General features: G+C 39.6%; 2 protein-coding genes and 1 pseudogene across 10 annotated transcripts; 2 read left to right on the top strand and 1 right to left on the bottom strand.

The window, feature by feature from the left end:
• The first annotated feature begins 25,004 nt into the window (after positions 1-25,004).
• LOC104605552 (endonuclease/exonuclease/phosphatase family protein) lies at positions 25,005-60,983 on the top strand. 9 transcript variants are annotated; one of them, XM_019199145.2, is made up of 10 exons: positions 25,007-25,212; positions 25,437-25,641; positions 25,759-25,870; positions 26,870-27,100; positions 27,380-27,479; positions 35,746-35,856; positions 36,442-36,522; positions 38,757-38,957; positions 57,421-57,572; positions 59,285-60,277. In XM_019199145.2, exons 2-10 carry the CDS (start codon positions 25,534-25,536, stop codon positions 60,130-60,132), a joined length of 1,944 nt encoding a protein of 647 aa, XP_019054690.1. In that variant the 5' UTR covers positions 25,007-25,212; positions 25,437-25,533; the 3' UTR covers positions 60,133-60,277. The 9 variants fall into 9 exon arrangements, with proteins under 9 accessions (XP_088745347.1, XP_019054690.1, XP_019054689.1 ...); XM_088889200.1 differs by adding an exon at positions 60,576-60,983 and having other exon boundaries at positions 25,008-25,641; positions 59,285-60,041; XM_019199146.2 differs by adding an exon at positions 60,576-60,983 and having other exon boundaries at positions 25,010-25,641; positions 27,394-27,479; positions 35,741-35,856; positions 59,285-60,041.
• A 1,535-nt stretch (positions 60,984-62,518) lies between these two features.
• Positions 62,519-63,727, top strand: LOC104605550 (uncharacterized). The gene has a single exon (XM_010270359.2). It carries the CDS (start codon positions 62,537-62,539, stop codon positions 63,593-63,595), a length of 1,059 nt encoding a protein of 352 aa, XP_010268661.1. The 5' UTR covers positions 62,519-62,536; the 3' UTR covers positions 63,596-63,727.
• A 6,116-nt stretch (positions 63,728-69,843) lies between these two features.
• On the bottom strand, positions 69,844-71,789 carry LOC148803577 (uncharacterized; annotated as a pseudogene).
• Between the last annotated feature and the right edge of the window lie 300 nt (positions 71,790-72,089).

Raw genomic sequence — 72,089 nt, 5'->3', positions numbered from 1 at the left:
CTTTCTGTCTAAAGGACCAAGCCCACTCTGTTGACTGATTATGAGAGGATTATCAGGGTGAAAGATCTAACCGTAAGGGCCAATTCTAACAATGTCCACCGTCCCCGGTTCTAGATGCATAAGAATCACTCAAGGATCGAATCGACTACAGCTTGCCTCATTGTATTTGACATTCACCCTCTCAAGCTGTAGACCAATCCCCGTGGTACCTTCCAGTAGCATCAATCCCATGTTCGGCGCACACAATCTCCCAAAACTTGGCATCAATTTGGTTGTCGCGAGGGGGAGCAACTGGTCTTGGAGCTCTATCATTTTCAGCCATCGGTGATGATTGTATGGAGTTTGCACCTGTAGTTAATGAGCAAGCACCAGCAAGATAAAGTGCTCAAAGGCCTGCCCCCTTTTTAAACCCATATTGCCCCACTCCTGCCCCTCGTTGTCTGTCTTGAATCTTTCTTTCCAAGCTTCTTCCTTATCCTTGCTTTTGTACCATGTATTTTATTTTTTCTGCTTGTTTCTTCTCTCCTTCTTCTAGTACCAGAGTAGGTCTCAAAGATCTCTTCTGCTGATAGTTCACCTATTCTGGTCCGTTCTCCTTCGGTACACCCCTCCAAATATTTCGACCTCTCACTTACTCTCTCTCTCTCTCTCTTGCTCTGGTTCTCTTCCCCTATATCGTCACTATTTCCCTTCCCCTATATCGTTGTTTATTTGATAAACTATAATTGATGGACGAGAATTGGTCCATCATCTTCAATATTTTCAGGCAAGTTTTGTTTATTTTGAAAATTTAAAGAAGAATAACATTGACGATAAAGAAGATTTAGTCAATTGTCAAATACTTTAAGATAATACTAAAACAATAAGGTTATAATTAGTCAATTTCCTAAGCCTTAGAGGTAATTTAAGAAATTTGTCATTTGTTTAAACAATGATAGATCCTACATCCTAAGAAGTTCACGATGATTTTCAATTAGGCTTCTGCACTTCATGCCTATCACACTGTTGAATTCAAAGATTAATAGGAATATAGCACTATAGTCGTACTCATATCAAAGTTATGCATATGACAATATTAACTACTTTTGGTTTACATTAACATGTGTGCCTTTATTTTTATTATTTATTTATTTATTTATTGAAATAGATGAGAGGTTCATTCATTCATCACCAAAAGATTACAACTTCTCTTTGAGGATAATGTCCCTTAAAAAATCAAGCTAGCCATTGTCCCAAACACCATCTAAACCCATTTTAACAATCAGTTTCACAAGTTTATAAGCAACTCAGTTATACGATCTTGGGACAAAAGAGATAGACAGAAAATGAATAGAACTCATAAGAGCTTTACAATCATCAATGGAAAAAGAAATTTGCCATGGACAACCAGAACCAGACTTAGATAAGCATCCCACCATTATCAACGAGTTAGCTTCTAAAACTCCTAATGAGAAACAAGATTGACTGCAACAAGGAGGCCCTCTGTCAAAGCTAAAGAAAATATATGCTTTTATTTCTTATGATTTGTCTCTGTCATCAACTTTCTATCTAATGTTGTAAGTAGTAACAAAGTTCATTAGTCACTTTACGTACCTTTCATTAACGGAGCGCTTTCTAAAATTATAACACGATCCGTTTTAGTAGTGTTAGCCAAAGTGACATTGTTACCAATAGAGTAATTGTCCTCATTCAAGGTCTATATGAGAAATCATACTATTACTACTACTACCATCAGGTTCAAAATATTGATACGTCCGATACGCCGGTATGGACGTATTGGACAAATCAATACTCTTTTTGGTGGTTTTTTTTTTCGCCAACTGGTTCAGGGGAGCCGGTTTAGGTCTTCGCCACACCCTGAACCGGTCAGACCACCGATACACCCACTGTAGGGGCGTATCGGTGGGGTGCCGGAATGATACGTATCAGCCGATACATGTCGATACTTTGAACCTTGACTACTACTACTACTTCTATTTCTGTCTTAAATAAAAATAATTTTTATTTAATATGACGATTATATAACATTAGAAATGTTCCAAAACGTCTTTGACAAAACTCTATACTTTTTTTTTATCTTTTGTGTTTTATCTTTTTTAAATATTTATTATTCAATTATGACATCATGAATTTCTTTGAAAAGTTTGACTATTGACCCACTATTTAAATAATAAAATAGCTTTGCTTTTGGATCAATTTTAAATTATATATTTCATCTACATTATATGCATATTTTTTACTTATCACACTTAAACTTTTGTTTGATATAATTAATATATAATTTTTTATATATTCTTTTGATTACTTGTATTTTTTATTATTTTTTAAATATTTATTATTTAACTATTATATCATCGATTAATCCATTTGACCCAAACCACTAACCTAAGACCCAAAAAGAAAAATAGTTTGATTTGTAGGTTGACATTAAAATTTGTATTACATTTCCATTATTGATAAAAGTGTATCTTATGTATAATATTTATTTTTGTTTAATATAATGAATGTATAATATTATATATGTATCCAATATTTTATTTTTTATAAATATATAACATTATATCTTATGTATAATATTTATTTTTGTGATTTTTGTATTTCCTATTTTAAAAATTTTATTATTTGACTATGACATAATTTCATTTTTTAGGTTGATTTTAATTTTGGCATTCCATTCTCATCATTTACAAAAATACTTCTTACATTTCATACTTATTTTGTTCAATATAATGAATATACAATATTAATGGCATGTCCAGTTCTTTTTATTTTTTGTATTATATGTTTTATTTATTTTAATTTTTTATTATTTAATTATGGCATTATTTATTAATGGATTTGACCCCAAATGATTGAATTGCTTATCCACCATTGAGAGGGAAGAAAATGGTTTTATTTTCAATTTATTTTTCAAAATATTTATTTTTATATTATTAAAATTAATGTTGTGGATTTAATTAGTATAATTTAAGGATGAGAAAAATATATCTTAAATATAGGATTTAATAAGATAATATACCTTAGATATGAGATTTAATGAGAGATAATAGGAAAATAGTTTTACTTCCAATTGGTTTTAAATTTTACATTTCATTTTCATCATTAATAAAAAAAAATCTTATTTATTATCAATGTTTTCAACTTGTTGTTGACCTGGTCAATTGAACCGTTCGAACCATTACTCGGCCATGATTCTAGGTTTGGTTCTGTTAAAACTCTCCCTTTTAGTTAAAATTCTTCTAACTTGGGCGGTTCAACCATTGGCCCGTTCGACCTAGTAACCAATTCATAGGTTGCACACTTAATTATGTGCAAACTTTTGGAAGTCATAACTTTGCATTCCAATGTCCAATTGGTGTTATATTTCTTTTATTTTAAGTAACTTTTCAAGATCTATACGTCCTAAAGGCATTATGTGCCTTGTCTTGACAGTGTTGACATAGAGCAATTTGACTTGTTTGATCTTGATAGTCTAACTGGTGACCTGACCCGAAGGCAAAAGCAAGTTGGCCTCCGGGTCGGTTTTTAAAACATTGTTCATTATATTTATTATTATTTAATATTTTCAATATATGATGTTAAAAATGTTCTTATTTTTTAATTTCTACATTTTTTGCATCTTATATATTTTTGAATTTTATTATTTAATTGTGGCAACATGGGTTGGCCCATTTGACCAAAATGGTTTAATTTCTTACCACCACCTAGATGAAAACACTATTTTTTCCAAGTAGATTTTAAAAGTATAAGTTTTTATGTTATTGAAATTATTAATTTATTATATACGAATGTATGTATTTAATTATAGTATTTAATGATGAGAAGAAACAAAAAAGACTTAAATATATGATTCAATGAAGGTGAATGCAAATTAATACCTTAAATGTTTGATTTAATGAGAGATAATTGAATGCATTGAATATCTTAAAAGTAACTCTTTTAAATTCATTTAATATCAATAACTAATTCCCCTATTTGTCCTTATTTTTTATCAATATATTTAAATATAGAGGGGTTAATTTTTATCATCACAAAATTCTAGAAAATTCTTGAGACTATTCGTACTTTTTAAAGTTGTATAGATATGCTATATACATAAACTATGACATGTTTCTGGAAAGACTTGCTTTATTGCATTTGCCATTGTTAGATCTTGGTCTGTAAGAATTGTTTTTAGTTACTTCTCGGACATTGCCTTTAGAAAAGATTGGAACACCCACTTAAAAGATTCAGTGCCTTGATCATACATTAATGCAGCTCCAAAAAAGATGGTTTACTTATGATGGTTAACTCCCACAAAAGGAGAAAATGGTCATTTATCCTCATTTATTTGAAAAGTGGTATAAAAAAAAAAAAAAACATCTCCAAAATAACTATAATCAACCAACATCTTTGCATCATCCCAAAAGATGTTTGTAATCGGATTATCTTCATCAAGTTGCATAGAGTGAAAGGATGATATATTCTATCATGCAATTTATTGAAATACCTTACTATAGCTCCTATACCTCCATTTTCCATGTCCTTCTTCCTTTTAACGTACAAACAGCTAGTTGTTATAATCAACATTAGTAAAACCAAGATTTTGAATTCTACCAGCTTGTCTACCCATAAACTCTAAAGTTGCCTTAAGACGTGTACCATTTGCTTGGAGTAACAAATTGATGATTATGACCTCTTTCAAATTCAGACAAACAATATTTTCCATTTTCTTGCATCACAAGCTTAACCATTTCTCCATAACCCGTTCTTGTTATGTCACAATGAAATTTTGCATCAGTTCACCTTTTATCATTACCACAAAAGCTTTCATGAGAACAACAAAATGTTTTAGTCTTCCAAATACCAGATTTTAACTTGTACCCCTATGATATTCGTACACTAAAACCTTCATTTCTAGAAAACCCATTATACAAATGGTAAGCATCTTCCAAAGTTTCAAATATCATGTCAACTTTTGGACCATAAAGTTTTGGTTTACATCTATCTCATTGCTTGGTTGTGAGAAATCAAGCTTATGTGCAGCACTACATACAACTTTTAAATCCTCATCAAGTTGATTGTTCTCTATACTCTCGTCAAGTTGTGTGTTCTTCTTATTACATTCTTCATTATTTATTCCACTAGGAAGGAAGTTGTTCCATTTTCTGAAAAAAAAAAAAAGTAAATAAACAACACAAATCAACTAATATACCAATTTGTTCCAATCATATTTTTAAATTGTAACATGTGGCCATGTTAGCCCTTTTATATTCTTACTTTCTATTAAAACTAAACATAACTTAATAGAAAAAAAAGCACTAAGAAGCAAGCAAGAACCTTTTACACAAGAAAAAGATCTTCTAAGGAGGTTAGATTTCATTTATATAGTATGAATTCCCATAATTCAAGCATGTGGAGGCAGTGTTTTGCAAATAAAGGCCATTAATTATTTTTTAGGTAAAAAGTTAAAGACATAAAATGATCATTTACAAGATGAAAGTTATATATTAGAGAATGATTATGGCAATGAGTGAAGTAATTCACCATCTGGCATAAAAATAAAAGGTAATTCAGCATCATCATTTAGCTTCATAGTAGAGGTTGAAAATAAATTGGACCTCGCAATGAATTATGAAATGGTGGGCATAATATGAGCTTTTTATTTTATATTAAATCAGCTACCTTATTTCTAGTAAAATATACAATAAAACTAAACATATTAAAGAAACCTGATAAAAGTTAAGTTTACTTCTAGAATTTTCTTCACACTGAGGAGTTGTAGAGAATTGTATAACAAATTATCTAAATAGAGATCGATTGATCAGTTTGTTAGAACAGTACCATGGACACTGTATCATTGCAAATTTTAAGTTTTCCTTACATGGTGCAATAACAAAATATTAAGTAGTAGCTATTTTAAAAGAATTTCAGTAAATTATAAATATTAAGTAATGGTCTTGCCTAAAATAAAATTGATATCAGGATTTTCCTGCTTTTTATAAAGTTTGGGTGACCCAAAATTGTCCTTGAAGAATTTCAGTAAACTATAAACTTTTGGAAACTAATTGAACAACCAAAAAGCAATCTGAATTCATAAAAATTATTATGGACTTTTTAAGCATCGTTGACTATTTGAAAAGGCAAAAGTAAGAGTTGGAGTTTTATTATCTCACCTGTGAAATGGCAATGGATGATTTATCTCCCAAAAAGCGTATTGGCCTTCCACACCGTTGAAGGTTGAACAGTTTATTGAGTTAAAAAAAAAAAAAAAAACTCCAGTTGCAAAGGTTTGTAGGGTGCGTTGGAGAGGAAGGGATTAAAGAGAGAGAGAGAGAGGAGGGGGGGATGAAAGTAGATTAGGTTAGCGGGAAGAGTTTTTTGGGATTAAAACTCTTATTTTTTGTCATATCATAAAAGTATAATAATCTGTTGCCAACGGTCAACCCCATTAGTTTATTGAAAGTATGGGGTTATGTGTCATGTGGAGAGGGGATACCATGTGATCATCTCCACAATTAGTTGGTTGGGGTGTTCACATTAAATGTCAAACCGATCAAATCGACCAAATTGGCCCGACTCAACCCTGGTCGGTTTTTCAAATCATTGGTCGGTTTTGGTTTGTATGAAAGAATAAACTGACAACTCAGTTCGGTTTCAGTTTTCATGTATACAAACTGAAGCCAAACCAAATCAAACCGATCCTATATTTTTAAGTAATTATTAACTAGTCCCTACCCTATATGTTAAATGTTGATATGTTTTATTTCTGTTTTGTTTGAACTTTAAAAAATTGGTTATTTATGATAAAAATTAAAAACGTAAATCCAATACAAATATAATACAATGGTACAATATTTAATTTAGTTTTGTATAATTTTAAATATATATTGACAAAAAAATCAGTTTTGCATAAAAAATTAATCGATTAAAATGTATATATTTTGGTTTTGCATAAAAACTAAAAAAAATAAACTTAAATATAAATAGATATTTAGATAGAGATATTTTAGTTTAAAATATATATAAAAACTGACTAAACTGATAAACCGACCCTTACCGACCCTTTATGTTTGGATCGATTTTGCTTCAGGGTCAGTTGATTTGGTTTAGCCAATAAGTAAACCGATTAGATCGGGTCGGTTGAAAAAATGACTCAAATCGATCCAACCCAACCTATGAACACCCCTATTAGTTGGGGTGTTTGGTACAGTGAAGTTGTGTTGCAGTTTATATTTTAGGTTGATTGATATAAATTTGTGAGAAATATGTGTCCTCACATCATATATTAGTGCCATCTCAACTACAAAAATGCAGGTTTAATAAACATCAATTTTGAATTTTTAGATAAAATTAACAATTTGTATTAATCTACTTAAAACAATCTTTCACAAATTTGTATTGATCAACCCAAAGCCCAACAACACAACACAATACCACTACTATACCAAATACCCTAGGTCATCCACAAGCAATTTTCTTGCTTAACCTATCTCGGCAAATTTTGAGCTGGGCATATTGTAAGAGCCCTTATAGGAGAAGATATACATATATAGACTTTTACAACCCGATGCAAAGAAGAACAGATTGTTTTGGATTCCAAGCGATGCATCCACCAAATATTTATATATGATTAATTAGTAGTAGTACTACTTGTATCCATATCCATCCATGAGACAAATTTTGAGCTGGGCATATTGTAGATGCATGCATGATATGAATAATTACTATTTTTGGCTGATCTGTATGAGTTCTTACTATGGTGGAAAACATGATCCATGGGAATCCATACTCACACAAACAACTGACACCATTTTTTTCCCAATATTTGCAGCTATCAATTGGAAAATCTGATCATTTTTTCCAACTTGCCAGGTACAGGTCCATCATTTGTCATTTATCTTTTTTCTATGTTTCCATCTTTCATTCACAATATAATGTATGTCTGTGTTTTGTTACTATACACATATCTGTATATATGTATTTTTTTTGTATTTTTATTCGTTTGTGTATTTTCATCTTTTTAAATGTTTATAATTGTTTAACAATGACATCAAGGATTAACACATTTTCACCAAAAATGTTGAATTGTTGGTTGGCCACCAAATAGAAAAAGCAACTCTATTTTTGGGTTGGTTTTAAGTTTCTACTTTTTTTATGGGTTCGACTCTGATGACAGAAAGATATGGTTGGAAAAACTTACAACCAATCAACTGGCATCATAAAAGTAGTAACCAATTAGATGGGTTTTCATCAAATTCACGAGGAGCTGTGATTGGTCAAAGCCTTTCTAGTATCATGTCTTTCCTGCATCATAGATTTTCCCTTTATTTAAATCATTAATAAAAACAATTATTCTTTGTTACACTTATTTTTATTTATATTGTTAATTAATATAGGATTCAATGAAAGGTTGGGAATTAATACCCTCAATATAAGATTTAATGAGAGAGAATTAAACAAGCAGAAATGTAATAATTCAAATTATATTTTGTGTCTTACAATTAGAAAATGGCCAAATTAAAAAATAACGGTATTTTAGTAAAAAATATGATTTAATGAATGTTAATAGGAGTTATTGTCTTAAATATAAGACTTAATGAAAGGTATTTGAATAAGGATACAAGTGGTTGCTCAAATTACATGTTTATCCTTACAATTAGAGGGACTAAATTAAAGAATTTGGGTATTTTAGTAAAATATGAGTTGTACACTCTCATTTACACTTTTAATAGTAGTATAGATCTATATTTACTTGGATAAATGCACGGCTGCAAGTGCTATAAGGTGGTTATAAGGAGGAAAACTAGATTCTATTTTGGGAAAAAAGGCTCCATTTGTTTTTTGGTAAGTCATTTATTTGGATAAATACATTTGCTTGATAAGTGCAGTTATGGATCTTCTTTTGATAAAAAATGTTTCCCATATATACAAATTAAACAATTAACCATTTTTATCTATAAGATTTTGTTATTGGAAGGGACAATTTTTTTGGTATTTCGTATTTGGTGTTAAACACCACTAATAACTCCCTCCCTTTTCCCAAATCGGTGGTTGTGGGAATTGATTCTGCATCAACACTGAAGCGAACCAACTAAAAAACCAATAAGCCATCCCTCGGTTGGTGCACAATTTTGTCCCATAATATTTTAACTTTCTCCCATGATGTTTTTACAATTTGATGAAGGATATTTCTTAATATGCCCATGCAAAAAACAAATTACCGTATGACCCAAAATTACTAAAGAGCCAAAATGAAATTATTTGATCAAAGGGGATAAAAGGTTTTCTTTATTAATAAAGACTTTGAAGTTGTTTACAAGTTCCCAATGACACATTTTCATCTTGTTTAGATTCATTTTTTTAAACTATATATTTTTCTTAGCCGATAAAATATGAAAGATGATCATTAAAAGACTCGAACTAGCCCTTTCTTTTGAAATGCCAAAAAAACATCACTTAGGCTTAATTTGAAAAGAGTACAAATAAATATGTATACTACAAAGACATACAAAATAATACAAAATATAAGTTTTGCATTCTACAAAGTTGTATTTGCAATCCTTCCAAACTGAGCCTTATCATATGAGTATAAATGCCAAGCATATGCCACAAACAATAATGGAACACATGAAGAAAGAAAAAAAAGGAAATTGTCTAAAACTCATCACGACTTTTCACCAATTCTCTTAAAACTTATCATAACTTTTCAAAATGTCCAAGTAACCCCATGTCAGTGAGTTAACGTTAAATAGACTACCAGATGTTAGTATATTACCATTTTACCCTTTATAGAAAAATGTAAAATATACACATATTTTAACTAAAAACATGAAAAAAAAGGAAAAGTTCCAAAAATATTTTCAAATATAAATATAATAAAAATACAACACAGAAATTGCAAAACAAAATTTTGAAAAATATAGAAAATTCAAACAAAATAAAAAAATTAAATTATAGAAATCGTAGGAATTGAAAAAAATAAGTGAAACTAAAAATTATAGAAAAAACACAGAAATGTAAATAAATAACAGAAAGTACAAGAAAATGTATAAATTGTAGAAAATAGAAAATGCAAAAAATATAAAAACATGGATATAGGAAAACACTAAAAGTGCAAAGAAATACAATAAAAATGAAAAAGACAAAAAAAAAACTCAGAAAAACATAAAGATTGGATAAAACTAGAAATTGCAAAAGGGAATACATAAAATGTTAAAAATGAAAAAATTATATATTATAGAAAATAAAGTAAAATATTTTAGAAAAAAAAGGAAGTGATAAAATTTTCAAAAAAAAACATTAGATATTTAGAAAGTACAAAAAATACATAAAATGATAAAAATTTAAAAATTTATATTATCAACTAAAAAGCAGAAATTTCAGAAAAAAAATGATATTTTTAAAAAATTATATATTTTAGAAAAAAAATAAAAATTTGTAGACAAACTAATAAAATGATAAAATTTTTCAAAAAATAAATCCAACCCATCCAATGAATATATTTCTTTAGGAAACTCGGCATACCTACAACAAGCACTCACTTTCTCACCACTCTGTAAGTAGGCTTTTTCCCACTTTATGCATTGAGTGCACTTTTTTTTTTTTTACTTCCTTCGTTGTTTTATATTTGGCGCTTCAGATACTTTCATAACTCTATACTGAAATTAGTACTCTGTTATATATTAAATGTAATTTGTCTGTGAAATTAGCAAGAATGACTCATTTTGTGAGGGATGACACCCTGGTCTGAAATGATGAAAGATCAATAGTCCATAGGTCCTTTGTTAACTTTTGATTGAAATTGTTGAAAGAGGTGGACTTTCTGCCTTTCTAGTATTAGTTTTCCTTCAAAAGTTCTCTTATCTATTATAAACAAAAACCATGGATTTCTTATCTCATCTTGTTGCAGGCCTTGCAACCCCAAAGAAATATGAATATTCAATCTGGGCTAGCAGTACCAGTGTACCAGATATGATTGGATTTTGACACTCAGGGTATGGACTACTGTATTATGTATATCCTTCTGCATATATTTCGTATAACCAAATGCTTATTGCCTCAATTCATGTTAAGCGCAGAGAAACAACCCAAATCGAATAATAGGGACATAATTAATCATGAGAAAGCACACAGAGGTCCAAATTGGTCCTTTGTGAGAAATGGGCCAACGGATGATGAAAAAAAAAATGACAAGATTCTTGAAATAGATACCCGGAAACCTCATCTAAACTCAATGAGGTATAACATACACACTTTGGCTTCATATAGGAACATTCAATGCTTCACCACCACATTGGAATCACTATTAAAGGACTATGCCACAACTCAATTGTTGATTCCAAGCCCATCATCCAGTGAAATCCAATCTTTGAGCCCTAAGAAATTCTTCTGAGGTTGGTGATAGTGCTAAAGAGAGGGGTGGTGCAGCTATCTGAGCGAAGCAAGAGAGAGAGATAGAGGGAGGGAGAGAGAGAGAGAGAGAGAATGGATGCAATATGTACATTTTGATCTGAACGAAGAGAAATAGAGAGAGACGATGCGGTGGTTGGAAGATCTGAGGAAGAAAGGCAGAGAGGGACGATCTACGAAATGAGAGAGAGAGAGAGAGATTCGGGAGAAAATTCCTGATAAATACCTTATACTTTAGGGGTTGTGTCAAGTCAATCCCCGAATTTTAAAACATATTTTTAAAGTATCCTGAACTTTCAAATTGTGTCTAATAGGTCCCTATCCGTTAACATGCGTTAATGGATAAATAAAATGATAGAAATACCCATCAAGTGTCATCTAATTTTCTTTATCTACAACTTCCACATAATCCAACTCAAAAACTAAGTAGCTTGATGCCGAACCTCATCTTCACCCTTATAATAGCCTTTGCTACCAAACCCATCTAAACCTTTTGAGTGTCCTTAGATGAAGGGGCCGTTTGGTAAGTCTTTTTGAAAAGATCTATAGAAGCTTTGACAGTCAAAAGATGTTGTGAGCTTTTGCATTAAGATCTTAACAGCTTGAATACCGTTTGGTTTTGCACGAAGATGAGTTGAGAAAAACTAAAAAGCTTCATTTGGAGCTTTCCGAAAATCGCCCAAAACGGGCTTCATGCATCTTTTCGGCATGACTTCTTTTGGTAGCTAGATCTTTTCCCAACCAAATAGGGAAAGACGAAAGTGTGGGCTGCTAGGCTTCTAAAAAGCTGACAACCCACGCAAAAAGATGCACCAAATGCGGACGATGCCAAGTTGCATTTGAACCAGAAGTCATCTGGTTCCTCGGGGATTATCACCAATATACCCAAGGCTTTAAAAGGTTAAAAGCATAGTTGAGGCCTAATGGCCCAAATAGGTGAAGAGTAAGCCTCAAGGCATTACAAGGCATAGGCCTCAAAGTTTAAGGAAAAAATTAATTAAAGTTTGTAAATCAATGAACATAACATATAATATACCAAATTAAAATGATAGAAGTTACACATATCCATAAACTAAAAGTTTAAGAGCAATAAGTTTTGGAATTTAATCATTAAATAAAACAAAAACTAATCAATTAACAATTATAATTTATAAATATTTTAAATTTCATGTAAAAAACCAATTTAGAAGAAAGGAAACAATTTAGTTGATTTGATCTATGCAAATAATAATAATAATAATAATAATATTGATGTTGTCCGATCCAAGGTGTTCCGAACCAAGGATATATTCAGATAGTCCTAACAACTAGACGAGGCTAAGGTGGAAGGACGAAGTCATACACCAAGATCTGCAGCCACAAGAAGAGTTAGAGGCATGGGGAGTTATTCCCCAAGTAGGCACTTCGATGCTCAAGTCAATAGGGTAAAAATGGTTGGCTAGGATGAGCAGGTTGAGACAATGCTAGTTCCGTGATGAAGAGATCGTGCGAAAAGGTAGTGAGTGAAGAGTTCCAAAAGTCCCTTACCTCAAAAGGGGAATGCCTATTTATAGTTGAATATCCATGTTCTGGTCAGATAGAGCTCCTGGGGTTGTCGGGATGAGGTTGTCTACCAAGGTCTTTGGGGGGGTTCCCTCTTCCCCAATGGATTCCACTTCCTTGTTCGTGTGGGACACTCCTTCCTAATCATGCTCTCCTGTTACACGGTTGATGTTGACGTGGCCCGAAGAGGGCGACCACAGAGTCTACCACGTGGCACCCTTAGGCTAGCTCGGTAATCACCCAAACACCACTCCCCCAGTTCCAAAGTCGAGGAGTGTATTGTAGTGCTTAGCCGCGGTTGGGGCTTCCTATTTATAGTTGAATATTCGTGTTCTAGTCAGATAGGGCTTCCGGGGTTGTTGGGATAAGGTTGTCTGCCAAGGTCTTTGGGAGGTTCCCTCTTCCCCGGTGGAGTCCACTTCCTTGTCCATGTGGAACACTCCTTCCTAATCATGCTCTCCCGTTATGCAACTGATGCTGACATGGCCCAAAGAGGGCGACCACGGAGTCTACCACGTGGCACCCTTAGGCTAGCTCGGTAATCACCCAAACACCACTCCCCCAGTTCCGAAGTCGAGGAGTGTGTTGTAGTGCTCAGCCGCGGTTGGGGGGAAGAGTCTAAGGTCCTCGTCTAATGAACTCTATTGTCCTTAAGCTGGCTATCCGGGGTGAGACCGGTTTGATGGGTAGACTAGGTGGTTCGACATTCATGCCATTTTCGTTACAGGTCAGCAGATGTGTTGTTTCGTCTTCCTGAGATGTACGCGCGTTCAAAGGAGGTGGCGATCCATTTCACTTTGTCATTTTGGGTGAAAGTGATCATACTAGCTCGGTGGGTGTTAGTCATCGACTGGTGTTTCAGGTGTTCCGTGGTTTTACTCTTCAGTAATATGTCTTCATCTTTCTTCTCGTCTTCTTTTTCTTCCTCTTCTTCGTCTAACTCTTTAACATCGGGTAGTGAGTCTGAGTTGGGGTCTCACCCCGAGGCCACTATGCTCGTGGTCCACGAGACTAACGCCCATGGGGCCAAGGTTGAGGGGCCTGAAGGCAAGGGGACCACAGCGGAGGAGGTCGAAGTCCGGGAAACCGACAAGGCCGAGGTAGACATAGAGGTGGTGTCCAAAGAGGGGCTTGGTGCCTCTATGTAGTTCGACAGTCGCTTCTCTTCTTCTTCCTATATCTTAACACCCTAAGACCTGGCCCGTATTAAAGCCCTTTATTGCATCCCCAAAGAGTATGAGTTGAGGTGTCTCGACATAGGTGAGAGGGCCACTTCGGCTCAGCCGGGTGAGCTTTGTATTTATGAGCACAACATGATACCTAGGCTGAGGTTCCCTTTGAGCGTGGGCATCGCGATGATGCTAAGGTGGTACCGCGCACGTCCATCCGATCCAACTTATGCCCAACTCCTTTAGGTACCTAGTCAGCCTCCTCTGCTACTGCATGATTCACAACGTGGACATTACCTTGCCAATGTTCACATACTTCCTACACTTGAAGAAAAACTAGTAGGCTACTATTACTTTTTGGCTTAGTAGAACAATAAGGTGCTTGTTGGAGCCCCCTCCTCGGTGAAACACTAGGAGGGGTTCTTCTTTGTGCGGTGCCTGAGGGACTTGTTGTTCCCCGCTAAGTTGTCAATCCTGAAGACCAAGGTGAATGCATCGACCGAGGCCGAGTTGTCTAGGGAGGAGATGGCGGCCATCAGGCGGATAGTGAGGGTAGAAGTACAAGAGTACACCTCATCCATAATGTTAATTCGTGTTGGGCTGATGGAGCCCCTGGCTAGTTTGTCCTTACTTATTATTATTATTATTATTATTATTATTATTATTATTATTATTATTATTATTATTTTGCTTCGTCTCTTTGGTCTTGACTAACTATTCTTTCTTTGGCAGATATGGTGGTGGTCGACGAAGAGGAGAGGATGAGGTGCATGCAAGCCGCTGTGCAGAGGAGGGTGGTGACTCAATTGGAGACGAGGTCTCGGTCTTGGTGGCCGAGGCCGTGGTCCTCATGGACTTGTTCTTAGGCTAGTCAAGGTCTTGGACTTGACGCTAGATGGCTGGGGTCTTCGGCTTTGTGGCCTTGGTCTTATGTTGATCGAGGTCTTGGGCTTGATGCTAGATGGCTAGGGTCTTCAACTTCGTGGCCTAGAGTCTCTCTTCTCTTCTAGCGCACCTGCATGAGGCTAATCGAGGTCTTCTAGTGCCTTTGGCTGGTGGTGAACTATGCTAGGAGCTACATCTCCAGTGGATCCTAGGAGGCTATGGATCGTGGTGGGAGCGAAGCATACCTGGCTCTGGTGACTCTATGTAGGGTTGCGACGAAGGCCTTGTACATGAGACCTTCAGACGAGTCGTGCAACATTATTATTGCCTTGAACCCTTCAAGGTGGTTGTTGGGGTCCGAGGTCCCATCATACTTCTTGAACTGAAGTGGTCGCCATCCGGTCAGGGGGAGCTCATCTACGATTTCCTACACGAAGACGAGCTCTTTGGAGAGATGTTGGTTGCAGTGTGGTTTTGCTTGTCTGGCCGTCAGAGGAGCTACACTGTGGTCTGCTTGGCTGCATTCCAGTTTGGTTAGCCTTTCTCATAAATCCTGGATCTCGACTTCTCGATCCTTCGGCACTGCATCCATGGTCTTCTCTACTTTTAGAGATGCATGACAGTCTCGAATCGAGCTAGACTAGGCTATCGAGATTGGGGACTACTACAAGCGTTCGCCGAGCTGTTCTCGGGTCAGAATCTTAACGCCGAAGTGGTGGGATCTGTTGCGGGCGTTGTGTGCACGATGCTGCGATGGGGAACTAGACTTTTGGGATGGATGGGGATGTACGCGATCTGATTGGGTCCTTTGTTAGTCTGCGTGGTGCATTTTGGGGTCCTCGGTTTGAGGATCGGCCGTGGTAGGCACCTACAAGACGGGGTGGGTGGCTGGGGGAGCCTGTGCCGGCTATCCCAATGTCTCCATCATGGCTACAACACGATCACCTTTTGCTGCATGGCTTGAAACTGGGCAGAGCAACCATTGTCTGAGGATGAGGTTCTCGAGGTGGAGATGTACGAAATGAACGGGATCCTTGAGGCAAGGAATAAGCTGTCGAGCGGTCAGATGCGTTCCTTGGCATGGTTATGTTTGGTGTACGATATGAGGTTAGGGAACTGGCTTTTTGTGCATTTCCCACAAACAACGCCAATCTAATGTTGACCGGTCCAAGGTGCCAAACTGAGGACGCAACCAGATAGTCCTACCAATTGGACGAGGCCAAGGTGGAAGGACGAAGTCACACATCAAGATCTGCAACCATAGGAAAAGTTAGAGGCCTAAGGAGTTATTCCCCAGATAGGCACTCCGACTTTCAAGTTAGTAGGGTAAAAAGGGTTGGTTAGGCTATGTAGGTTGAGACAATGCTATTTCCGAGCCGAAGAGGTAGTGAGTGAAGAGTTCCAAAAGTCCCTTATCTCGAGTGGGGAATGACTATTTATTGTTAAATATCCGTGTTCTGGTCGGATAGAGCTTCTGGGGTTGTCAGGATGAGGTTGTTCTCCGAGGTCTTTGGGGGGTTCCCTCTTCCTCGGCGAAGTCTGCTTCCATGTCCGTGTGGGGCATGCCTAACTAGTCGTGCTCTCCTGTTACATGGTTAATGCTGACGTGGCCTAAAGAGGGCGACTACGGAGTCTGCCACATGCACCCTTAGTTCAGCTCAACAATCACCCAAACAATTATTATTATTATTTAAAAGAAAAAAGATCCATTAGGAGAAGAAATGAGAAAAATTACAAACTTGGGACAGTACATTTAGAACAATAAGAAAAATCTCATTTGACTTATGCCTTATCCAAAAGAAACTAAACTTGATTAGTTCTTTTTGCATTGAACTCTTTTAAAACACTAAGAAAAGCTAATAGAATCTAATTTTCCTTATTGGTTTTTTATTTTTACTTTTTTATCTGCTCCAGTGTTTTTTCTATATGTTTTAAATTATAAAAATACATAGTTTTTGTATTTGATGGAGGATGATTTGGCCCGACCTCGTAGCACGGGTACACGTGGGCGTGACCTTGCTCAAGCGATGATTTAGCATGACAGCACAGCAAGTGCAACTGCGACTCAGAGGGAAGGGTCCACCGAGTTCAGCCTGGCAACTCGGCGGGATAAGCTACCCGCCGAGTGCCGCCTGACCCACACCTCCTCCCCGAGGCTAAGGCATTCCGGGCTACCTCCGAGCTCGGGGCCCCCTGACCTTTCCTGATGCTCGAGCTCCTCCCAGTGGATTTTGGGCCACTCCCAAATAGGAACACCCTGATCCGCCTCTAGATACCCCGAGGTAAAGACACCTCGGGCCGGACAGCTCGGTGTAACTTGCCACGGGCAGCTCGCCACTTGCGGGGTAGCTCGGCACGAGGTAACTCGCGAAAGAGTAGTTCGGCATATCGCAGGAAGATCTCTTGCCTGACCACCGTACCCGACAAATCTGGGGACAACAACCATGTCCCTCGTCAAACAATGTCATGCCTGCCACCTTTAGAGGGTGTCTTACACCTGACAGGCACGTACCCTGCAATGACGGCCCCGTGTGTGCCACCTCAGTCCTGCCTGTAACGGCTGCGGCAAGATGACAGTGGCGGTTATACCTGCCTTGTTAGAGGCTAGTGGGCCTGATGCAACAGAATTTTGTTATAAGAAGCCCAATCTCAAGGAACAGAGGTAACTCCTGATACTCGCGCTATCTACACTCTTAGCCTTCATCCTCTCTTTGCACCTTTCACAGAATTCTAACTTAAGCATCGGAGTGTTCCCATTGGGCAAGCCCCTGGGGATCCTTCATCTTCTCCATCTCAGGTATCTTTCAGGAGCCACGCAAGCGCCAGCTAGAAGTGTCCGGATTGCGCACCATCATTTGGCACCGTCTGTGGGAATCGCTTCTAAAAGCCTTCCTCTAAACCTTCGCAGTTCTTTCTTCTTTGAAAACTCGACGTTCATGGCTTCTTCAAGCAATGTCGGACGTAGCATGGAGATGGATAACACCAGAGAACAACCCCAGGTTCCCACAGTTTGCATTGGGCATTTCACCATTCCCTTCTCGGTGGACGGAGTCCCTAGCCTGAATGTGCCGCGAGTAGCGGCGCCTGTGGATGTTCCCCTTTCCCCCTCTGTTGAAATGGCCTTTGCTGAACCGATTGTCGTCCCTCTGGCGACCAGCCAGAACCAGCTCGGCGATTTGATGCAGTGCGTGCGGGCCATGCAAGCCCAAGTGCAGCAACACCAGCTTTACCAGCAGCAAGTGTTGTACCACGTCTCCCAATACCACTATCAGCAGCAATTCCCTCAGCTTCCTCAGCCTCAGCTCCCTCCTCGGCACCCAGCCTCACAACGAGCTAGGTCTCGCCGCCAGGATGAACGCCCTTCTCGCTAAGGAGAAGCTTCCCAAAACCCCCCTAAGAGCCATGCCTCCTCCCGCGGAAGACAAGAAAGATCGGCCACTCCGGTCTCGCCGCGGGCGGTCAGGTCGGGAGGACCCTAGCTCGCCAAGTCTACATCACCTCGGCAATCAAATTTTGAAACCCCGCTTCTGGAGAACCGGTTCGAGATCCTAGCTGCATATTCCAAGCAGGATTCCTCTGTCCGCAGCCATCACCAGCGGCCTAAGCTGCTTCCTGCGCAAACCATTCCTGATAGCACGGAGGTGAACAACACCAATACGGAGCCCGCCAAGAAGCAGAGACGCCGTCGTCGAGCTCGCCGATCTACCACCCACAACCTGCCCGAGCTCGAAGGCAGGGAAGAGGTAAGCTCGGGTGAAGTTAAAGCTCCCCTTCTTTCTGTTCCTTCCCCCTGTCTCCCGAGCTCCTGGCTGTTCCAATGCCTAAGGACTTCAAGCTCCCCCCTCTCGACAAGTATGATGGGTTGTTCGCCCCAAATGATCATGTAGATGCTTTTCAGTCACAGATGCACCTGGCGAGGGCCAATGAGTGTTGCATGTGCATGGCCTTCTCCACCACTTTTAGAGGAGTGGCCCGCACATGGAACCGAAACCTGGCGCCCAGATCAATAAGAAGCTGGGCGCAGATCGTGCAAGCCTTCACGTCCCACTTCGTCACTAGCAAACGATGCCCGCGAACTGAGGAAAGCCTTCTCAACATAGTCCAGAGAGAGGGAGAGTCCATCCGGGGCTATATCAAGCGGTTCAACGATGCATGCATGTAGATACCGTGCTTGGACCCCACAGTGCGCCTTGCAGCGGCTAAGAAGGGCGTGACGCACAAAGAATTCAAGTGGCTCATGGTTGTCAACCAACCGGCGACCATAACTGAATTCCTCAAGCTCGTAGACAGGTTTATAGCCACGGAGGGAGAGATCAACCAGAAGGGCGATAGCGCGCCCGAGAAGAGGAAAAGAGAAGGAGAGCCTTCCAGCCAAGGGGACAGCCGAAAGAAAAAGGATGTAGCTCAGGGGGCGAAGCCGGGTCAGCCGTTCTGAGTCCCTATAGCGGACCGAACTGATTACACCCCACTAAACGCGAAGCAGGCCGAAATCCTTATGGCAATCAAGGACGCCCCGTACGTGAAGTGGTCACCTCGCCTGAGGGGGAATCCCAATGAAAGAAATAAAAATTTGTATTGTAGTTTTCACAGAGACCACGGTCATAGTACCGAGAACTGTAAGAACCTCCGCGACGAGATAGAGGAGCTCATCCGTCGCGGATATTTAAGGAACTTTGTACAGAATAATAATAATAATAATAATAATAATAATAATAGGGCAGGTCGGCAAGGGGAGCACGGTAAGGATGCTCCCGAGTCCAGCAGCAGGCCGGCCGAACAGTCACAGAGGTAGCCTCCGGAAGAGAGGCCGGTTCGGGGCACCATCCACATGATAGTGGGAGGCTCGATCGTGGCAGGTTGTACCTCAGCAACAGCTCGGACGTCAGTTCACGAAGCTGCCAGGGAAGAACAAAATTTTCCGAAGCGGCCGAAGACAGAAGAACCAATCTTCTTCACGAAAGACGATGCATGAGGGGTCCACTACCCCCACGACGATGCGCTTGTCATAAAATTAAGGATCAATGATTTCGAGGTCAGGCGCGTCCTCGTTGACTCAAGTAGCTCGACAGATATCCTCTTCAAAGCCGCATTCGACCAGCTTTAGTTGCAGGGAAGTGACTTGCGGCCCACGAACACTCCCTTGGTGGGCTTCAGCGGAGAAGAAGTCAGGCCCCTTGGGAAAGTAATAGTACCTGTGGAAGTTGGCACATGGCCCTACGTAGTCAGACTCAACCATGACTTCCTGGTGGTCGCGAGCCCCTCCCCATACAACGCCATAATATGCCGGCTGATCACTTATGTCCTACGGGCGGTGGCTTCCACTTATCATTTGGCAATGAAGTTCCCTACAGACTTCGGTGTGGGGGTAGCGCGGGGCGACCAGCTCAAGTCCCGCAAGTGCTATGTCGCCGCCCTAAAGGGGAAGACCAAGGTGGCCGACGACCTCGAACTGGAGCGGCCTATGGAGCAAGGCGAGGAACAAGCTACACCCACGGAAGAAACAGTCGTTGTTTTGACTTCAGCAACAGACCCAGCTCGGACACTTCAGATCGGTGTTTTCGTCTAGAAACCCCTATGATCCAAACTAGTAAGTTTCTTACTTCAAAACTTAGATATTTTTGCATGGTCCACAGCAGAGATGCCCGGTATATACCCTAATCTTATAACTCACAAGCTCAATACTGATCCTGTAGTTAGGCCCGTTAGACAGAAGAAACGCAACCTAGCCCCGGAGCGATGGAAAGCAGTCAACGAGGAGGTCGTGAAGCTCCTCGCAGCCGACTTCATAAGAGAAGTTCATTACCCGAGCTGGGTAGCCAACCCCGTTCTGGTAAAGAAGGCTAACGGTAAGTGGCGCATGTGCATCGACTACACCGACCTGAACAGAGCCTGCCCAAAAGACTACTTCCCCCTCCCCAGAATCGACCACCTAGTGGATGCGACCTTGGGGCACGAGTTGCTGAGTTTCTTAGACACCTATTCGGGCTATAACCAGATCAGGATGGACCTGGCAGACGAAGAAAAAATTGCCTTCATAACAGAATTTGGTTTGTATTGTTACAAGGTTATGCCCTTCGGATTGAAAAATGCTAGGGTAACCTTTCAAAGGCTTGTAAATAAACTATTTGAGCCATTAATGGGCAGAAAAATAGAATGTTATGTAGATGACATGGTCGTCAAAACTCAATTCTCACACGAATTAATACAAGACTTGCATTCTGTCTTTCAAATTCTGAGATGATTTAACATAAAGTTGAATCCAAACAAGTGTATCTTCGGTGTCACCTTGGGCAAATTCCTAGGATACATCGTTAACCGACGCGGCATTGAGGCCTACCCGGATAAGATTAAGGCCATCTTAGATATGAGACCACCCCGGAAATTGAAGGAGGTTCAGAGGTTGAATGGCCGCGTAGCTGCCCTAAGTCGCTTCATGTCCAAGTCAGCGGACCACTGCCTACCTTTCTTTAGGGCAATTAAAAGCAAAGTGTTCGAATGGACCCAAGACTACCAGCTCGAGTTTGACGAGCTCAAGAAATACCTCGCTAGTGTGTCAATCTTAACCTGGCCCGAAGAGGGCGATATTTTAGATTTGTACCTCTCGGCAAGTGATGTAGTGGTCAGCTCGATACTGATAAAGGAAGTAGATCAGGTCCAGCGATCCATCTATTATATTAGTAAACTATTGCAGGGAGCAGAGATGAGATATCCAGAGATAGAGAAGCTAGCCTACACACTGGTCATCGCAGCTCGGAAGCTCCGTTCGTACTTCCAGGCTCATACTGTTATCGTCCTTACTGAAAAACCTCTAAGGCAAGTCTTACTTAAGCCCGAGGTCTCCGGTCGATTGACGAAGTGGGCCGTTGAGCTCAGTGAGTATGACCCCGATACAAGCCGCGAACTGCTATTAAGGCCCAAACCTTAGCAGATTTCATTGTCGAGTGCACTTTCAGCTCTAAAGTCCCCAGACCGGTTGAGCACAAAGCCCCTAGTCCGAGCGAGCCCGGAGCTCCTAGGCCAGTTGAGTCCGGGCCCCATGAGGTAGCAGCCAGTGTGGCGTCTCTCCTAGTTAGGCCAAGCGCGAATTGGGATGAGGAGCCTTGGATCCTTCACGTAGATGGCTCCTCGAACCAGTAGGGCAGCGAAGCCGGAATAGTTCTGCACGGCCCAAGTGGCACGAAATTGGAGTACGCACTACGCTTCGAGTTCGCGGCATCCAACAATGAAGTGGAATACGAAGCGTTGATAGTTGGACTAGCTTTAGCCAGAGAAGTAAAAGCCAAGCACTTCGTCATCTGCAGCGATTCCCAGCTCGTAGTCAACCAAGTCACAGGAGATTACAAAGCTCGCGAACCAACCATTGTTGCTTACTTAGCCAAAGTAAGAGAGGCTCTGCTCAACTTCCAGTCACACTTCATCAGGCAAATCCCAAGGTCAGAGAACGCTGAGGCCGATGCCCTGTCCCAGTTAGCCAGCACCAGCAATATCACCATGAGAACCGTGTACATAGAGGACCTGCCTCGGCCTAGCATTCTCGGAGGGGCAGAGGAGGTCGCTCCCGTCGTTCAAGCAGAGCCGAGCTGTATTGACCCGCTCGCGAGCTTCTTGCTACACGGGACCCTCCTTGCAGATCGCAATGCGGCCAAAAGGGTAGAGCGCCAGGCAGCCAAATACGTCATAATAGACGAACGACTGTACCAGAGATCCTACACACTCCCGTACCTGCGTTGCTTGCGACCTATCGAAGCCGAGCTCGTACTCCACGACACTCATGAGGGTTTGTGCGGCGGACACTTGGGGGGCAGGGCCCTCGCCCAAAAAACACTACGATAGGGGTATTATTGGCCAACAATGAAGGCAGACGCCATCGAGCTCGTCAGAAAATGTGACAAATGCCAGAAGCACGCCAATATTCACCATCAGCCTGCTGCCGACCTCAAGTATCTTACCAGCCCGTTGCCTTTCGCACAATGGGGCATCGACATACTTGAACCATTCCCGCTAGTGGCAAGCCAGAGAAAGTTCTTAGTAGTAGTAGTGGATTACTTCACCAAGTGGGTAGAAGTTGAACCTCTTGTAATGATCACAGCCCGGAACGTCCAAAACTTTTTTTGGAAGAACATTGTGTGCCGCTTCGGGTTACCTCGGGTATTGATTTCTGACAACGACAAACAGTTCGAGGACATCAAATTCCAGAACTGGTGCCAAGACATGGGAATTCGACATAATTTCACTTCAGTCGCACACCCTCAAGTAAACGGTCAGGCAGAAGTCACAAATAGAGCCATCCTCCGCAGACTGAAAGCACACTTGGACCGAGCTAAAGGGTTGTGGGCAGACAAGCTACCCAGTGTTCTATGGGCTTATCGAACGACGGAGAAAACCGCCATAGGAGAGACCCCCTTCAACCTCACCTACGGCACCGAAGTTGTTATCCCCGCAGAGATCGAAGTAACTACGCTATGACTGGAAGCATACAGTGACCAGACGAACGAAGAGGAGCTACGAACCAACCTCAATCTACTCGACAAAGTAAGGGACCTCGCGTACATCAGGACCGCAGCTTACCAGCAGAAAGTAGCTCGGTACTATAACGCCAGGGTCAAGAAGCGGAACCTTCGCGTCGGTGACCTGTTCCTTCGTAAGGTTATGGTACCTGAGCCCGGTACTGGCAAGCTCGGGCCCAACTAGGAAAGACCCTACCGAGTGAAACGAGTGCTCGGGGAAGAAACATACGAGCTCAAGACCCTCGAAGGGAAGCAAGTACCTCGGGCATGGAATATTGTCAATTTAAGACAATACTATCTGTAACAACTGAGCAGACTACAAGTCACTCCCAGAGCCTAAGGACTAAAGTGTCGAACTGGCAAAGACCTCGGCACCACATAAGACCTAGTCGCCTCTTCGGCATTGGAAAAATCAAAGATCAAGGAGAGTAGACTTTGAGTCGCTCCTAGAGCCTAAGGGCTAAGGTGCTGAAATGGCAAAGACTTCGGCACTGCATAAGACCCAGTCGCCTCATCGGCATAGGCTAAGTACTTGTAATGCCTAAGGCGCAGGCAGCTCGGGTACGAACCTTGTGATGCATAGCCCACCCCGGCATGCAACAGGTTGAACCCATCAAGGACAACCGATGTCAGCTTAACCCGAGTGCAGACAGGTCGGGCATATACCCTACTATGTTACTCACCTCGGTGTACATAAGGTTACTCCTACTAAATACTAGAAGACGGTTCGGGGTAACGACAGTTGGGAAACCCTCACTTCGGGTGTTTAGCTTAATAGCTTAACGGTTCAGGATAAGATAATCACTTCAACAAGTAAAGAAGATTGCACAACATTTAGCAAAGTGTATTTCTATTGCAAATATTTCATTACCAAAGGTTTTGTTACAAGAAGAGAAAAAAGATCAAAGCTCGCAAATACAAGGACTGAGCTACTTTGGAGGCTCGTTGCCTTCGCCAGGGACCTCCTCAGGGGTAGTAACCAGACCAGTGGCCTCTGCTTCATCACCGGTGCTTTCATCCTCAGAGTCCCGATCATCCACTGACTGACGCACTATGTCATCAGTGATCCGTGAAGTAGTGATGGCGCTTGTATCAAGACCGGGGTAGAGATGCCTAATCAACCACTGACTGAACTTGAAGCCCTTGCGGTAGGCCTTGGTCATCACATCATCAAATCTTGAAGACTGGACATAGTTGATAACTGCTTGAACCTTAGTCTCCTTGAGGGCATCCTCGAAGATCTCGATCTTCTCTTTGAGGTCGGAGGTATTCCACCTCGTGCTCCAACTTCATTATACACAATTTAAAAGGCAAAGCCCATTAGAGCAGCCTTTAGAGCCTTGCATTGGGAATATCTCCCGACTTATATGCTTTATTTCATTGAGAGATATTCCCAATGCAAGGTTGGGAAAGACGGTTGCAACGGTGTGGGCACGGGCTTGCCCTAGCGAAAGCCGATATCATTGCATAAACATGTTTTGAAATTCGAGGACTGACTTGAAAGAATTCCCAAAACGGAGTTTTCCATAAATCTGAATCCTTGACCCAATCGAGCGCAAAAAGGATTTTTCTACGGGCAGTACTCTACTAGGGCTGGAACGGTAGAAACCCCAAAAAAAATGAAGAAAAAGAAAAAACATTAGGCCTTCTTCAACGGAACGGGATCTGCTCCTCACACTTGGCGCTTCACAGGCTCCCATGGTGGTTTCGTCACTCGGGTAACTTGTCAATGCGCCTGTTTCATTCTTGTCGCTTTAAAGTTAAAAGCTTTTAAGAATTTAAGCATTCTTCCACTACCCTGAGCCTGCACGCTCTTCGCCTGTCTGACTGAACCTCCAATTCTCCGACATTCATAACAACCATATCTATCTGAGAAGACTATGGTATGGATTGAGTGTCTTGTAGCGGATTTGGATCCAATTTCATTAATAACATTGAGCAGGAGGTTCGTTCAACGGTCGGTCTGCTAATCGTCATTTATGCGAGGTCCGGAGCAACATTTTATGATGCATTGATGCAAGCATTAAAAGGAGGAAGCGATGAAGATAGTAACTTACAACGTTAATGGTCTGAGACCACGCATATCCCAACACGGTTCTCTTCGTAAATTACTCAACTCCCTCGACGCCGATATCATCTGCGTTCAGGTTTATTTTCTATTAGTAGAATTCCTTGGGCTTTTTATTTTCTTTTTAACTTTTTTGGTTATTTACCTTTTTGTATTTCCACCGGTTTTCTGGGTGGCAAAAATTGATGAAGAGCAGGAGACCAAATTGTCGAGGCAGGACTTGAAAGCGGACTTAATTATGGCCGAGGGATATGAATCATTCTTTTCTTGCACTCGTACCTTCGAGAAGGGACGTGTTTGTTATTCAGGTAACCTGTTTGTTTAATTGCCTCAACAGAATATACCAAAATAAAACAAAATTATTACGCTTTCTAGCTCCAGGTGAATTTTGTTCACAAAATGGAGAGGGAGGTATTAGATTCCATTATGACTGCTTATGAATGCTTAGAAGGGACACCTTCCAACCTTTCTTTCACAAGGGAAATATTGATTATAGGCGATGCGTTGAGAATCTAGGTTTTATTCTGTCTTTTCTTTTTTAGTTCAAAAAGAATGAGTGTGCATTTCCTTAACGAGTGGTGTGCTACTTCTTTTCTTGGGTATGATAATAAGAATGTATAAGCTGTGAAAGAATTTCTTTAGTTTGAGGAAAGGCCACTCTAGACTTAAATTCTTGGGTAGTTTTAAGCTTTCTTAAACTTTTTGGATAAGGGAACCTAATTATATTATTAAAATCTTGGGAAAAGCTGCATTTAGCATTTTGCTCCAACATAAACTAGTATAATATCTCCTCTCTCTCCTCCCTTACTCCATCCCTTATAAACCCAGATGTGTATGCTTTCTTTTACACTTAAGTTGCAATGAAAGTCACACCTAGGCATCATAATTGATTAGTGGGAATACACTTAACTGTTATACCGATCATGGATATTTTAGTTCTGATGGCTTTTGTTTTGAATATGGTCAGAAGTATCTCATTGGTTCCTATTTTCCATGTTCAATTGTGGGATTGCATGGTCATATTCTGTCATAGTTCGATCTTCCTCATTGAATTATGAAGATTATTCTGCAAACCATTGAAACTTTTAGACATACAGATCTTGTCATTTCTATGAGTGCAATGGGATTTGTTGGTTGTACATTTCTCCTCTTGTTCTTTATATTTGAGATACTTTCCAGTGATTTGGACCATTTGATATTGAAGCTCTGTACTTGTTAGAAAGGTCTCTGAAGTTGCATAATGTTCGTATGTGGTTCTCTTTTTTTCCTGAACTACCTTCCACAAAAAGCTCTTGTTTAATTTTCAGGTGTTGCAACACTTTGCCGGGTATCTTCAGCATTTTCGAGTAATGAAGTGGCTTTGCCACTTTCTGCAGAAGAGGGCTTCACTGGTCTTCTTGGAAATTCTCAAATAGGGGTTTCCATAAATAAGGATGAAGTGCCTCCAAAAGTGGAATGCCTTGAGGGAATAACAAGAGAGCATCTCCTTAAAGTTGACAGTGAGGGACGCTGTATCATTACAGATCATGGTCATTTTGGTGAGTTAGCATGTTATTGAGTGACATCTATTTGTTTTTTAAACAAGTTTGCTTTGATTGCTCACTGATAAAAAGGAATAAGTTGCTGAGTGATAAGCACCATATTAACGGAGCCACTTTGTTGGAAGGAACATATCCTGTCAGGTGTCAAGTCCATTTTAACCACACCATTATAACCCAAAAACATTCTTGCAGTTAAATGTCTGTTTTCTACCTTTTCTCTTGTGCACATAGTCTAGGAATGCTTAAATAATGATTTGACATTTAAATTTATGCTAGAGGTATTTTTGCAGTTCTTTATAATATATATGGACCTAGAGCTGAACCCAATGATGTGGAAAGAGTCCAGTTTAAGCTCACATTTTTCAAGATATTGCAGGTAACTTGGTTTATCTTTACCTGTGCTATGTACAATGTCTTTTTTGTGTAATTTGACTTATACACATTAGTTTGCACTGCAGCATATTTTGTTGATTCAACAGTTAGAATGATATGACACTCTGTAATTAGATGCTGCTGCATAAGGGCTGTGTATGATGGGTTGTCTATCTACCTGTGGACTGTGTGAAATATGGATGATATCTTATGGAAAACTGATGTACTTTTTGTTTTTTGTGTTTTGATTGTTTAGGTTCAACCTGTATTCTATTTCAGTTTTAGTTGGCACACTCAAAGTAATTCATGAACTTGAGAACTATAGTATCTACTGATTGAAGTTGAACTAGTGGAAGCAAAAAATAGTAAATGGCTTTCAACTTGCATGTGTCCTATTGCTGGAAGCTTATTATTCTGTAATTCCTTGTCTTATGACTTGAGGTTCAGTTACCATAAAATATAGAGGTAAATATCCTTTCCCTTTTCTTATTTAGGTGCTATTGTTCCTGGCATATATGTAGGCATATCAGTTCTAATCAATTGGAACTTCCAAATAGGTAATAAATGCGGTTAAGCTATACACAATATGAAAAATCTACATTTGAATGCTTTCTTTTGTTGGTCATAATATCTATAATGCATTTATCTATTATGACATGGACAAGCTGGAATCTTGAAAGTTGAGATGGATACCTTAATACCATGCTGGGGTAGTTGCAGCTCTCTTTTAGGAAACTTCTGTTAGCTTCCTTCTTTATGGAGTTTGTGACATACTTTTGTCTTAAGTCTTGGAAATGAATACAGATCTCTTTCTAAGCTTTGAAGACAAAAGTTCTGCAACTGATTCATTATGAAGCCTATAGGAAGAAAGAAATAGCAGAACTTTTAAAGAGAAGCCTCATCATAGCAAGGAAGGTATCATGAAGGCCATCTTAGTAAGGAATGGCCCATTGGGTGAAGACCCATGAAGGAATTCAAATGTTTCTCACCAGATGATTTAATCAGGAATTGTCGTGAAGTGGCAAAATATTAGCAGTCAAATCTCTCCCACCCCTTGCTGGTCACCACCACAAAGGGGCTGAGTCAAATCCAGTATTGATTGCTATTGTCTCAGCCTCTCAGGAACCCAGATTTATCAGGGATAGGGGGAGTTTTCAGAAATGATGGAGGTGACATCTCGGCTCTATTCTCAATACCCATTGGTCAAGGAAATTCACTATGAGCTGAACTAGTGACTTTATTGCACGATCTAAGACTAGCTAAATCTTTGCAATGACAGGATTTGGAGGTGGAAGGGGACTCCAAAACAATAGTGGACTGGCGAAGAAAATCTGATACAGGTTCATTGGTTTATAGATGTTGAGAGATAACTTAAGTACAAATTAATTGCTTGGGCAGAAAGGTAGTTTAGACATTTCTCTTGTTCTAATAAGGACACACAAGTCCCTAATTTTCATTAAACAGGTTCAAGTATGTAAATGAATTTAATTACTGAATTTATTGACCAGCTGCTAGGAAAGTGAGTGCTCTTTTCTTCTCTCTCCTAAGAAGATTGTCTGTTCATCTGATCTTTTCCTCTATTTCTCCTCTTATTCTCTTATTCTCTTATTCTTTCTTCTATCTCCTTTCTCTTTCTCTGCTTTGTTAATAAATAAAGCTATAACAATAGAGGTATCATGAGGGAGGTAAAGAAGCATATAGAGGAGTAAAATATTTGCTAACAAAAGGATACTGAGGATTGCCAATTGCTTGGAAGATGGCAAGAAAACCAAGGAGCTAATAGGGAACAGTTATTCAGGGCTTGTAAATATTACGATGAGTGGCTAGTAATACTAGGCCAATTCTTGGTTACTCCTGGATATCACCTTGTGCATACTGTTCTTTTAATTGAATTAATAAAGCTTTATAGTTACTGATAAAAAAATCTACAGCTGTTGATTTTCTTTCCTTAGGTGGTGTTTGATAAGACTAAAACTTGAAATATGCAAAGCAAAATAGCTCTTCTTAACCATCAGAAATCTGAAAGGTTCAACACTTGCGACCTACTTCAAAGAAAAAGATCCAATTGGTGTTTATCCCACACTGGTGTGTTCTCTATAAGGATAATGGTGAGACTTGCTATCACTTATTAATCTCCTGCCCCCTTGTTTTGTCTATTTGGGATGGGTTTCTCTCTTTGTTTGGTCGTAGGGGGACTTCCTCACTGGATATACAAAGCTTGTTTGTTTCCTCTTTTGTTAGGTGGCCAAAGAAAAGGGGTCAAATACTATGGAGATGCACTAGAGCAGGCTATCTGCTGGAAAATCTGGGAAGAAAGAAATATGAGGACATTTTTTTGGAAAGGAGAGAAGTAGGGAAGCTTTAATTGAAGTCATTACCATTAGAGTGGTGTAGCGGATAAAATCTTTAGAGATTTTTTAGGATATTTTTACAGATGCTTAGAAATTGGAAGTGGCTGATTCAACTCCGTCTAAGGCTGCAAGTATGCCACAGTTCCCAGCCTGTAGAGGTATCAGGCAAGGGGACCCTCTATCACCTTTCCTCTTCACTCTAATAGCAGAGGTGCTTAGTAGAATGATCTCAAAGGCTGATAGAGAAGATGTGATTAAAGGGTGGAGAATAGGGAGGGATGGTATTCCGGTCACCCATCTCCAATTTGCAGATGATATTCTGATTTTCTATGATGGGGATGATATTGAGAGAGTGAGGAATCTCAAGGAATTGGTTAGAAGCTTTGAGAGATTGTCAAATTTGAGTGTCAACTTCGAAAAGAGTTGTGTAGCTGGTGTTAACTTGGAGGATAGGGAGGTGGAGTTTATAGCAAGAAGTTTAGGATGTTCTATCTCGTCCTGGCCTATGACTTACTTGGGGCTTCCATTAGGGGCAAACCCTAGGGAGAGTAGCTTTTGGTGTCCAGTGGTAGAGAGGTTCCAAAAGAAGTGAACTTCATGGAGGAAAAACTACTTATCCTTGGGGGGTAGAATCATGTTGATAAGAGCCACACTTGCTAACTTACCAACCTATTTCCTGTCTGTGTTTAGGATACCACCTAGGGAAGCTAAGAAGCTAGAGAAGTTGATGAGAGATTTTCTTTGGGAGCCGGGGGAAAGTAAAAAGGATCACTTGATAAAATGGGAGGTGGTTTGCTGGAATAAAGAGAAAGGGGGATTGGGGTTAGGGAATTTGATTAAAAAAAATAAAGCATTGCTAGGGAAGTGGCTATGGAGGTGGCCAGTGGAGAGAGAGAGACATTGGCATGAGGTGGTGGGTAGTATTTATGGTCGCTCAGAAAATGGAAGGGATGCTAAAGTATCACGGCGAGCAACCTTGGCAACACCTTGGAAAGCTATTCATGGCATTCTTCCTCAATTCCTCAGTTTTGTTAGGTATGATGTTTGCAATGGTAACTCAGTCCTATTTTGGGAGGATACCTGGGTGGGAGAGGCTCCATTGAAGGACCTTCTCCCTTCTTTGTTCTCTGTTTCAAGGTACAAAAAGTATTTTGTGTCAAAGTTTTTTTCCATTATGAATGACCCGTTAACACCAAATTGGGGCTTTGGGTTTCGTAGAGGTTTAAGGGAAGAGGAAATTGTGTCTCTCACAAATCTGCTAAGTCTACTTGATACAGTATGTTTGGACCCTTATGAACCTGATATTCAGATTTGGACACCCCAGCGGAATGGATCCTTTTCATGCGCTTCTTTCTTTAAATCCATTACCTAGTCTACCCCCAATCAGCCTTTCCCTTTTAAGGAAATTTGGTGCAGTCCTGTTCCCCCTAAGGTTATGGCTTTTTGCTGGGAAGTGTATTATAGGAAAATAAACACCTTTGACACTCTACAAAAGAGAAGACCTTTTCTCTGTCTCTCACCTTCCTGGTGTATTCTTTGCAGGTCACATGGTGAGGACTGTAACCATATACTAATATCTTGTTCATTTACTGCAGAGTCATGGGAGTGGCTCTTCTCATTGTTTGGGTGCAGGTTGGTTAGGCCAGCAGATGCAAGTTTGTTCTTTGATCCTGCTTTCTTCCCTTGGCGGCACAGAAGAGGAAGAATTATGTGGAGGTGTGCAAGAGCAGCGCTGATTTGGTCTGTGTGGGAAGAAAGGAATGCCAGAATTTTCCAAGAGAAGGAGAGAAGCCCAGAAGAGATGAAGGACTGCATTCTAAATAGGGTGATCTTATGGCTAAAATCACTAGACCTATTCCATCAATTCTCATTCAATGATGTGTGGAGGAATTGGTTAGAAGTGGCTAATTGCTCATCCATAAAAATTAAAGTGAGCATGGTTTGGGAACCCCCTCCTGAAAGATTCTTGAAGCTGAATTTCGACAGGAGTAGTCTTGGTAATCCTGGTCCGTCAGGGGTGGGAGGGGTACTGAGGAATGAGAGTGGGAATGTGGTTCTTATTTTCTCAGGACCCATAGGAGTTGGAAACTCTACTAGGGAGGAACTTGCTGCCACTATCCAGGGAGTACAGTTAGCAGTGCAGATAGGTGTGGAACAGTTGATAATAGAAGGGGACTCCAAGGTGGTAGTGGGCTGGCTACAAAATCCGGAATCTGTAGTGTGGTGTTTTAAGAATGAAATTAAAAAGTTCAACTGCCTAACGAGAAACTTGACAGCGAGAATACAATGGGTGGGGAGGTCAGCAAACTCTATGGCTGATGGTCTTGCAAAGCAAGGGGTAAATAAGGAAAGTTTGTATTGGGCTCAATTGTAGACTGAATCTGTTTTCTATCTTTTGTCTTTCTTCCTACTGGTAGGAGAGGACGCAGCTCGTGCCTCTCCAAGGGAAGCTTGTAACTGCACTAGTTTTTTATTAATGAAATTGATCCTTTTTTTATCAAAAAAAAGGCTGCAAGTATGCCTCTTTGGTCTCTACCAGCTGATGGGTTCATTAAGCTGAATTTCGATGGGAGTAGTGAAGGTAACCTAGGTTCCTTAGGTGTTGGAGGTGTTTTCAGAGATGACGAAGGAAAAGTTGCTGCCTTATATTCAGGGCCAATAGGTACAAGTGACTCATTTAGAGCTGAGATTATGGATGTACTGGAAGGAGCAAAAGGCAAATGGGTTAAATATTAGAAGACTGATTGTTGAAGGCAACTCTAAGTTGGTGATTAATTGGCTACAAAAAGAGGAAACTGGGCTTTGGAATTATGTTAATGAAAAAAAAAGGCTTAAATGGCTGGCCCAGAATATGGAGTTTGATTTCAGTGGGTGAAGAGAAGTTCTAATACACTTGCTGATGCACTTGCTAAACAAGGGGTGGGAAGGGGTAACTTGTTTTGGGCTTTGTTGTAAGTTTGAGTAATTTTCCCTCCCCTTTTCTCTTGCATCTTCTTCTTTAATCTTTTAATAAAATGATTAAAAGAACCTCCACTCAGGTTGGAGCATTGCTGGTTGGACTCAGAGGATTTGGTAACAAATGTTAAAAGGTGGTGGTCTGATTGTTCGTTTGAAGGTTTTGCCAGCCATGTTTTCTTCAAAAACTAAATTGGTTGAAAGGAAAAATCATGGCTTGGCAGAAGAGAATGTCAAAGATGGAGGTGGAAGAAAAGGAAGAGTGCATGAAAATCATAGCTGATATTAATGCAGAGGAGGAGAGTGGGTCATTGGATGAGGAGAAAAGGAGATGGCTCTTTAGCTAAGAGGGTATTTGACACTCTAATGCACCAAGCTGAAGTCAAGTGGAGGCAAAGAGCTAGAGTAATGTGGCTGAAAGCAGGTGATAGTATTACTGCTTTCTTCCATAAGGTGGCCAATGCAAGAAAGAGGGTTAATTCCATAAAAAAGTTGGAATTGGAAGGCAGGGAATGAGCAATGAGGAAGTCATAGCAGATGCTTTTGTTGATTTTTATAAAGATCTTTTCAAGGAACCTTGCAAGAAAAGACCAAGGCTGGATGGTTTGAATTTTGAATGCTTATCTGAACAGCAGAGTTTAGATTTGGAAAAACCTTTCTCGGAGCAAGAGGTTAAGAAGGTTGTAGAAGAGTTGGAAGGGGAAAAGGCACTAGGCCAGATGGCTTCACAATTCTGTTTTTTAAGAAGTTTTGGGAGCTCATTAAATCTGATCTATTAAAGGTCTTGGAAGAATTTCATGATTCTGCAGCCCTTGAGAGAAGTTTAAATGCAACTTTTATCTCCCTCATCCCCAAAAGAAAGGAGATACAGAGTTGAAAGATTTCAGACCGATTAGCTTGATTGGAAGTGTTTACAAGATCCTAGCTAAACTTCTGGCCACCAGGTTAAGAAAGGTGATGGACTCTCTAATCTCTAAGTACCAAGGGGCTTTCATCCACAACAAACATATTCATGATGTAGTTCTCATAGCAAATGAACTAATAGACTCAAGGCTAAGAAGTGAAGAAAGTGGGCTAATCTGTAAAATTGACTTACAGAAGGCTTATGACCATGTTAATTGGTTTTTCTTCTCTTGGGATTATTTGCTGAACAGAATGTACTTTGGCTCTAAGTGGAGAAGTTGGATTAAAGTTTGTTTTTCCACTCCAAGATTTTCAGTGCTTGTGAATGAGCTGGATGACAGTGGTTGGGGTAGTGGTCTGCCTTTGCCGACTTATGGGTGTAGTCTGTGGAAAGGAATATGCAGAGCTTCAAACCTGTTCAGAAGGGGAATCGACTTCAAAGTTGGGGATGGGAGAAGGATCAGGTTCTGGTTAGATCCCTGGACTGGGGAGCGATCTCTTAAGGAACTATTTCCCACCCTGTTTAGTCTGGCTGTAGATAAAGAGGCAATGGTAGTTGATACCTTAGTGTTGAGGGACAATGCTATATGCTGGGTTCCGGCCTTTAGAAGGGATTTCAATGACTGGGAGATTTAGCAGGTTGGAAATCTCCTACCTTCCCTTCAGTCTTAGGTGTTGAATCTGCAATAAGAGGATTCCTTAATGTAGAGATGGAACAGAAGTGGGGAGTTTTCAGTTAAATCCTTCTATAACTTCATAGTGGGGGGGGGGGTCTGAAGCTCTCTTTCCTAGCTGGGCTGTTTGGGGGACTGTGGCACCCTACAAAGTCAAGTTCTTTGTTTAGGTGGCAGCTTTGGAGAAGTGTCTCTCTAAAGGGATGTTGGTGAAGAAAGGTTTTAACTGTAGTGATCTGAGGTATAGCCTCTGTGGTGTGTTTACAGAATCAATAAACATTTGTTTTTACACTGCAAGTTTGTTACAAAAATCTGGAACCACTTCTTAAGAAGTTTGAGGTTAAGTTGGTGTATGCCAGCCTCAGTTAAAGCTTGCCTGGAGGCGTGGCAGATCCAAGGGATGACAAAAAAAGGAAAGAGGTGCTGGTCTGCAATTCCCTTAGCAATTATGTGGGCGGTATGGACAGAAAGGAATAGCAAGGTTTTTGATCTCAAATCCTCTTTGGAAGAAGTCATCAATTCGGCTTTAGCCTTTGTTAGAAATTGGTTGTCTATTCTTGCTGACTTTAAAGAGGTTACTTCTGACTGTAATTTTTTGAGGATGACCTTCTTTTGAGGTCCTTCTGGCTTTTTGTACAGCTTCTCATTGTAAAAAGGACCTTTTTCATTAATACAATTATACTTTACCTTTTGCTAAAAAAAAAGATTCTAATATCGATAAAAAAAATCTGAAAAGAAAAATCTGCTCTTTATTTTATTTTTGATTTTCAAAGCCTGTAATATTAAAAGGAGGGCATTTTAGTCATTATGAGCCATCTCGAACACATCTGAAAACGTTCTGCGCATGGGCCACCTCTTACCAAATCAGACCCTTTATCACTTTTCAGGCGTTAATACAAACGGGACTGAACCTCTGGAAAGCAATTTTCTTTTTCAGATTTCAGACCCCGATATGGATTAATCAAACACCACCTTAGTATATAATTCTTATATTCTTTTTTCACTCAGCAAATAGCTTGAGATTTAGTGGCATTTTTGGTCTTTCAATAAATGAAGGGTGGCAAGTTGGCAACCATTGTACAATAAGGCATCCAGTGATTCTCTCTTCTTCACACTTATGCAAATTCTAGAAAAGTGTCCAGCCTATGGTTTCTCTTGTAGCTTTGGGGAGATGATCCAATTTTGTCCTCTTATAGTTTCATTGTTAAGTTCATTTAAGGACTCTTTTGATTTGGTATCTCTTGTATAAAATGGAGGGTTTGTTTAAGTCTCTTCTTATTCTTTCTAGAAGGTGGATGATAAAAAGGCATACATACCATGCTTTTTGAACGATTTTAGCTAACCTAATTACTTTCCATTGATATCAATTTATTTTGTTGTAGAAAAGATGGGAATCTCTCTTAAGTCAGGGGAAGAGGGTCATCATTGTTGGTGATCTCAACATTGCTCCTTCTGCTATAGATCGCTGTGAAGCTGGCCCAGATTTTGAGGAAAATCAGTGAGTAGTAGCTGATTTTCTTTGAGAAAGGCTGTGACTTTTGGGCCACAAATCTCTCAGTATGCCTGGATTGGAGATTTAATATTTGTGTTCTGTTGACTTCTTTTTTCATTTGGGCTGCCTTTGTCAAAAGGCTGGGGTTTGGGTTCTCATCATAAAGGACACATTCTTCTGATCATTTTCTTTAATAAAGTTGCATTTTATGGCTGAAAAAGAAGGCTGTGTATGGATGGCAGAGCAGATATGGAACTGAGTTAAGCTCCGGCCTCAATTCTGGAATTCAAATGACCACCCCCTAGTTAAAAATCTGCTTTAATTCCATTTCCCAAATGGACTTGGATGGACAAATCTGAGGACTTGCAACTCTTGTTCCCTCCTTTTCTATTCCAATTCTGCCCTGATCCAAACACAACCATATTGTTTATGGTTGCAAAATACATGCTTGCTGAATTTAAGGCTATGGAGATGGCTATTTTAAAGTAGAATGTTTTTTTTGGTCAACCATAGAAGGGACATAGAACGGATATAAGTTTTGTCCTTTATATGATATTTCCGAGGCTTGACATCTGTGCTGAATTTTTTTAGGTTTCGGAGATGGCTTAGATCGATTTTAGTGGGTGGAGGAGGCCCCTTTTATGATGTTTTTAGAGCAAAACATCCTGACCGGTAATTCCTGCAGTCATTCGATCTAAGATTCCTGTTAAATGACCATGTATTGTGTTTATTATGGCTGTCAATTGCCCAGTTATGGTAGACCTGGTATTGATAATCCTATTATCGATCTTTTTATCCAAGCAAATATTAATTTACAGAGGAAAGATAATACAATAAAGTTATCAAAAAGAGCAGGGGAAAGCCTAACCAACATTGCTCTTCCTCAAAAGACTTAGTTTGTTTGGCCATCTCATGGCCCAAACAATTCCTAGATCTAGGAATATACTGAAAGAAACTGTACATCCTTGCATACAAACAACCTTAATAGAGTCCATCTGATGCTCCAGATACCAAGGACAAGAACCAATACACCCATTCACAAAAGAAATGGCCAACTAAGAGTCGGAGAAAATAACAAAATGAGAAAGATTTTTTTTTTTTTCTGATAAGCCAAAAAAAAGCAGCTTTTAATATCCAAAATAAAGACAGAAATGCATAACAGCATAAAGCCATACATTTTCCAAGCCCCATGAAAAAGATTTTGGCTGCACACAAACAAAAGCGCAACCAAAATAGACTTCATCTCCATCTCCAGCACTGAGCCCTTCAGCCCTGCAGCTCCTCCTGCGGCAACCACAAAAGCACCAGCCTTAGAAACACAAACAAAACCATAAGAACCTTTAGAAGGATTAATCAAAGCCCCATCATCAAAGAAGAAAAATCTTGTATCAATAGACAAAACCGTAGACAAATGAGGGACACAGTTAACAGAAGCTGGGGGAGAGCTTAAGTCCTCAGAATGAGAAGCTACACAATCACCAAAAGCAACTGTGATATTCCTGATAGCTTTTTCAAGAGTCCAAGAAACATTTCTAAGAACTAAATCATTCCTAAATAACCAGATTTTGTAAAGAATAACAAGTCCAGCACAAAAATGGGCTCCTGTCAGCTTCCCTATTAAAAATTAAAAGCTTATCAGAAAGCAAAATCTCAATAGAAGATTTTCTAGACATCAAAATTACAACCCAGAGGTGATGCAAACCAAATGGCCCTAGAATAATCACAAGTGAGATCCATCCTATTATTGATTGGACCCAATTATAAGTAACTTGCTAAAAGATCACATAGAAATGTATAGATATAATATGATATTTTATATTGCACAAATGTATTATATTATGCCATTACATAATAGTACATATCTGGTCAGCTTAGGTCTTACCAGGATGGACTGGGGTAGACTGGTTAACCACCAACAACTTTCATTAGGTCTAAAATAATTAAACCCTGCACTGATCAGATAATGTCTGATAAGTTGACCCAGTCCCAGTCTATTTGAAGGCTTAGTATTTATAACTTTATAAATTTGTTGACAATGGAATATCACATTGTAGTCTTATTTCATTAATGTAAAGATGAAAAAGTGAGTTCACACTGAATAGAAGTGTTTTTTTTTTTTCATGCATCACACCTTATTTTCCTGTACATTAAATAGCTCTGTAAGTGGATAAGATTCATGTGCATTTAGAAGCATTTGGATGTTTTATTGTGTCTTTGTTACCTAATTTGTGTTTCTTAATGGCTTTTGTTTTCTCTTCAAGGTCTCTTCTTTTTTCTAAACTAGTGTTAACAATAAAAAATATTGTTTGCATCTTATTTTTAATTTCTTTATACCATGTTGGATGAAAAATTTAAGATGTTAGTTTTCAAGTGTCTTCTATATGCTTCAGAGATTGCAAGATAGGTTAGGTATCTTGATATATGGTGAATCTTGTGTTCATCCAGATTATTAGAATTCAAGAAACAAATAATCTATGCTAGAAGTGAAAAAACAAAATATGCTTACTTGATATATGTTTGCTATTCCTCATATTGGACCCATGAGCATCATAAATTTTGAACTAGGTTGAAGCATTGATCCAAGACACGTGTATTTCAAAATTGTAACTAATTAGTTCTGAATATCTGAAGTCTATTTTGAGTGAATAACAGCTATGCCAAATAAATGGAGGAAAACTCTGTACTTATTTTCTCTTTTGTCAAAGTACTAAATTCTATTCAGACTTGGTATTGCACTTCTTTGATCTTCATGAAATAATTAAAATGAAAGTTAGGCACTTTACAGACATGATAGGCATATTATTTTCTGTTTTTCTGGGATAAATTTTGTCTTCGTTTGGATTTCTCCTTTTGCAACTTATTTTGTATATGTGCCTAATCAATGTTCCTATTGAACAATGCCACAGAAAAGAAGCATATACTTGCTGGCCACAGCATACTGGTGCAGAGGAATTCAATTATGGGTCAAGAATTGACCATATTCTCATTGCAGGATCATGTTTGCATCAAAACCATGATACAGAAGGCCATAACTTTGTAAATTGCCATGTTAAAGAGTGTGACATAATGACACAGTTTAAAAGGTGGAAGCCTGATAACAATCCCAGGTAAATTTTAGAACTGAACAGTTTACTAAAATGAGCACGAGAAGGTTGACCTGGCAATAGGTGCTGTTTGCCCAACCCTCTTAGGAAGTGCTGCCCAAGTTGCCTGAAACAGCTGCCATTATAAATAGAAGAATTAAAGATATGACAATTCTTAAGTCTGAAGAATTTCAGGAAGGAAATCACTAAATTACAGCCTCTTTAATGGTCTATGCAAGGGTTAAAGTTGCGATTTAATGGTAATTTGCATAAAATAGGGGAGAAAGAGGAATATAAAAATAGAGAAAGATTATATAGGGCAAACAGATAAAGGGTGCAGTCTTGATAACCCAGGGGACGATCGAATCTCACTGTTGTAACGTATAAGTCTCAGCTGACAAAAGTCAGGAGGTTCATAGAAACTAGAATATTCATCATTCATGATTCTTGGAATGAGAAGTGTACAACTATTGAAGAGGACAAGAGATCCCTTTTACAATGAGATTCTAAAACATACTTGGTTGCTTATTAAAAGAGAAAACAATTGTGATAAAAATGTATAAGCATAATCATAATCAATAAGCTGATAAGTAGCAACTAGATTATCAGTCAATTTTGGAACAAGGAAAACATGTGGTAGGTAAAAGGAACTTGAGGGAAATTTCGTTCAATTATAAAAAAAAAAGGAACTTGAGGGAAATGTAGAGAGTCTTCACCTTTCATAATGATGATCTTATTATTTCCCATGTATGGTTTATAGTGGGATTGATTTGGATAAAGACTAGTAATATGATTTGACATGCTAGAATCAATAATCCAAAAAGAAAAGAAAGGATACAGGAACCAACTACGCCTACATAGACAAATGGTAGAGAAGGTATCAAAAACAATAGAAGATAAAATAAAGGAGATCATAGACTAAACATGTTACTGCATCTCATTGGCAAAATCAGGCACCTGGGAAGAGGATCCTAATTAGGAAACTTAACTTGGGTTGAGTATCTACACTACATCTCTTTGAAAACTGCTTGATATGCCTTATTTCATCTATCCCTAATTATTAGCAGAAAGATACAAAAGAAGGAAGAAGAAAAGAGGAGATAGAGAAGAGAAGAGAAAGTGTTTGGGAGTCAAATCTGTTTTGGCGACACCAGAATATATTATATTATATTATATATAGGGCGACACTTAAAAGATGGGGAAAGGACTCTTATGCCCCTGCGGCACTTGCAATACATAAACAGAATAAAAAAAACCATGTTATTCTAAACAGAATGAGAGAAAATAAACTGAATAAAATAATCAGAATAAACTAAGCTATTTCAACACTCCCCCTCAAGTTGGGACATAGATGTCAATCATGCCTAACTTGTCATACAAATCATTGTGCCGCATAGGATGAAGACCCTTGGTGAAAATATTTGCAATTTGTTCTTCTGAACTGACATAGGGAGTGCATACTTATCTACTCACAAGTTTTTCCCTAATAAAATGCTTGTCCACTTCAATATATTTTGTCCTATCATGGAGGACTGGGTTTGCGGCAATGTTGGTAGCAGCTTTATTGTTACAATAGAGTGACATGGTGTCACGGGGGTAATCGTTGGGGCCCCGTGCGGCACTCGAAATGGGCGAGTAAGCCTACGAAACAAAGCAAACACACACAAAGGCAACACGAAGGCACACGAATTAGCAAAAGGCTACTTGTATTGCATTAATCAGTGGTAAGCACAAGCACACAGTACAGTGTCGAGGGGATCTCGTGCTTAACCTTTACACGCTTATGAGCTCACTCGACTACCTACCTCCCCTCAAAGAGTACGTTAAGCTTTTGGGGGAGTGACAATAGGAAACATCAAAATGATGGAAAAGCATACTAAGTAATTACAATAACGCCATTGGCGGTCCCCCTTACAAAATACAAGTAAAGCCCACCCATGACACACATGTTGACACCATGAAGGCACGCGGTTGGCACTCGGATGGCTCACTGTAGGTGCTTGATGGCGCGGCGAAGGAGTCACTTGTGACATTCTCCCCCACTCAATTCGATCTACGTCCTCGGAGATCGGCTTCGGCTGGTCCCTTAGAGTCACTGTTGCGGAAGGAGGGTTCTTCTGCTGCTCCGCGAACCGGCTGTCGTCCAAGGCCGAGGTGTATATTTTGGTGGCATGGTTGGGTTGGCTCATTCTGTAAGGGTTTCCTATGGCTAAGTCCTTTCCTGGCAGCCTCAAGGTATGTTAGTGGCCGGTTCTGTTTGGCTAAGGGGTAGGTTTGGGCCAGGTAAGGATCAAAATGGTGTTTTGGATTATTAAGGTGTGGATTCCCTTGCATTTTTCCCCAAGGGTATCTCACCAAGCTACTACGGGAACTAGCCTTTGGGATGATGTGAATGTGGTCCCTGAATGGCTTGGGTGGCACTCGCTCTCCCCGGTGGTTGTGGTCGTAGATGAGGGCAAGGTTTGACACGGCCTTGGGTCTTCTTCTGTTGGGCCCACCAGTTGCGGGCACTTGCGGCTTCTGCTGCGAAGTCGACTTCTGCTGATGTGGTTGGCGCTGAAGTTGATGCTGCTGCTGGTGTTGACTTGGGCGCTGGCATCGGTGTTGGCGCTGAAACTGGAACTGTCTTGGGGGTGACTTCTTCCTGGTGACGACTTCCCAACCCGTTCCAGTGTCGATGAAAGGTACTTGACAGGGGTTCTTCCTTGCTGACGCAGAGCTGTCTTCATGGTTGATAGTTTCTTGGTACAACTGCAAGGCTGAAAGTTGCTTCCCAAGTATCTGCACGGCTGATGAGACAGGAACCATGCAAGGGGAGTGTTCGTCCAGAATAAGCAAACTGTTGATGTGTGGCATAAGTGCTGCTTCCGCCTGCTTGAGGAACTTCACTCCAAGAACCACCTGAAAATCATCCAAGGGAACCACAGATAGATTGATGGGTCCTTTCCATGGTCCAACTCGGAGTTCTACTCCACGGGCCGTGCCCTCTACTGCCTTGGCCCCGGAGTTGACAGCCTTGACCCACCCAGTTTGTTTGGTGGTGGTCAAGCCGAGTCGCTTTGCCTCCGCAAGCGAAATGAAGTTATGGGTGGCCCCAGTGTCCACCAAGGCTTTGGTCGGCCTCCCGCCGAGGGTGATGTCTACATAACTCAGCCCCTTGTGGGCTTTGGTGGGCCGCTTTGATGTGGCCTCTTTCTTGACCATGGCATTGATGAGTTGGAGGGCGCCTACTCTGGGTGCCGCTGTGGGTTTCTCCTCATCACTCTCTTCACTATCGCTGAGTTTGGCGATGAGGGCAGTTATTTTCTTTCGGGTTGGACAGTCACTCGTCCAATGCTTCCCGTTGCAAAGGTAGCACGGCGCAGGAGGAGGTCTTCTAGTTGATTGGTGGCCCTGGTAGCTTGGGCCTCCTTGTGGCTTCTTCCCTTGTTGGTAAGTGTAGGGCTTGTTCACGGGCACTGGCTTCTCCTTTGTAGGGGTTGATTGTGGACTCTCCCCCACTCAAACTCATGGTACCTGGGCTGGATGGTCTTTGCACATCTTCTTTAGGTGTTCTCAGATCAACAAGCTGTTCAGCTATGGCCATGGCGGTGGCGAGGTCCTCAACCCCGCGTCGCTGGAGTTCAAGCTCAGCCCATGGCTTGAGACCATCCATAAAATTGAATAGAAGATCCTTGTCGGACATGTCCGTGATCTCCAGCGTCAAGGCCGAAAATTCCTTGACGTAGTCATGTAGTGATTCTTGATGTCTGAGATTCTTCATTCTTCGGCGCGCCAAGTACTCTACGTTTTCTGGGTAGAACTGCCGCTTGATCTCACGCTTGAATCCAACCCACGTGTCGATGGTACGGGTTCCACGTTCAATGTCTTGGCAACACCTACGCCACCATAACATTGCTATGTCAGTCAAATACATAGCAGCTGTACGTACCTGAGTTTGGTTGTCAATGATGCCAGTGGCAGAGAAATATTGCTCCAATTGCCACAAGAAGTTGTCAAGCTCCCTAGCATCCCGGGCACCCGAGTAAGGCATTGGCTCTCGGATCTTGATGTTCATGGAAGCTAGGGTGGAGGGAGTGCTTGGTGTGTTGGCCACTGCCCTCTTTAGGAGAGTCATCTCATCTCTCATCTCATCCAATTGCGCTTGGAATTTGTCTAGCAAGCCCTGTAGGCTGCTTTGGGAAGGCCCAGCTCCCGAATTCTGTATGGTGGTGTGCATGTCTCTGAAGGCGCCATTAAAACGTCCTTCTAGTTCCACCACTGCATTCTCAACCGTCTCTAGGTTGAGGTGGAGTTCATCAACCCGGTCTCGGGTTTCTCCCACTGTCACCTCGCAACGTAGGAGGCGCATGTCCACGGTAGCTAGTTGGTCGACTGATTTGTCGTGCTTGCTAGCTTTGGTTGTATGCCCCTTTGGGGCTTGTGTCTTGGTAGGTTCGTCAAGTGGAGCTTCGTCGGTGTCGTGGGCTTGAGTCCGCCCATGTGGTGTGTCATCGGAAACGCCCCGATTGCTCTTCATTGCGTTGATGTAGGGACGAAGACGGTCCAGAGTATTTGTAGGAGCACCTGCTCTGATACCAACTGTCACGGGGGTAATCGTTGGGGCCCCGTGCGGCACTCGAAATGGGCGAGTAAGCCTACGAAACAAAGCAAACACACACACAAAGGAAACACGAAGGCACACGAATTAGCAAAAGGCTACTTGTATTGCATTAATTAGTGGTAAGCACAAGCACACAGTACAGTGTCGAGGGGATCTCGTGCTTAACCTTTACACGCTTATGAGCTCACTCGACTACCTACCTCCCCTCAAAGAGTACGTTAAGCTTTTGGGGGAGTGACAATAGGAAACATCAAAATGATGGAAAAGCATACTAAGTAATTACAATAACGCCATTGGCGGTCCCCCTTACAAAATACAAGTAAAGCCCACCCATGACACACATGTTGACACCATGAAGGCACGCGGTTGGCACTCGGATGGCTCACTGTAGGTGCTTGATGGCGCGGCGAAGGAGTCACTTGTGACAATGGGGCTGTTAACTGTAAAGCCCAGTTCACCTAATAGGTTCTTTATCCACATGATTTCAACAACTCCATGAGACATAGCTCTGTATTCTACTTCAGCACTGGACCTAGCCACCACACTTTGTTTCTTACTTCTCCAGGTAACTAAGTTTCCTCCCACAAAGGTACAATACCCACTGGTAGACTTTTTGTCATCGACTACTCCTGCCCATTCAACATCTGTATACAATTCAACTTTCAAATGCCCATGTTTTTGGAACAACAAATTGGCCCCTGGGAACCTCTTAAGGTATCTAAGGATCTTTTCTACAGCTTTAAAGTGGGCAGTCTTAGGATTATGCATGAAGTGACTAAGGACACCCACTACATAAGCAATGTCAGGTCTGGTCATAGACAAATATAAGAGTCTCCCTACAAGTCTCTAGAACTTCTTCACATCTTTCATAGCCTCCTCCTGATTGTCACCTAACCGATGATTAGGTTCAATGGGTGAATCAATTGGCTTCACTCCTAACTTGCCTGTGTCCTCTAAAAGATCAAGTGTGTATTTTCTTTGAGATATAAAGATGCCCTTTTGAGAGCGAACAACTTAAATATCAAGGAAATATCGTAAGGGGCTTAGATCTTTCACTTCGAACTAAGTGGCTAAGAATTTCTTCAACTTCTGTATTTTAGTCTTCGAATCTCCTATGATAACTATGTCATCAACATACACGATTAGAGTTGCAATTTTCCCTTCGCCTTTCTTCATAGACAAAGTATGATCTGACTGGCATTGTTTGAAATCCATTTGTTGTACAAATAAGTGAAACTTACTAAACTAGGCCCAAGGTGACTATTTCAACCCATATAGTGATTTTTTGAATCTACACACCTTCTCCTCACTACCTTTGGCACAAAAACCTAGAGGCTAAGTCATGTACATCTCCTCCTCTAGGTCACCATTCAAGAATGCATTTTTAATATCTAATCGGTGAAGTTCCCATTCAAAATTAATTGCCAGTGAAAGGAGGATTCTGATAGAGTTCTTCTTGGCTACTGGAGCAAAGGTCTCTACATAGTCTACTTCATACGCTTGTGTAAACCCTTTTGCCACCAACTTGGCCTTGTACCTTTCTACTGTACCATCGGCCCTATGCTTCACTGTGAACACGAACTTACATTCAACTAGTTCTTTTCCTTCAGGAAGATCCACCAACTCCCAACTGTAATATTCCACCAACATCAAGATCATCAATAACAAGAGGATCAATATCAAGTGGATCAGGTATATCAATGGGAACAAGTGTACCTGGTTAATGGGGATTTGCCTCTGGAGAGTCTGATGATGTTGGCTGCATAGTGTAGGGTTCCACAGTTCTTGAGCTTTGTTGGCTCTTGTGGTGGCAAAGGAAGACACGCATTGGAGGAGGATCAGGAAAATGAGGTAATTGAACCTAGGTGTGTTTCTCCTCAACCTTACTCTCTCCCTGAGGAGAAATCGAAAACAAAAGGTTGATTCTCAAAGAAGGATATATCTATAGAGACATAGTACTTGCGTGAAACAGGATCATAGCATCGGTAGCCCTTTTGAGATAAAGGATAATCGAGAAAAACACAAGGGATAGCACGGGGATCAAGCTTACCACGAGTAGGAGACAAGTTATGAACATAGCAATGACTTCCAAAGACATGCATTGGAATAGGGGACAAAGGAGCCTTAGGAAACAATAGTTGATGTGGGGCCTTATACTCTAGCAATCGAGACAGTATATGATTGATAATATATGCAACACACATAACAACATCCATCCAAAAGCGTTTCGAAACATGCATATGGAGTAGAATCCACAAGCTACTTCAAGAAGATAACTATTTTTTCTCTCAACAACATCGTTTTGTTGAGGTGTCTTAGCACAATAACTCCGATCCGCACAAGAACTCCGATGAAGAGATCTACAACAACATCACTATGAAAGTACTCCTTTGCGTTGGACTGGAAAATATGAATCTTAGTCTGGAGTTGAGTAAAAATCATGCGCTGAAAATCTTTGACAATCTTTGGCACTTCATCTCTAGATTGCATAGGGTAAATCCAAGTATATCTAAAATAGTCATCAACCAAAGTAATGAAACACTTATATTCAGTTTTAGAAAGTAGAGTAACGGGCCCCCAAACATTGGAATATACAATATGAAAAGGAAATTCAGATCTTTTATTTTTTAAAGGAAAAGAACTTTTACAATGTTTACTTAATTGGTGCTAACAAAAAAAAATGTTTATTCAATTGACATGTTTGACACTATAACTCTGATTTCGACAAAGAAGAAAGATCTCAATCAAGAGATGAGAGGAGGAGAAGAGAAGAAGAAGAAGAAGGAAGAAGAAGAAGAGAGGAGAGAAATAAGAGGCAAGAAGATTTAGACCAAGAACATAAGCTAGCGGTGCCAGAATTCGTATTTATAAGTTAGGGCGACCAAGTAAAACATAAAAGGTAAAAATGACAAAAGTGCTCCTGCGGCACATAACTAAGATTACATCACTCCCCTTCAAGTTGGGGCATAGATATCAATCATCCCCAACTTGTCACAAAGATTATAGTGCCACATGGAATTTAATCCTTTAGTAAGGATGTCTGCAAGTTGTTCCTCAGAGCTGATGTAGAGAGTGCAAATTTCTCATTTTTCCAATTTTTCCTTGATGAAGTGTTTGTCAACCTCTATATGTTTAGTTCTATCATGGAGAACAAGGTTGGTTGCAATGTTAATAGCAGCCTTATTGTCACAGTATAGTGACATAGGATCATTGAGAGGAAAGCCCAATTCACCCAAGAGATTCTTTATCCATAGAAGTTCTGCTACACCATGAGACATGGCTATATATTCAGTTTCTGCACTTGACCTGGCCACTACACTTTGTTTCTTACTCCTCCAAGTAACAAGGTCTCCCCCAACAAAAGCACAATAGCCACTAGTAGATTTTCTGTCATCCATAGAACCAGCCCAATCTACATCAGTGTAAACCTGAACTCTTATATGCCCATGTTTTCCAAATAGGAGTCCTGCCCCAGGGAATTTCTTCAAATATCTAAGAACTCTATGTGCTGCCTCCAAGTGTGTGGCCTTGGGAGCATGCATAAATTGACTAAGGACTCCCACTGCATATGCAATGTCAGATCTTGTCATAGATAGATAGAGAAGTTTGCCCACCGATCTTTGATACTGCTTTATGTTTGCTATGGGCTCATCACTGCAATCCCCGAGCCTGTGTTTTACATTTATAGGAGTGTCAGTAGGTTTTGCTCCAAGCTTCATCTTTCAGGAGTCAAGAACATATTTCCTCTGGGAGATGAAGATACCCTGATTAGAGCGGGCCACTTCAATTCCAAGGAAATAACGTAAAGATTCCAAATCCTTCACTTCAAATTGGGTGGTCAAGAATCTCTTCAATCTTTGTATCTCTGAGTGCCAATCATCGGTGATAATAATGTCATCGACATACACAATTAAAGCTGCCATTCTTCCTTGCTCTCTCTTCACAAAGAGTGTGTGATCAGACTGGCACTGCTTAAAACCCATTTGTTGAACTGCCTTGTGGAACCTACTGAACCAGGTCCTTGGAGACTGTTTTAAGCCATACAAAAATTTCTTCAATTTACATACTCATCTCCTTTAGCACGAAAACCTGGAGGTTGAATCATATACACTTCTTCTTCTAAGTCATCATTCAAAAAAGCATTTTTAATGTCTAGTTGATGAAGCTCCCAATCTAGATTTGTTGCTAAAGAAATGAGGACTCGAATAGAATTCATTTTTTCCACAGGTGCAAAGGTTTCCGCATAATCAACTCCATACACCTGTGAAAAACCTTTTGTAACTAGTCGGGCCTTATACCTCTCCGTTGTGCCATCTGCCTTTTGTTTCATAGAGAATACCCATTTGCACCTCACAGGTTCCTTTCCTTCAGGAAGATCTACCAGCTCCCAAGTGCCATTTTTGTGAAGGGCATTGATCTCCTCCTTCATTGCATTTGTCCATTCAGGAACAAGTAAAGCTTCTGTAACACTCTTAGGAAGGGAAACACTGTCAATAGCAAAAAGGAAAGCATAGAAAGAGGGTGAAACATGCTCATAGGATAAGGAAAGGGCCATTGGGTGGTTTGTGGTGCATGATTTGACACCTTTCCTCTTAGCAATAGGAAGATCCAGATCACAATTAGAAGTATCAATATCAATGGGCTTAGGGATGTTAACTGGAACAATAGTACCTGGATGCGGTGATTGGTTCAACCCCTGAGAGTTGATGGCATAGGTTGCACAACTTCAGGATGCTCTGTGCCTATTGAACTTCGTTGATCATGGCCTTGACTTTTGTACCGTTGTCTACGAAAGACCCAAAATGGAGGAGGCTCAGGAGGAGAAGGCAACAAAACCTGTCTCTATTTCTCCTCACTTGGACTCTCCCCTTGAGGGGAAGGAGAAAAGAAAGGCACATCTTCAAAGAAAGAAACATCCATGGATACAAAGTACTTTTTGGAAATAGGGTCAAAACAACGATAACCTTTTTGGGAAAGGGGATAGCCAAGGAAAGCAAAGATATAGATCCTCGATCAGCAATGGAGGAGAATGATCCATCAACTAACCTCACTTTATCTTTGCCAGAAAGAAGGGTGTATGATTGGAAAAAGGTTGACTTACCCGTCATGTGATTGGAAGCACCAGAATCAATAATCCATGGGGATTCAGAGGTATCAACAGACACATGGAATGCAGAAGCTAAGTTACCTGAGGAAGAGGCAAAAGAGGTTGAAGGAGTTGGTCCAGAATCAGTTTGTGTGAGGGCCCTACCATATTGCTCCAAATGGTCACAAAAGGCAGTGATAATATTTTCCTTAAGATCAGACCTAGGGGGTTAATCTTGAGAGTTCATAGTAGTTCCTCCACTCTGCAACTCATGAGAGGCCAAGTTAGCCGAGGTGAACCTTTTCTCATTTGGTTTCTTGTTCTATTCTTGTGCTGATTTCTTATTCAAGTCTTGTGCCCAGTTCGGCTTGCCATGCAATTCCCAACATGTCTCCCGTGTGTGTCGGGATTTCTAACAATGAGAGCACCACAGTTTATCCTTATCATCAACCTTTTTCTGATCATCTCTCTTTCTTGCTGAATTTATATTACCTCTTGTGGCTAAGGCAATGGTCTCCCCCTTGGGAGGATTCATGGCAAATTTCTTACTTTCCTCGGATTGAACCAGTACATACACCTCTTGGACAGAGGGAAGATTCTTGCCCAAAATTTGAACTCGAATGGGTTCATATATGGGATTAAGTCCTAACAGAAAAGCAAACACCCACTGCTGTGACACTAACTGTTTGTAGGCTTTGGCATACTTTTCACTCTCCTAGTCAATATTCTGATAGTAATCTAACTCTTTCCAGATAGATGTGAGGGCAGAATAGTAGGTGGATAAGCTTCTTTCCCATTGTTTACATGTTGCAGACTTGGCTTGCAATTGATAGATTCTAGCATAGTGCCTCTGTTCGGTGTAAGTTGACCTTGCTTGTTCCCATATTTTCTTGGTTGTTTCAGCCCACATAAAGTTCTGCTTCACTGATGGTAGCATAGTAGTCAAGAGCCATGACATAATCATGCAGTTTTCCTGGTCCCACTTATCATATTCAGCCGTACCAGTCCTAGGTTCCTTCACTTTTCCATTGATATATCCTGCTTTACCCCAGGCTGTGATATACAGCCGCATCTCCTTAGACCATGTCAAATAATTTTTGCCATCTAAGGGAGTAATGGTTGTTGGAACGCTCATGGAGTCAATACTGTTGTTTCTCCTTGGTTGAAAGAAGTTATAGAGGTTGCTAAATCCAAGGTTCAAAGTATCGATACGATACGAGTTTCGGCCATATCGTATCAGTACTTAGAAACGGCCGAAACACTTATTTTTTTTTTAGTTTTTTTTTTCAAACTTTGGTTTTTTAGAAAGATTATAGGCTGTTTTTTATTATTAAAAAAATGGGGGTCCGAAACACTTGGAAACAGGCGTTTCAGACCGTATCATTTGTAAAAGATACGATACGATACGCCCGATACGGGACGTATCGTATCGATACTTTGAACCATGGCTGAATCTTCAGAATTCATGACTGATACTTACTAAGACAACAACGGTCCCTTCACTTCAGTCAATACATACAAATGGACTACACAGCCCTTACTTTTAAGTGTTCTGACAGTTAGAACACAATTACAGCACTTGCTGCAACACACTTTCATTGATCTAACAGGCCTCTCCAAGGCTAATATTAGCCACAAGCATCAGTACTCTGCTGCTGTACCAGCCATCTGAACAAGTTCACAGGTGTAACAGACTTCTCCAAGGCTAATATAAGCCACAAGCATCAGTACACTGTTGCCGTAACAGTCAACCAAACCAGGTCACTCATGACCTACAACTAATTCCACAAGTTCACATGTTTCTGGATCATCCGACCCACAAAGAAGGGGTTAAACTTCCCTTATACCATTCGGTCAAGGCAACCCTCAACCTGTTCTTGGTACCAGTGCCAAGAACCAAAGAAAAAAGGTTAAAAAAAATTGTCCGAGTACAGTTCAAGTGGTTTCTGGGTTTTCCAGTCCAATAGTAATAAAGAGAATAGAAAAAAAAGGAGCCACCAACCTCTTGGAAGGACTCAACCAGTCATCAAGACTCTTCTGCAATCACTTCAGTTGAGTTTCCACCCAGAACAGGAGAGGGAGATCCAGCCGATGGGTTCTCAGGTCCAGAACAATCTTTTGCAATCACTTAGTTGAGTTTCTGCCCAGAACTGGAGAGGGAGATTCAAAAGAAGACATTTATAAAAATAAGTAGGTGTGACTCTCACATGATGAACTCAAAGACTCTATAGCCACAAGACCGGCTTTGTTCTCCAACACGTAGAGACTATCCACCATGCTTCTTCTACAAATCGTCCTCCCCGAGGTCAAATCTTAAAACACACAAGAAGGGAAGAAAGTTATTGAACAATTCAAAGAGTGAGTAATACTGCTAATGGAAAGTAAATTGATAGGCATTTTTGGAACATGTAACACATTAGCGAGGGTAAGGCCGAGAGGAAGGGAGATGTTTGCTTGACTGGCTATGGTAGAGAATGACCCATTGGTCAATCTCACCTTATCTCTCCTAGAGAGGAGGTTATATGTCTGAAATAAATTTGACTTACTAGTCATGTGATTTGAAGTTCTAGAGTCAATTATCCAGGGGGAATCGGATGTATAAGATGACACATGGAAGTAAGTGGTAGAGTTACCTGATGTAGATGCAAAGGAGGTAGAAGGAGTTGGGCTAGAATCCATCTGGTGAAGTGCTCTACCATATAATTCCAAATGGTCACGAAAAGAATTGATAATCTCTTCATTGGGATCATAACTAGGGGGCTATCGTGGGACTAGTCTCTTGAGATGCCACATTTGCTGAGTTATATTTCTTTTGAGTCTGCTGAGCTGGCTTCTTACTCTGATCAGATGCTGATTTCTTATTTAATTCCTAAGCCCACTTAGGCTTCCCATGGAGGTCCCAACATGTGTCTTTAGTGTGCTTGGACTTTTGACAGTGGGTGCACTAAAGTTTGTCTTTGTCATCCATTCTCTTCTGCATATCACCCTTCTTAAAAGAACCTCTGCCATTTGCACTAGTACCCAAAAGAAAAGCAAATACTCGCTGCTGAGAGACAAGTGATTTGTAGGCCTTTGCATCATCATCACATTTCCAATTCACACTTTGATAATGATCCAGCTCCTTCCAGATTGATGTCAAATCTGAATAATACTCTCCCCCTGCTTGCAAGTGGAGGATTCAGCTTGTAGTTGGTATATCTTTGCATAGTGCATGTGCTCCAAATAGATAGATTTTGCTTGTTCCCAAATTTCACAAGCTGTTTCAGCCCATATGAGTGTCTTCCTTACTTGTGGCAACAAGGAAATCAAGAGCCACAACATCACCATACTATTTTCTTGGTTCCACTTGTCATGTTCAGTACTTCCTGTCTTTGGTTCCTTCACTTTACCATTAATATACCCTATTTTCCCCCTAGCAGTAATGTAGAGTTTAATTCCCCTAGACCATTCAAGGTAATTTAGTCCATCAAAGGGAATTACAGTTATGAGGAAACTCATATCCAGCTCCCCACTCATTTTGTTTTAACCTCTAGAAACTCCAGAAGTTGCAGACTTCTCAGAGGACATGGTTCAGTTCACTATTCAGCCTCAACACACACCTTAAGATCCCTCTTGACACCAAAAATAGTTCTAAAAGCACACCAGAGATGCACACATTCCAGTCTGGACACAGTCTGAACACAGACCAGCCCCAAGTCCCTTAAAAAATTGTTTTAGGTTGATTGTAGTGCTGTACGGGTTTAACAGTCACAGTCCACCATTCCTCCAGATCAACCAAACCCACCAGCTATTAGGAGAGACCATACAACAGTGTCATTGCACCAAAACAGGTAAAAAACAGATCATACGAGACCTACAGGTGTTTCATTCTCAGGTATAGGATCACACGATCCACAGAAAAGCGGTTTGAACCTAACAACCACTCTGGCAGCATTCAGCAGTCTTGATTCATATGATTTTTTCTTGGTACACGACCAAGAGAAGGAAGAAGGAAGTACAAAAAAAAAATTGCATCAGTCGTAGGTTATCTTTTTTCTGACCTCAGTCTGGAAAAACAGCAAGATGAAGAACAAAAAAAACACTTGTTCGATATGCTCTTAAACCCAGTAGCACTGCTCTGATACCATATTAGCAGAAAAATACAAAAAAATTAAGGAAGAAGAGAGGAGAGACTTGAGAGAGAGAAGAGAGAAGGGAGAAGAGAAGAGAAAGTGTTTGGGAGTCAAATCTGTTCTGGCGGCGCCAGAATATATTATATTATATAGGGCGACACTTAAAAGATGGGGAAAGGACTCTAATGCCCCTGCAGCACTTACAGTACATAAACAGAATAAAAAAATTAAGTTATTCTAAACAGAACAAGAAAAATAAACTGAATAAAATAACCAGAATAAACTAAGTTATTTCAACACTTGTAAAGGCATGCTTTGCATTCAATCACGATGTGTTAATGGTTTTTGCACATAAATTCTTCTTCTTACAATGTAATATATACCCAAATTCCTTGAACTCATGAGATTTAAGATGTGAAGAATCTCAAGGCAATGATTTTCCTTTCCCCTTGCTTTCCAAGAAGACATGTACCATATCATTTCTTCCAGAGTATCTTGTGTAAAGATCAGTTGGAAGGTGCCAGTAGAGAAGAAGCTCAAGTTCAATTTTGATGGGTGCAGTCTTGGGAATCTTGGAGTTCCAGGGATTGGGGAATGGGGTTGTAATCAGGGATCACAATGGATACATTCTTCTTAGCTTTTCTGGTCCCATTGGCTTTGAAAATTCTATAAGGGCTGAACTACATTCTTTGATTCAGGGCAAAATCTATGGTGCATGAACTGCACCATGATAAAATGACATGTCACAGTTGAAAAGTAGGTCATGTGGTGTCTTTAACATGATTGGTTGAAATCTTGATTTAACGTGTTGCAAATATTCATTAATATACTATAGTTGGACTCTTGATTCAGGGCCTAAAATTGATGATTATGAAAGGATTGGAGAACATGGAGGTAAAGGGAGATTGCCAAATAATAATTTGGTGGATGAGGAAACAAGATATGATTCCTTGGAAAGTCAGGATGGTGGTGAGACAGGCACACTCTTTGGACACCATATTTAATAGCTCATTCAACTGGGTGCCTAGAAGTGCAAATGAATTAGCAGACTCTGTAGCTAGGGCCAGACGGGAAGGGGTGACAAGGAATCAGGTTGAATAGGGATGTCCAGGGCTTGTGTTTTCCAGTTATTGTTGTAACCTCAACTCTGTGAAATAGGAGTTTGTATTATTCTATCTTGGAATCTGATTGCACCATCTTTAGCTTGCTTCTTACCTTTTGAGCAATGTGGTAGTTCTCTTTAATAAAATTCCTTTGTGTCTTCAGAATGAGACTTCAACTGAGGTTGGATAGATAAATAAACTATTATATTAGAGATCGGGGACATACTTGGTTCAACCATAAAAGTTGAGAATTCCACCAACACTAAAAACCATTCCTAGACTTGGCTTCTTGAGCCAATAAGTGAGCAGCTAAGTTCCTGTTTGGCAACGTTCCGTGAGAGTGTTTCTGCTATTTCTGGCATTCCTGCAGAACAAAAACATGTTTGGCAAAAATAAAACGAAAGAAGCGAGCCATTCCTGCGTGAAAACAGCACCCAAAGAATGCGTTCTTTGGGAGTGACAAATCGGCAGTCTCAAAGAACATGTTCTCTGGGAATGCGCAGTTCCCACAACGTCCCTCATTAATTACGAATACGTGTGCCACATTCTCACGTGAGAGTAGGGGCATTTTTGTCATTCCGCTCAAAATAATAAATTCTAAGCCATAATGTTCATTCATCATTCCTCCGACCTCATCTCTACCAATGCATAACCCAGGGAGGTGAATGCTGAGTCAAGGACAGTGAATGGCCAGAAACACATCTCCGACGACTTTTTTCCAACCAAAATCATTTACACAGGTATGGTTGTCTTCTTGCCATTTCTTTGTTGTAGACATGTGGACGCTCTGTTTTTTGGTCCTCTGATCTGTAGTTCTCCCAACCCTTGTTTTGAGAGATAGAGATAACGGTAACTAGCATAAAACACTAGTAGATTACTCTGCATTTCTCCCAACCTGTTTTGGTTGGAGTTAGGTCTTAAATCCTAAAACGTAATTATTTTCCTAAAATCAGAGAATCTAACACATTGCAAGCAAGGTGAAATAATGGATATACAGCCTGTCAGTCTCCACACACTCTTCTCTCAAACAAATAATCCAACAATGGCTTCCACCCCAGTTGTTTCCAACCCTTGTGCAAGTTCAACCCCCCAAACCCTGCAAATCTCCTCTAACCTGTCCACCAAACTATCCTCCACCAACTTCCTCTCTAAACCAACATGTACAAGTAGCAAAAGCAAACCCATTACTAATGGGGCAAGATAGGAACAATTTCTATTACAAAGTGATTAAGGAAGTTCAAGTGGTGCCACATTTTATTAGTGAATGGGGAGATATTACTATAACATTGAAGGATGGGACCAAGGTAGACCTCGGAAGTGTACCCAGGTTTAGGAAAATTGTCAATAATTGCCTTTTCATGGCTGATTAATCTGTGGTTTCGGAGGGAAAGGAAGCTCGGCTGAAAGGTTTTCTGATGGCCTTATTTGTTTAATTTGTTTTGCAAATTCAACCAAAGTCCCTTAAATGAGGTATGTAATAGTTTTCTTTTTGGAAAATTTAACAGAAACTCTGTAGATGGTAATTACAATTACAAGGAAATTTGTTTGCAATATTGATTTGTACAACTTCTGTTGCTTGGTAGTTGGGAGAGTCAGTCTTGCATGCATTGGTTTTATGTGCATTTGTTAGAAATCTACCATTGATTATCAATTTGATAGTTGAGAATGGAAATGGTAGAATATAAAAGAAAAACACAAAGAGCAAAACAGACCCATAGGAAACAGAGCATAACAAGAAACACATGACAAAGACTAAAGGCTAAGGACTAAGCACATGCAACTAAAGACTAACACAGCACAACCCCTAAACACCTAAACAAGACCAGAAACACCATTGTTGACTTTCCAACTTCTTGAATATGCACTAGATATTCTAGTGTTTACAACTTATTTCTATTGTTAATTCTACTATTTTCTTACACAAATATTCTACTATTTCCAAATTCCAAAACAGCAACACCATTCATTCATCAAAGCTAATAACATTTGTTAGGAGTGGCACATGACAAAGACTAAAGGCTAAGGACTAAGCACATGCAACTAAAGACTAACACAGCACAACCCCTAAACACCTAAACAAGACCAGAAACACCATTGTTGACTTTCCAACTTCTTGAATATGCACTAGATATTCTAGTGTTTACAACTTATTTCTATTGTTAATTCTACTATTTTCTTACATAAATATTCTACTATTTCCAAATTCCAAAAAAGCAACACCATTCATTCATCAAAGCTAATAACATTTGTTAGGAGTGGCCGAATTATTTCCATTTTATTTATTTTATATTTGTAGTTATGTTGTTCACTTCTACTGTTTACCTTAAATAGTGGAATGATGAAAAATTTACAGTTCAAAACACGGGTAAGAAATAGTTTAGTTACCCAAACATTATTTCTATTTCTATAGAACAAAAATCCATTCTCAATGAACAAATTGCCAAACGCCTCTGTTGTTCCTGAAGAGTAAGAAATAAAATTCTTGTTCCAGAACAAGAATTTCCTCGAGAACAGGAACAGGTGAGAACATTGCCAAACAGGGCCTAAGTTTTTAGAACGAGAAATATATACAAACTGAATAGAAACAAATACCATAGAAATAGACTTAATTTGATCAAGCCAACTATAAGAAGACCAAAATAAATACTAGAATCCAGCCCATTAAGGGCTCTAATAGCTGAAAGAGAATCCGATTGAAAACGATAAACTCACCTTATTTGGATAAACCAATCGGAAATTCAAAATGGTCACTCTTAAAATCTTGACTTCAGACTTGAAACCAGCTCTGAATATAACTAGGCTGTCACCAACAAAAGACTAAGAAACTTGTTAAATAAAGGTCTGAAGCATCATAATTCTATTTTGTAGTCTCCGATACCATCTTGACCAAATAATATTAAATAAATTAGGGTTCCAAGATGAGATGCAAGTAATTGTATTAAAAGAATAAATAAATAAACAGAACTAAGGGTGTCTAGAATGATCAACCCCCATCCTTCAAGAGAATTTATTTTATCAAGAGAGGCTTTGTATGTACAGTTACAAGAATGGCTCTCTTGGGCAAAATGGACAAAACAAAGAAACCGATAACTGCAGCCACTAGCGTTGCATCAGTTTGGTTATAAGCATACAGCATTAAGCTCAGGTTTAACTCACAGCCACTAGCATTGCTTCTTGATGGTCTTACCCATGTAATGGCAACTCCTACAGTAGGATTATGTCTATCCTAGGGCCTAGGGGTGATCACTTCTAGCCTGGTATAGAATCCCAGCCTAGTAATTTCCAGGTTTTGGCCTAGGTTTGCCGTCCAGGCTTGGCTTGGGCCCCAGGCCTGGGTCCAATACTTTAGGCCTGGTCTGGAATATACATATGTATGTATTGTTATTATTTTATATGTATACAAATAGTAAATATGATACTTATATATCAGCCTAGGGTGCAGGTCAGGACTGTGCCCCTTATCATAGGTGCTAAGCTCGGCCTAGCCTGGCCTGACCCATGATCACCCCTAGTCTATCCCCATTAAATTGTATTTATTTATTTCATTGTAACGATATTTCCTTTTCTGTTGTCCAATGTACAGATGGAAAGGAGGAAGAAGTATCAAATTGGAAGGTTCAGATCATGTTCCTGTTTTTGTCAATTTAATGGAAATTCCAAATCTTTCACAGCATGATACTCCATCTTTATCTGCTAGATATGTGCCTGGAGTCCATGGGTTCCAACAGACTATTGGTATGCAAAATTTCCCCATCCTTTGTGACAAATGCATTGTGTTTGTTGTTCTTGTTTGTTCCTACTTCTTAAAAAAGACATGGCACCTATACCTGAGAATAGGGGTGATGATGAGCCAGGCTCAGGCTGGGCATAGCACCTATGGTAAGGGCTATAGCCTGCCTGGGCCTAGGCCTGGTCCAGGCTTCTGGGCCTATGGTATATATAATTTAATATAAAGTATTATAATATTTTATATTATATAAAATATTCTATATAACTTGTATTATGTGCCATATTATAATATTTATATATAGTACAAAATAACACATATATGTATGTATATATATATATATATATATATTGCAGGATGGGCTGGGCTGGGCCACGCCAGGATTTTGTGCTGGGCTACAAATAATCACCCCTACCTGGGATGGTTTCTATGTTTTTAAAGCATTTACAGGACGTTTTTCTTCTAAAATATTTCCTGTAACTTGTTGGGCTATATGCAAGAACATAGGTTAGGACTCTTAGGACATGCTAACATTTCAGAACCAAGGCTGTTATTTGGTATACATGTGGACTTTACCCTTGTACTGGTTTAGGTTATGGCGTTTTAACTTTTCTATTTGCCAAGAAGAATCTTGTGTTTTACAAATGCAAATGAGGGACTGACTTGGGATTGGAGGAATCATGGAATTAGAAAGTTTGACAAACTGCTTTATTCTTTTATAGAGACAAATGCAGAAATTTGTTTCATGAATAGATAAAAATTAATATGGTTAGCTTTTGAATGCTTTGGGTTCTTTTTGAATACTTGTATCTACTAAGAATATAGAAACAAATAAACTCCAAAGATGGGTTAACATCAATATGACAATAACATAATTGAAGAAGAATATAGAAACAAATAAACTCCAAAGATGGGTTAACATCAATATGACAATAACATAATTGAAGAAGAGAACTGGAACAGAAAAAACAATATGGGGATTAGTAGGTCTTTATTATCCCTAGTAGGTCTTTATTATCTCAGATTTTTTCAGGGACAGCCTTATATTTTTGATGCCCATATGATTACTAGGGACTGTCAAGTTTACAGGTGGAGGATTGCTGTCTTCTCCTTGATTTAGGGTCTTGAGGACTGCTACTTTGGTTGCTATGATTCCTTTAAGAGATATCCCTGCTTGTGTTGTTCATCTGGTTGGAATCCTTCCCTGTTTATGGTATTTCCCTTGCCAGTGACATAGTTTTTGGTTTTGCCCTCTTTGTGTTAAATTACTTAACAATCATCATCATCAACCTTATCCTAGCTACAATTACACATGGTATTCTTTCTTTCCTATCTATCTAGGGCTGCATATTCACTTAAAAAACGAGAATCAAGTGTTTTGCAGTGAATTGAGCAAGGTTCTTTTTAACATGTAGCTAACATATAATTGGTACTCAAGTTCTATTGCTTTCTCTTGTTGAGTATTTATTTATCGTTGTAATTGTAAATATGTTTCTGTATCCTTTGTAAATTAAATGAGTTGAAAGGGAGAGAAGGAAAGCAAAATTCATGCTTTAAATTTTGAGCCATTTTCATATTTCTGCACATTGTGAATTTATGAGCAAGAGTTCTTAGTACTTCTCAACCACTTTTCCTCGTGCAGTAATTATCGTATTTTCATTTTTTGATGTGTGTCTTTTATTTACGTCTACAAGTTTTCTAAATAATTATCCTGATACAGAGTCATTGCTTATGAAAAGACATGTAGCTGCACGGGATAAAAATGATGGTGTCTCAGAAGTAGTTTCAGATGCAAACATTAAAGTGGAGAGTTGCAGTGAGAATGCAAAAAGCTCATTTTCAGATGAAAAGGTTCCTGCCTCAAATGAAGAGTCTCAAGGTTTTGGTTTGAGAAAAAATGAACATTTCAGTGATGTTTCTAGTATGGCTTCAGAGAACACTATGACAATGTCGAGAAGTAAATCTACAAAATCAATATCTTTTGAGTGCATGGCAACCAGAAAAAAAGCAAGACATAGTAATTGTTCTCAACTCACATTGAGCTCATTCTTCAAGAAAAAGCTTAACCATGATGTCTTTGATACCGATGGTTCTGATTTTTCACTTGTTCAAGTAGACAAGTCAGATGTAAAGGCCGGTTCTCCTCATGTAACCGGAGAAATGATTCTCCCCAGTGAAACGCCATTAGGTGATGATAAAAGCAGTATCTGCAAGAAGAATGAGTTGAACACGACCCCACCTGCTCCTTATCATGCAAATATAAATGATTGTGGTTCTTCTGGGAAGGAGAAAAACAATGTTGCATTGTTGGAGTGGCAAAGGATCCAAGAGCACATGCAGAATAGTATTCCTCTATGCAAGGGCCATAGTGAGCCTTGTGTTACACGGGTAGTGAAGAAAGAAGGTCCAAACTTGGGTCGTAGGTTTTATGTCTGCGCTCGTGCCGAGGTACTAACACATGGGGGTACATTGAGTTGGTATTTTCAGCTTCTAGTTATCACTAATGTGATAGTTTCATTGTTTTGTACTGTTAACTCAACAAGGGATATATGGATATTGATTAATTAAAATAGTTAGACCTGTTGATAGTCCAAAAGTAAATTTTAGTGGTAACATAAAGGTCGTAAAGTCCTAATTTTATTATTCATATTTGTATATGCATTTTAAAGATGCCAAGGATTCAAGTAGTTATGTTGCTGATTATCTTTTTCTTTGGGTTAATTCTTAAGTTGGTATTACTAATTAGTTCTCATGTGGCACTCCTTATCCCCCTCCCCCAAGCCGTCCAAAAAAAGTAGAAAACAAGAAAAAAAAAAGAAAGGGTTGTTAAGTATTAGTTATTTAAATAAATAATAATAGAGATCCTTTATGTCTACAGCACTTGGGGTTGAGAATTGTATCTTCCTTGGGAGCACTTATATGGTTACCTTTTGCTTTCTCTTTTGTCTGTGTAGAAGGTGCAAGTGAATATGCTATAGACTAATCAACGACGAATTGTTGATTTCTTTCAGGGACCTGCATCTAATCCAGAAACAAACTGTGGTTACTTCAAATGGGCTACTTCAAAATATAGGAAGAAATGAAAGTTGCAGATTTTGACTTTCTGAATCAATCCTACGATCGTGAGGATTACAGACCCAGTTAAAGAGATGTGGAAATATGAGCTATAACGTTTCGATATTGTTAGACTGCTAATATTCTATTTTCATACTTGTTTTGTAAGTGTATTGGGCAGTCTATAATTTTCTTTCCTATTTGGGGAAGTTATATGGGTCAATCCGTGCTGTTATAGAGGGTACACAAGCAGGAGTATAATGGTCATTTTGTTTGTAATGCAGAAATATTTACATAACAGAGAGAGGCTCAAGCCTCGTACTTTTTCTCTCTTCAAACCTACTCCCTTTTACTTGCTTCTCTTCTCATTTTATTTTCTTTGTTTTCACATTTACACATTCATAGCAAAGCAAGTAAACAAGTAATAACAATGAGTTTTTTTTTTCTTTTTTTTTTGTGTTTGTAATATTTGTACTGAAAGAATCTATTGAGAAAGCTGGCTTGGATTTTTAACTTGAAAGTTGCAGTGTAGCAAGTCAAACAATTATTAAAGTACAAAAATTTGCCCAACAATTATTTTTCTTATTGGTTGTTCCCTTTTTGTCAGGCTATCTGTCTTTCGTTTCTTTGCTCTGGATCATATTTCAATGGGTTGTCCATATCATCCACACGGTATGCATAGAGGACTTGACCTCTCATTGCAACGCAGCAGCACCAAGGATGTTGTCCGTATCATCCAGATGGTATACATAGGGGACTTAAATCTCTCATGCCAATCACATGCTTTCATCAAGAGCTAAAGCTTGGATGACCGGATGATAAAAATAACAGAAAGATTGACCATGTTATTGGGATAATTTATGAGTATGCTGTATCACCGGTTGAATGCTCTGGATTAAATACTTGGTATATATCATCAACATCGCAAAGTTCTGGATCATACGTGCACTTAGGCAACGAGAATGTTATCTGATGGTCTTGGCTACCGGTGTCAGTGGATGACTTGATATCCTCTTGGGCTTACCTATTTTTTCCACATTCCATTCACATACGTGTAATAGTGCCTGACTGTTATAATACTTTAAAAACCCAATTTTGTCCTTGATTCTTAACCATCTCTAACCACCGAAACCCATACCCATCTTTTTCTTCTCACAGAGAAGGGTTTTGACTTCAACTGCAAGTTTAAAAAATTAATGTGATAAACATCTAATATTAGATACATACATGTCCACAGGCGATGAACCTGCATCTTCTTCTACTGAGTTAATGGCGGAAACAAATCACATGAACCCGCACCTTCTTCTGTTTTAAAAGACGACTCAAATATATTTCATGTGAGAGATAATTGGAAGAATGTCTTAAAAATCCCGCATCGTCCACTGTTTGGAAATGTAAAGAATTAGCAATGACTAACCCCTTAGGCATAACTCTGCCAAGGAAAGTCTTAATCCAATTTTGAAAAGAGAGAGAAGGTTTCGGCATTTACCATAAACAAAAAAGAAGTCATAAATCTTTTGGGTTGAGTGGGTTAACGGTGTATGGAAGTGAAAGTGGCGAGTGGGTGTGCACCAAGAAGTAAGCATTGCAGCACTAAAATAAATCACAGAAAGCAATCTAACCGGAGTGTCCTAAGAGTAGAGAGTACTCCGACATCTCAGAGTAGAGACATCTTTGGACAACCAAACACGTGGACCAACCTCAAAAAAGCTAAGGATTATTATAAAAGTTTATAACCTCGATCCGGTGTCCACCGATCAGCGATCAACATCCCAAACCATGAAACCTATCGTTCTATCCATGTTGTTTTGTAACTTGTAGGACTCAGACAGTCGGACAAGACCTCACACGCGGTTGAACTGGTGACCCTTTAAATAAGGATTTTCATGGTTTGAACGTATAACAGTGCCGTATAAATATGATAGTAATACAACCCAGACAAACTAAATCTTCTTCCCTGCAATGCGCACCAAGAGGAAAGGAGAAGAATCAGAAGAATTCTTCTCCGATCCTAACAATGGGTATCCTGTTCTCCAAACAGGTGCAGCGTAGAATAGCCATATCGCGCGAGAAGAAGATTCTCACCGATCTTCACCTCAACTCGGGTAACGAATTCCCTGGATTCGATTACCGCCCTCCAGATCGGAAGAATTGGATGTCAGGCCTCGATCCGCAGAAACTTCGCATAAACCAGATCGTTTGGCCGGGTACCCATGACTCAGCAACTGACAAAATTGGTGTCCCATTCATCACTCGCCCATTTGGGCAATGCCAGACTCTGTCAATCTACCAACAGCTCGTAAGGGGTACCAGGGTCCTGGACATCCGAGTTCAGGAGGATCGCCAGGTGTGCCATGGCATCCTGATCACGTATGGGATTGAAGTTGTCATCAAAGACATCAAGGAGTTCCTGGCTGAGACCCAATCAGAGATAATCATTCTAGAGATGCGCACAGAATATGGACACCAAGACCCACCTGAATTTGACAAGTACTTGGAAGAACAACTGGGCGAGTTCCTGATCCACCAGGATGACCGTGTGTTTGAGAAGACGGTGGCGGAGTTACTGCCAAAGAGAATTATATGTGTGTGGAAGCCAAAGAAGGCAGATCCACCCAAGGCCGGCGGTCCACTATGGAGTGCCGGCTACTTGAGGGACAATTGGATCGATACCGACTTGCCGTCGACCAAGTTCGAGAGCAACCTCCAGTTTTTGAGCGAGCAGCCACCTGTGTCAAATAGGAAATTCTTTTACAGGGTGGAGAATACGGTGACGCCACAGGCCGATAACCCTATAGTGTGTGTGTGGCCGGTGACTAGAAGGATCCATGTACATGGAAGGCTTTTTCTATCGCAGTGCATCTCTCGGGGTTGTGCGGATCGATTGCAGATCTTCTCCACGGATTTCATCGACGAGGATTTTGTGGATGCATGCGTCGGGTTTACACATGCTAGAATACAAGGCAAGGCCCCCTGAGAAAATCCAAGCATTTTGATTATTATTCATGTGTGGGTTGTCAATCCGAATTCCGAAATTATACTTCCATATATCCATATGCATGTTAATTAATTTCCTTTTCGTTACATCTTAATTCACTTCCTTTTTCAATTCTGATTCTATTTCCTCCCTTCGGACTACTCTTGAAAAATCCTCCCATGCATTTAATTACTGGATATACCCTTCATTTTATATTAAGTCATGCTTCTCCAATTATGAGAGATGTTAAAAGTCTTGCTCAGAGAAAATAAAAAAACGGGGAGGGAAATTGTTAGCATTTCTCTTAAATTAACTCCTCATCACTTTTACTTTCCAAAGATCGCCCACCCAGCCCCATGATGTTGGGCATGAGTTTTTATTTATTTTACAAAACTCACGACTTCAAATCAGAGGGGCGCCCCACAATGTCCTACACTACATCTCCGCCGTGAATTGAGAGCATCTCTCGGTGATACTTTATAATTTCTGATACTTATCATTCCCCAATACACGGCAGAGATGTGCTGTGCGACGTTCTGGGGCGTCCTCTTGTAGGGCCTGATTTGATCTCAAAACTCACCAAGTCACAATCTATCTGTTAGAGTATTTTTAGTGTACATTGACCTAAATTGTCAATGTTAACATAAATGCTATTTTCATGACCAAATGCCCTTAAATGACAAATCAGCCTTATTAAATATATTGTTTTGATTAAAATGCCCTTAAGCATCCAAGTGCCTTATATATATATAAGATTTATACTCTTTGAGAGACGTTTTGCTCTCATTGTGCTGCTCAAAAGTATTATAATGAAGCTGAAAAATGGGTTTTGAGTGGAATAATAATAGGGATACTTCTGAAATATTGAAAAATGGCTGAATATAACAAAGGGAAAATGGTAGTCTATTAACACTCATTGGTCTGTTTAATGTCAAGTTATTGGCATGGGGTTTCCAGGACGTTTTGAAAAGTTATGGTGAGTTTAAGAAAATTACTGAAAAGTTATGGTAAGTTTTAGACAATTTTCCTTAATAAAAAAGCTTGAAATAGTTTTTTTCTTTCATTAAAAATGTGCATTTTGCTTTTTATGTTTGCAATTAGCTATTTAGAATAAGAAAAACAAGTTAGTGATCAGCCAAAGGCTAAAAAAGCACTTTTCTAAAAGCCTACTTCAAAAAGTGACGTTTTCAAGAGCTCATTTAATTAGGACAAAAAACACTCCCGATCAACACCTTATATGATTAGTTGATTTTTATATATCTACTATATAATTGACCATATATAAGTTTATGTTAAATCGGAACATATTATTTTAATAGCATCATATAATATCAATGTTTGGGCAAATTTCTTAAACTATCCTTACTATTTAGCTAATTGACTAACAGACCCTTACTGTTTAATTATTGTCTTAGAGTGTCGTTAAGTTTTTTGACAATTGACTAAAACCTCCCCTATTGTTAACCTATCTCACTCAGTCATATATGACATCACGTGACCAATATTTTTTATTTTAAATTTAAAAAATACCCTTTTAAATCTCTCTCTCTCTCCTCACCTCTTTCCTGACACAGTGGACTGCCAACCAAGGCATTGCCACCCCTCCTGGAATTAGAAAGAATGGCCTTCACAGTCCTAGAAGCAGTTCTGAAGATATGAGAGTTCAGATCACAAACATATGAGAGTCCAGATCTTTGACTCATGCCGCTCCTCTGGCATCATTTGAAGCTCGTCGGAATTTGGTGATCAAGACCTAGATCTTAATCCATACCTCCTTTCCGATCTGCACACAGCAACCCAGAACCTCCGGAATTGTACATCGTCGTGACCACCCCTTTTCGATCTTAGACTCATTTGTGTGCTTGGACATGCTCTGTTCCATGGCAGTGGAGCTCTGTCTCTTTGTTTGTTGAAACAGACAATAGGAAATGCTCAGACATGCTTTGTTCTATGGCGGTGAGCTCTGTGCAATTTCGTGGAGCTGTAGTGGTTCAATTGGAATGTCGGAGGCTTGAGAGGGAAGGTTGTAACTGCTTGAAGGGTTTGTGAATGAAGATCTCGCAGTCCTAGGGGTGTCGAGGGGTCGTTGAGGGGTCCGAGAGGTTTGCGAGCTTCTAGTCAGTTCCAGACTTCCAGGAGAGAGAGAGAGAGCCAAGTTCGCGAGCTTCTTGGTTTTGATTTGCTCCGGTGCTTTATACCCTCCCAATCTTGGCATAGTGGCGGAGCAGCATCACTCCCTTCTCCTCTCCGACATCTTTTTCTCTCTCTTTCTCTCACTCCCCTTTATCTTCTTTTCTTTCTTCTTCTTCTTCTTCTTCCACCTTTGACCCGCCCTATTCTCCGTTCATCCCACTCGACGCAGCAGCGGACCAATATCAAAGAGCTATATTGAAATCGAGAATGCTTATCTGAGGAAGATGAAGAACTGGAGGAGCTAATTAAGGGCAAAACAGACGTTTCATACAATAGTCAAACATATTTAGGGATAGTGTTGATACCATTGTTGGGAAATAGGGAGAGTGTTAGACAATAATCAAACAGTAGTCAAAACGGTTGGACAATAATTAAACAGTAGAGTTATACTTAATCAATTAGTTAAACCATAAACGTAGTTTAAGAAATATATCCATATTTTTGATCTATAAATATATGTATTTAATGATTCAGGGCCTTAAAAATTTACAATTAAAAAAACTTTTAAAATTTAAACATATGTATTCTCAACTTTTTACCCCTTTTATTTTTTAATGGCACACATACCTATATAGAAGAATATTTAGGTTGTGTTTGTACCATTATTGTTTCTACCTGAAACGTTTATATATGTTGATCAATATAAATTGACATATAGTTAGGGTACTTGGATAATGATGATTACAAATTGGCATACAACCACAGGCGGAGATGTCTATAGTTGAATTAAGCATATATATAGAAAGAGAGATTTGAATCGAAATAAAGTTGAATAATTCCGTCCTTCATCTTTATGTTTCTTGGTTCGGAATTCACAACTTTATTTTTAATGTTTTGCAACAAGAGAGGGATTTAAGTTACAATAATGGGGGAGATTTTCTTAGCTTTTACCTTAATTTGTTGGATTACAGTACAAATAAAGTAAAGCAAGACTCTTCAAAGTAACATCCAATAAAAAAACTAAATCAAAATTTACATTCTTTTCATTTGCACTCTCATATATTTGTATTAATACAAATAAAATTGCACTGCAAACGACGCAAGTATCACCTTCAACTACTGGACCGAGGTTTAACAGGGAGTTTTGAGTCCATTCCCATGTATGATTGATATCAAAACAAACTCAGCTTATAATGCTGTTGTATCACTGATAAAACCTCTCATTGTCTATGGGAATTCAACTTTTCTTATTTATGCACTCTCTAATAAGCTTAAGAGTCTCCCTCCATTATTTTTCTTTGTAGACCAAGCTCTTTTGCTTACTTGGATAACATCTCTAGCTCTACATCCTTCTACTATGATTTTTCATTCTCCCTAGAAACATACTTGTACTCTTGAGATGGCACCTTGGATAGCTATTCGCAATTGATGCAAGTTTAGGGGTGAGCAATCGGTTTATTTGATTAAAAATCGAACTGAATAACTCAAATTTTTAAAACCAAACTTTGAAATGGAAGATCAAACTGAAACTGAAATAATGAAAAACCAAAGTCTTCAGTTCAGTTTTCAGTTATTTCAGTTAAAACTGAATTTCTTTAATCCATTAATATATATTATAAATATAAAGTTTAACTAATTTGATTTTTTAGTTAACCAAATTTCATAACTTGAAAACCAAAATAACCGAACTGAAAAAATTGAAACCAAAGTTTTAAATTTGGTTTTTCAGTTTTAACGGAATAATGCTCACCCCTATTCGAGTTGCTGCATTCCCGCTGGGTATGATAGAAGCATCAAAATTAATCATAAATATTAGCGGGGTAATTTGATTGACTCCATTTAATCCTTTGGGGTTGTTAATTATGTCCTAATCCATTGCATTTAGACTGCACCTCAGAGTAGTTATTAGTTGCAAGTAACAATGTAACAGATCGTGAGGCTTTTTCAAAATGGGGAATTCTCTTCTTTGCTCCTTGTAAGCATAGATCCCAATTTTTTTAATGCATGCAGGAAATTGTTACATCATCATCCAAACCTAAAAGTATACGCTGGAAATTTTGTTTTTCTTCTTTTGCTGACATATAAACATGGTGGAGTTGTTTAGTAATTTGAATGTTGTGACGTCTGAAAAGTTTGCATTTTTCAAATTTATCCCTAAAAGTGTTATTTACATAATAACAAATAAGAATTATTAAAATATTATGCTATTATAACAAATATGAAAAAATAATAAAAAAGTTTAATGTTATAAAAAATAATATTATTAATATAAATAGTATAAAATAAATAATAAGTGAACAAATATTATAATATTTTATTAATTATACTGACACCGAAAATGGCCATGGACAAACCAATGGCCGAAAGCCCTTATATAAGATGACAATAGTACCAACATAGTTTTCAAGACGCCAAGGCGAGGCTAGGCAATAGGGGGGCGCCTTATCACCTAGTTGCCTAGGTGGTACCTAGGAGATGGATTTTGTTTTTTTTTTTTGTTTTAACTGAAAAACATATATCCTAGGGTAGGTCCCTAGGTTCCATGATCATATTTCCTTAATAATTATCTATAATTTTCACAAAAAAAGTATAAGCTTCATGTTAAAGTATAGAAAATCAACATATTCATAAAAAAAAGGAAAAAGAAAAGAAAATTTTAAAAATATGGGGGCTGAACCCCTATTTTGTTGTAACAAAAGAAGAAGAAGAAGAAGAAGAAGGAGATGTGGAAGAAGATAATATATTGATTAGACACAATTTTAAGTTCTTCCTTATTCGTTCAGGTTTTGAAGTATTTCAATGTTAAATAAAGTATTTATCAATATTTATATTGATTAAATACTAACAAATAAAAAAATAATAAAAATAAGTTAATATATAAACACACAAAATAAATATTTTACTTTAATAATATCTATTTAATAATTATAATTTCAAAAAATTAAGAACATAAAAATATTTTATAACACAATATACAAAACTATTTGACGATTACGCAAGACAAGCCTCCAAGCTGGGCACCTGCTTAGGCGAAGCCTTAACAATTATACTAGAGGCACCGGTGGCTTTTGATACACATCGAAGATAGCGGTAAGTCTGCAATATTAGTTGCCTGTCAAGCTGTTGTGCCTTCACGTTCAAAACCACAGCAAATGACAATCAATTGAAATCCATCTATTGAATGTTGGACCTTCTTATTAGGTAGGAACTCTATTGAGCATTTGATCAAGCATTTTAAAAATGAAGAGGATCGATTCAGAGGTTTAGCTGAATGACCTGAACGCCACCTAAAACTCGGTACATTGACAATCCTAATGGTATAACTAGAGGTGTAAATCGGGCTCTATCCCTCGTGGCCTCATACGAATTTGGATCAGTTTGGTACGGTTTGGCATAACAGTTTGCGGGCCGTGTTGGGCCTAGGGTTTTAGGTCCATGGGCTGGCATGGCACGATACAATTGAACGGGCCATGCCGTTTGTGGCCCATGGGCCGGCATGACCCATATATATTATTTATATATATATATTAAATATATTTATATAATATTATATAAATTATAATTATATAATAATATATAGCATATAATATATTAATAAAATAAATATTTTTTTTTTAATTTTATTATACTAGTTTATTTAATTATTGCATATATAAGCAATTTTATACACAAAATTCATATAAAATTAAAATTTTATGTTTTTTATCAATTTTTTTAATAAATAACTTTGGCTCGATGCACAGTCCGACTTGGCCCAAGTCTCGGCCCACAGGCCAGCCCGATTCGCGGCACAGCACGAGCCTACATGGGCCTGGACTGTGGGCCGTGCCGGGCCACCCCCCAAATTTTTCACCATAGAGGGCGGCATGGCATGGCCCACTTTACACCTCTAGTTATAACATATTAGACCTGTAGTGGTCGAGTTCCGGTATTGATACTCCCTTTTTCCTACATTTCCCTTCCTTTCCCTACTTTTTCCTTCAAACCAAGCACAGCCTAATAGTAAATGTACATATGCTTTGTACGTGGTAGGGGCTAATTGAACCGAACCTGTCCTTTGTTTTTTGTAAAATTTAAAACAATAATCAAACCAAAATCAATCGGTTAACTATTTTTAATCGGTTTGATTTTTCAGTTTTTTATATCCAGTTGCCAGTTTAAAAAATGCTCATGGTTATTGATTCACGAAGAATGAAAAGAGAAAAAGAAAGGCAACACCCAACATGGCGGATTCCTAGAAAAGAGGAAAAGGGAAAGCAAAAAAAATAAAACTCACATGTTAACTCTATGCGAGTGGAACTGACGACACTGGTAAATCAACACCGATGACAATGGGGATATTGTTTGTTATTGATGGCCAAGAACAAGTGAATAAGAAAATAGAAAAAAATGTGGGGTAGTTTGGAGGATCAAGTAATTTAAGCATTTCACTGCCTACCCTTGTATCTTGTCACTGCCTACCCTTCTCTTTTCTATCTTTTCTCGATAATCCGAACAACGAAAGCGGTTGGTCGGTAGTTGTAAGGACGAAGATCAGAGAAAACAAGTACAGAAGCTTTCGGAGCCCATATCCAAGAAATTTGGTTCTTCAATTGCACTGGATGCTGAGAAGAGGGAAGAGATTGAGAGAGTGTTCAGACGATTCGACGTGAATGATGACAGTAAGATATCCTCCAAGGAGCTTGGCGACGTCCTACGAGCCCTCGGCACCGAGGTGCCAGCGGATGAAGTTAAACGCATGATGGAGGAGATGGACACCGATGGAAATGGATTCATCGACCTGAAAGAATCCAACTTCCTGAGCACTTTTAGGCTGTAGCCCAAGGTGGTTAACAATCCAGGTTCTCTTTCGACCACGTCAATTAATAAGCGCCAATTCCTCAAGTCCGGCGATCATGGCCGTTCCAAGAGTCTTGAGTCCTTCACCTGTGACAAGGCAGCAACTTTGGAGCCGAAGGCTGACACCACGAAAGTTCTTCGCAACAGCAGAGAGGTGGTCGTTATCGAGGTCGAGAGGCAAACGCAGGTCAAGCTTCTGCAGGGTGGAGCTGCATCGCCTTATAAACTGGTGGAGATCGTCCCTGCCACCTCCATCGTATATAAGGAAAGAATTGAGAGAGTTGTCGTGTTCAGCTAATCGTAACAAGACCCCATCCGCAATCGTCCTACATGTCCTGAGTTCCAACTCTTGGAGACCTTGCAAGCACCTAACGAAGAAAGAAAAAGAGGCGCCGTCGCCCGTACCTTCACAGCTCCGTAATTGCAGCCTCCGGAGCTTTGTGCATCTCCTCCATGGCCAACCTATCCGGCGATCGCCTGCACCGATTCCTGTCAAGCAGAGACTTTCCAAAGGCAATTCAGACGCTGGCAGAGAGGTATGGGTTCCATCGTCATTGTCGTCGGAATCGAATTCCAGAGTAGGAAAGTGAATGGAATTGCTGGTATGGGATTCAACGACGAAGAGCTCCTTGAGAGAAGGAAAGGAGGTGAGCCAACGGAATGAGAAAGGGCGAAAAGAGGAGATACTAAGAGAGACGAGGTGTTTACAGGAGGAAGATAGAGAAACGAGAGCAGAGGGTGAGACGGGTCCGGCTAAGAACCGAAGACGACAGAGATTAGAACAATTGGGGAAAAGAAGAGAAGTAATGAGCTGAGCGAGTTGAAGGACGCCTTCGACTTGTATGACAAGGATAAGAACGGGTTGATCTCGGCGGTGGAGTTGCAAATGGTGTTGAATGGGTTGGGAGAGCCGTATACAGTTGATGATTGCAGGCGGATGATCAGCTCCATCGATGCCCGACGGTGATGGAAACGTTAGCTTTGACGAGTTCAAGGCGATGATGAACAATGGAAGATGGAGTTTTACATGGATTTTATCGGTGGCAACTTTTCACCGATTTTCGATGTAACATTTCATCCAAACGTTTAGTAAAATTGAACGGGAGTGTAGAATTTACCCCGCTTCACATTTAGACCTTAAACAAATACAGCCTTAATTTCAAACTAAACACAGCCTTAAGCAGGCATGAGTAATAACATTCCAAGGACAGTCAATACTCATTACCATTTAAAACATAAAAATATTACTTCCTAAACTTGGGCCAGAAATGACTTGGATAAATGTTTTGAAATTTAAATATTTATAATTATAATATAAAAATAATAAAACAATATACGTATTTGTATATATCAGTCGCTTCAGTTAAGAATTGGTTTTTCACATTAGATAACCAAAATCAAACGGATACCTTCTGTTTTTCAAAAACACTAAACCAAAATCAAACTGACTTATTTATTTAACTATATCTTTGGTTTGGTTCAGTTTTTCTATTTTTTATGAGAACCCCTATATGGCCATTTT

Source organism: Nelumbo nucifera, chromosome 1 (genome assembly GCF_055504915.1).
Source record: "Nelumbo nucifera cultivar China Antique chromosome 1, China Antique-T2T, whole genome shotgun sequence".
Lineage (NCBI taxonomy): Eukaryota > Viridiplantae > Streptophyta > Magnoliopsida > Proteales > Nelumbonaceae > Nelumbo > Nelumbo nucifera.
Note: the sequence above shows the minus strand (reverse complement) of the source record. Positions and strands in the feature narration are given on the sequence as shown.

What these genes read in the sequence shown, in the direction of transcription:
- LOC104605552 (XM_019199145.2), top strand. Translation starts at nt 25,534, where the DNA reads ATGAAGATAGTAACTTACAACGTTAATGGTCTGAGACCACGCATATCC. An exon ending in TACAGATCATGGTCATTTTG is followed by an intron (nt 27,101 to 27,379) that starts GTGAGTTAGCAT and finishes AATTTATGCTAG; the next exon opens with AGGTATTTTTGCAGTTCTTT. An exon ending in CCAGATTTTGAGGAAAATCA is followed by an intron (nt 35,857 to 36,441) that starts GTGAGTAGTAGC and finishes GAATTTTTTTAG; the next exon opens with GTTTCGGAGATGGCTTAGAT.
- LOC104605550 (XM_010270359.2), top strand. Translation starts at nt 62,537, where the DNA reads ATGATAGTAATACAACCCAGACAAACTAAATCTTCTTCCCTGCAATGC.